This window comes from Capsicum annuum, chromosome 5 (genome assembly GCF_002878395.1).
Source record: "Capsicum annuum cultivar UCD-10X-F1 chromosome 5, UCD10Xv1.1, whole genome shotgun sequence".
Taxonomy (NCBI): domain Eukaryota; kingdom Viridiplantae; phylum Streptophyta; class Magnoliopsida; order Solanales; family Solanaceae; genus Capsicum; species Capsicum annuum.
The window spans coordinates 155511258-155583346 of record NC_061115.1 but is presented as its reverse complement, the minus strand read 5'-3'; the positions used below and the strand labels follow the sequence as shown (position 1 = coordinate 155583346).

The 72089-nt window shown below is 35.4% G+C and overlaps 1 protein-coding gene across 1 annotated transcript; it reads left to right on the top strand.

Moving 5' to 3' along the window:
* Positions 1–20139: 20139 nt before the first annotated feature.
* Positions 20140–58309, top strand: LOC124898549 (LOB domain-containing protein 16-like). The gene is made up of 3 exons (XM_047412187.1): positions 20140–20186; positions 25555–25891; positions 58211–58309. The coding sequence occupies exons 1-3, from the start codon at positions 20140–20142 to the stop codon at positions 58307–58309; spliced, it is 483 nt and encodes a 160-aa protein (XP_047268143.1).
* Positions 58310–72089: the final 13780 nt, after the last annotated feature.

Genomic DNA, 72089 nt, shown 5'->3' with positions numbered 1-72089 from the left:
TTACACAGCTTGTTGTTTTCCTCCAAAAAAGATGGAATAAAAATCTGTAGTATTCTGCTTCTTATATTACTAGGTCATGGAAACTAAATTGATGAATGGGATTGGCTTTTCGCTTGCCCACTTTTATTCCACCTACAAAATGAGTGATGAAGATATTATGTGTTTTTCTTAAGTCATGGGAGAGTAAGGTTAATTCCATTTCTATAGTTAGATATCTCAAAATTGTTACAATGGATTAGTTAATTGGAAACCTAAAGACCTATGAATTGAAGAAGTAGAGGACCAAGAGAAGAAAGAGCCTGTAAAGGAAAATCCTTGGCTCTAAGGGCTTTAAAATTTGATTCTAGTGAGGAAGATGAAGATATTGTCTACCTAGATCAAAAATTTAATAAGTCTATGAAGAGGAGTGGAAAATTTCAAAATAAGGAAATAGTCGCAAGCCAATCGATGCAAATGAGCTATGTCACAAATATGGCTAACCAGGAAAATTCACCAAGGACCGTCCTTTGCACAAGATATATCTTCAAGAGTAATTGAAGTCAAGAGGAGATAAGTCAAAGAAGAAGGATTGGTTCCATAACAAGTTCAGAAGGAAAGTTGTAGCAGACTAAGTATTGAAGCAAGCCTTTGTTGCTTGGGGAGACTCATCAAGTGAATTAGATATGTCATAAAAAGATGAAGATGCTTCTATCTTGGCCGTAGAAGTTGGTTGAATTACATAAAATTCTCTTTTTGTTCTCATGGATAGATCAGATGATGAAGAAAAGATGAGGTAACTCCTTTTAAAATTAAGTAGAATCTGAATGAATACACTCCTAAGAAGTTAAGAAAATTTATATTGATTGATTCTTATTGTGGGTTAATACAAAGAAGGATTTTCTTGAAGAAAAGGTAGATAATCTAAAATATGTAAAAATATGTATATGGCTGATTTAGACTTAGTTCTATGTGAAGTAAAATTCTTGTTTGACCGGTGCACAGTAACTTCTTTGGAAATAAAAACTATCATTCTCAGGGCTAAAAGATGTAAAAATATGTATGTAGCTAATTTAGACTTATTTCCTGGATATGAACTGACTTGTTTGATTGCTCAAAGTGAGAATGTAGATGTATGGCACAAAAGATTGGGTCATGTAAGTTCTTTTCACTTTAACAAGTTGTTCTCAAAGGACATGGTTTGTGGTTTTCGAAAGTTGTAGTTTTCAGATATTAGGATTTTGATTCCCGTGTCAAAGAAAAAAAAATCAATTCTTCATTCAAACAATAGAGAAGCTAAGTACCTCAAGACCCCTTGAATTGTTGCACATAAATTTATGTGGACCTATCAAGGTACAAAGTACATAAGAGAAGAAGTATGTTTTTTTTCATTTTATATGAGTACTCTATATTTACTTAGACCATGACCCTAAGAATTATGGCCGAAACATATGATGTTTTGGTATTTTTGCCAATAAAATTCAATTAAAGGTGAATAACAAATACCGACGATCTGGTCTGATCGTTGAAAAAAATTTGGAAATGCTAAATTATTGGAATATTTTGGTGAAAAATAGATTTAGCCATAGCTTTTAAGCTCCAAGAACTCCATAACAAAATGGAGTGGTTTAAAAGAAGAATAGGCTTCTGATTTACATTACCAGAACCATGATGATAGATGGTTGTCTTACAAAAAGTTTTTGGATTGAAGCTGTAAACACGACATGTTATGTCACCAACAGATGTTTGATAAGATCTATTCTCAACAAGACTCTTTGTGAATTGTTATTCAACAAATAACCCAAACTTGATTACTTCAAGCCTTTTGATTGTTAGTGTTTTTTTCTAAGTAATGGTAAAGATGAGTTAGGAAAATTTAATTCCAAAAATTATGAAGTTTTCTTTGTTGGCTACTCCTCAACCATTAAAGCCTACAAAGTCTACAATAAATGAACATAGTGTTTAGAAAAGAGTGTGTATATTCTCTTTGATGATTTAGGAAACATGAAGAACCATGCTAAGGTATGATACAATTATGGAGGAAGTTAAACCAATTCAAAGGGATAGTTCAATAGAAGTTGATTCTTAAGTTCAAAATTCTTAGGATGATGTGATTGTAGAAGCAGAAGGAGGAGAATATCCAAATCCTCGGTTGGAGTATCCTAATTTTGCTAAGTCACAACTAGGGATTCATGATCAAATATATCAATACCTAGTCCTAAAATACCTCATTTATCTTTAAAAAGGTCAAATTGGAAGCATAAGTCATCTCACCCTTTCTGACTACTCCATTGGAATCAGGAATGCAAACAGGGCACAACAAGAAACTTTTATGGCTTTTTCAATTTTCATATCCCAAATTGATGCAAAAATTTTGAAGAAAACCCTAAAGGATACTAACTAGATAAATTCTATGCAGAAATAACTTCATCAATTTGAAAGAAGAAAAATCTAGCACCTTTCCCCAAACCTGCTGACAAAACAATTATAGGGATAAAATAGGTGTACAGAAACAAGCAAGATGCGTATGGAATTATCATTAGAAATAAATCTAGGATTGTTGTACAATGATATAATCTGGAAGAAGGAATTGATTATGATGAGACCTTTACAGCTGTTGCAGTAATGGAGTGTAATACCCATTCTTTTTTCCTAGCTAGAAATCATCTCAAGGATGCTAGGACTTACTTTGAAATGAAAAACTATATTTTTGTTATATTTTCACTTTATATCATGTGAGAAATTGAGTTAGCTTTTCAACAATACCAATTTTGTCCAAATCCAAGATCAGATGAGGAAGTTATGGACGTTTTACTTGGAACTTTTGAAAATGCCTAGGTATGATGGCAAAGTTGACGGACCACCATGTAAGTGATGGACCACTACTTTGAGCATCACAGCCAAGGAAGTTGAGCCACAAACTAGATAAGGACTGGAGGATGAGTTGACGGACCCTCAAAGTTGTGATGGACCATCATCTAGGCTGTCAACTCTTATCCAGTGAACGCCATTTCTGGTCCACGTCTGACAGGCAAAGTAACGGACCATCAAATGTCTGACGGACCATCATTTAGACTGTCACACACTATGTTCAATTTATTTACAGGTTATTTTGATAGGGGTATTTTGTTCACTTATCACTCGCTTACATATACCCAGATGAGTCCAAATTCAGCCATTATGCTCATTATTATTTCACAAACAAAAATTAGGGTTTCTCTCTAAATTTAATCTCCAAGAACAAGACCCAATCCTCTTCAATAATCAAAGGATTTCAATCCCTTCAAGTTCAAAAACATCAAGAACCTTGAGTCAGGTATGTGTAGTGTTCATCTATGGACCCCTTTCATTCATAGAGTTCAAGAACCATGCTTTTAAATGAGAAAATTTGATTCCCCTGTGGTTATGTGATATTGTTCATGTTAATGATCATTGTTTAAGCTTCAATATATTAATTTAAGTTTACTTCCATAATGTGTGCATGCTTGTAGTTAAAACCCATGAATTTGGATGGTTCAAGATGATTAAAATTGTTGAGAAAACCTATGCCTCAAATTGTGCATGCAAGGTGTTTGTTAAAATGCCTAGAATGCTAAAAAATCATGATTCCATGACCCCACAGTATTTAAATGACAAGATATGTCAGCTCTTAAGATGATTCCATATGAACTTCCATGCTATTGATATGTGTTGCTAGTATGATTATGCAATGAACATGATATTAAGGTTGTGCAAGTACTTCCATGTGACATGAAATCCTTTCCATGCAATATGTTGTTGATAACTATGCTTCGTATGAAATCCTTTATGTACGATATTATAAATTGTGGACTCAAATCTTGTGATCAAGTCATGTCATGTATGTCAGTTTTCTTCCATCGAGTCCTGGGGGAATTCATACCCAAAAAATATAGCTTTGTACCTAGAGCCAAGAAACGTTATCCTGATAATCTCAGTCAAGCCAAGATCTATAGAACTCAGTCAGTCAGGTGACTCAGGAAACCTCCAAAATCTCATGATATCAGCTAAATCTTAGATAGCAGTGCTATTCCATTAGTCAACAAAAGTTAGTTACTCAGTCCATGTATAATCAGTTAAATAATGTTCAGTCTCTTCAGATGGGAGTATTAGTAGCACTGAGTGAACCTAAGGATGGGAAGTCACCTGCCATTTTAGGGTGTGATTCTTAGCAGTCATCCTTGTGTTCCAGAACTACATTGCCAGCGTAGGCTAAGACATCTTAACCTATAAGACTAGGGTTGATAAGGTGTCTTAACCTATCAGTTTAGGGTTCCCACTATTCACATTTAAGTACCTACTAGATGAGCGTCACTCACAACTGTCCTTACCAGTGGCGCAGTATTGCCACCCCTCTAGTTGGGGCAGAGATTGGATTCCAACATAGCTATATGCATTATTGGGGCATGTTGTTTAAACAACTACCTCCCACAGTTTTAGGCTCGGTCTCAGTAAAAGAACTCAGATAGTTCTTCAGATATCAGTATATAAGGACTGCCAAATACAGTCAAATTTAGTTATACTGTGGGACTCAAATAATTCCATCAGACCCAGGACTGTCAGACACAATTACCCATGTTGATAGAACCACAGTTTAAGTCATGTTAGAAATCAATAAATCATGTATTAGCGTACAGATCCACTATTATGTATTTATGTTTCCAGTTATTATGTATGTATGTTTGAACTATCACATTCATATTAGTCGATGAGTTAGCTTTTTTCATGCATGTTAACCCTTTTTATTTATCCTACCTCACTCATATACTCAGTACTCCAGTTGTACTAACGCATTTACGCTATGGTACTTTTTTTTCATGTTAACCCTTAGGTTCAGAGACAAGAGTTCTAGATCAGCAGTAGTATTTGCATTCCAGTATACAAAGCTGCAGTGTATCCTCTTCATTTGAGGATGATATAATTCGTTTCATTTATTATTTCAGTTAGTCTTCAATTTGTAGAGTTAGTTGAAGACATGTTCCTTCAACTCCTTATTCAGTTAATACTTTAAGGCTTTCAGATATAGTTCAGATTTAGTTCAGTTTTGATTTAGACTTCAGTTATCTTGGGTATTTTTCACCTATATGGATGTTACAATTATTGTAGTTAAACCTTATGGTCTACTGTCTATGTTTTCTGCATATTACATATATGTTATGCAATGTACAAGTATGGATATCAGTGACGGGTTAGCTTGTGGTCCCTAAGGGTCATGAGTATCGTGTAGCATTCCAGAGCAGAAAATCAGGGTGTTACAAACTTGGTATCAAAGCCTAAGGTTCAATAGAGTCCTAGGAAGTGTGAAAGCCATATCTAGTAGACTCTTGTGAATGGGTGTGTTATGCACCACATTTATGTATAGGAGGCTATGAGATGTTTCAGGAATACTTTCCTTTCTTTCAGTATTCATGTCATGCTAGTGAGCATAATCTCAAGTTAAACTCTTAGTCTAATCCGTTCTTCACTTATTTCAGAATATACCTCCAAAGAGAAGAAACCAGCAAGTTCCTCAGCTCGAAGACCCTTTGGGCGAGCATGTTTCTCATGTGGAGTTTAGAGCTATATTCACCACACTTGCTCAGTCTGTGGCTGCCCAGAATAAACGGCCACCAGTTATTTTGTCCAATCCAGTGGCTAATTCCGTAGTAGCTATAATTTAGGACTTCACCCGAATGAACCCTCTATCTTTCTTTGGGTCTAAGTCTGATGAAAACCCTCAGGAGTTCATTGAACAAGTCCAAAAGGTCATTGACATCATGGGAGTTACTTTTGTTCGGAGCATCTAGTTAGCCGTATACTAGTTACAGGATGTTGCTCACACTTGGTACATATAGTGGAAGTCTGAGAGGTTAGAGGATGCAGGTCCTATAGAGTGGGAGGAATTTGTCATGGATTTCTTAGACAAATTCTTTCCCCAAAAGCTGAGAGAGGCCAAAGTTCTTGAGTTTATCAACCTTAGGTAGGGAAATATGATGATTAGGGAGTATTCTCTTAGATTTACTCAGCTAGCCAGATATTCCCCTCATGTGGTTGCAGACAAAAGGGCTAAGATAAGCAAGTTCATGTTAGGAGTGAATGATAGCGTGATATGACTTTAGCCAGGCTCATGACCCATGCTTAGCAAAAAGAAGAGAAAAAGGTTAGGGCTAGGGAGAGGCAGAATAAGAGAGCAAGATCAAGCAGTTTCAGTTTTGCTCAGCCCAAATTAGAGGGAGAAAATCATATCTAGTTTTGTCCCAAGTTATTAGCTTCAGTTCAGTCTTCAACAGTGCTCCAGTTCCTAAGTTCAGAGATAGAGCACCCGACTATAAATCTCAGGGCAGTGTCAGTAATGCCTGAACTAATCCCCTATGTCAAACTTATGGTAAGAACCACCAGGGTGTTTGCCGAGCCAGTGGTGATGTTTTTTTCGGTTGTGGCAGGCTAGGCCATACAGTCAGAGATTATACTCAGTCCATCTATCAAGGTTATCAAAATTATTCCACAGCTTAGTTCGGTTGCCCAAACCAGCAGGGTGCCACTTCCAGTGCTACTAGTGTGCAATGCCCAAACAGACTCTATGCTCTCCAGACTCGACAACATCAGAAAAATTCTCCTGATGTAGTTACTGGTACGTTACAGATTTTCCATGTTCATGTTTATTCTTTGCTAGGCCCAGTTGAATCCTTGTCTTTTGTTACCCCCCTACACAGCAGGAAATTTCAAAACAGTCCTAAAACTTTAGCAGTGCCCTTTTCAATTTCTACCCCAGTAGGTAAAACCATCATAACTCGGTGGGTATACAGGGACTGCCCGGTTATGATATTTTAAAAATCCATGTTAGTAGATTTAGTTAAGTTAGATATAAATGATTTTGATGTTATTCTCAGCATGGATTGGATTCATTCCTGCTATGTCACAGTCGGCTACAGAAATAGAATAGTTCATTTTCAGTTCCCGAATGAGCCCGTCCTAGAATGGAAAGGTAGTACTTCATCTTTCAGGTGTCAGCTTGTTTCCAAGCTTCGAGTAAGGAAAATGATTTCTAAGGGATACATGTATCATCTCGTGTATATTAAAGATTCCAGTACCGAATCTCCTAGTTTTGAATCAGTCCCATTGGTTAATGAATATTCAGATGTGTTTCTCAAAGATCTTCCAAGCATTCTTCCTGAAAGGGAAATAGACTTCGGCATAAAACTTCTCCCAGATACTCAGCCTATTTCTATTCTGTAATACAGAAGGGCACTAGCAGAACTCAAGGAACTGAAAGATCAGTTGAATGATCTCTTAGATAAGGGATTCATCAGACCCGGTATATCCTTATAGGGTGCACCAGTCTTATTCATGCGCAAGAAAAATGGTTCTCTTAGGATGTGTATTGATTATCTTCAGCTCAACAAAATTATGGTCACGGACAAGTACACTCTTCCCAGGATAGATGACTTGTTTGACCAAATTCAGTGTGCCAGTTATTTCTCTAAGACAGACCTTAGGTCAGGCTATCATTAGCTCAGAGTTAGAGGATGTGACACCCCAAAGATAGATTTCCATACTCGGTATGGTCACTTTGAATTTCAAGTTATGTCCTTTGGTCTTACCAATGCCCCTGCAGCCTTCATGGACTTAATGAACCGGGTGAACAAGAAGTACTTGGACATGTTTTTAATAGTCTTCAGAGATGATATTCTGGTCTATTCTCGCACAGAGCATGATTATTAAGACCATCTCATAATTGTTCTTCATACTCTCAGAGATCATCAGTTGTTTGCCAAGTTTAGTAAGTGCGAATTTTGGCTATGATCAGTAGTATTCCTTGGCCATATTATTTTTGATGATGGCATTAGCGTAGATCCTCATAAAATTGAAGCGACAAGAAACTAGCCTCTCCCTGTCTCTCCATCAGATATTAGGAGTTTCTTGGGTTAGGCTAGCTATTACAGATGCTTTGTTGAGGGATTTTCTTCTATTGCATCTCCTATGTCTAGATTGACTTAGAAGAAGGTTAAGTTTCAGTGGTCAGATTCTTGTGAGAAGAGTTTTCAAGAGTTGAAGACTTGACTCACCTCAGCCCCAGTTCTAACTCTTCTAGATAGTTCAGAAAGTTTTGTAGTCTACTGTGATGTGTCCAGAGGGGGTTTAAGTTGTGTCCTCATGCAGCATGGTAAGGTCATATCCTACGTCTCCAGACAGCTAAATCCCCATAGGAAGAATTATCCTACTCATGATCTTAAGTTAGAAGTTGTAGTATTTGCCTTAAAGATTTGGAGGCATTATCTATACGAAGCTCATGTAGATGTCTTCACAGATCATAAGAGTCTCTAGTATGACGTGAGTGTTCTTTATCATCCGGGCAAGGCCAACATTATGGCCGAAGCTCTCAGTAGATTCTCAATGGGTAGTGTTTCTTACGTAGAGGACGGTAAGAAGAAGATAGCCCAAGAAATTCATCAGTTTGCCAGACTAGGCGTTCACTTACTCGACTCTTCAGAGAGTGGTGTATGAGTTCAAAATAGTTTAGAGTCATCTCTAGTTTTCTAGGTGAAATAAAAGCAAGACAGTGATCCCATCCTTGTCAAGCTAAAAGAGTCAGTTCAGAATAAGAAAGTAGAGGCTTTCTCCGAAGGGGGAGATGGTGTTCTTCGTTGTCAGGGTCGTCTTTGTATTCCAGGTGTAGATGACTTAAGGTAGAAAATTCTTGCAGAGATGCATGGTGCATAATACTCTATTCATCCAAGTGCTACTAAGATGTACCACCACTTACGAGAGATCTATTGGTGGAGTGGAATGAAAAAAGATGTTGCAGAGTTTGTGGCTAAGTGCTCTACATGTCAGTAGGTTAAGATAGAGCATCAGAAACCTAGGGGGTCCATGCAGGAGATCACCATTCCTACTTGGAAGTGGGAAGAAGTGAACATGGATTTCATGATGGGTTTCCCTCGAACTCATCATCAACATGATTCAGTTTGGGTCATTAGACAGAGTGACTAAGTTAGCTTATTTCCTTCCAGTTCGTACCTCTTATTCAGCCGAGGATTATGCCAAACTCTATATCAGGGAGTTCGTCAGATTACACGGTGTTCCATTATCTATCATCTTAGACAGAGGTACACAATTTACCTCTCACTTTTGGAAAGCATTCCAAAAGGGTCTTGGTACCCATGTTCATCTCAGTACTGCCTTTAATCCTTAGATAGATGTTGAAGTAGAGAGGACCATTCATACCCTTGGAGATATGCTAAGGGTGTGTGCAATTAATTTCAAGGGAAGTTGGGATGACCACTTTCCCTTGATTGAGTTTGCATACAACAATAGCTATCATTCTAGTATTCAGATGGCTCCATTCGAATCTATTTATGGCAGGAGATGTAGATCTCTGGTGGGTTGGTTCAAAGTTAGTGAGGCCTCAGTCATCAGTCCTGACTTAGTATTCGACGCTTTAGAGAAAGTTCAGTTGATCAGAGAAAGAAATTGGACTGCTCAAATATGATAGAATTCTTACGCAGATGTTTGTAGAAAGGGTCTAGATTTTGAGGTCAATGACTATGTCTATCTCAAGATCTCTCCCATGAAGGGAGTGAAGAGGTTTGGTAAGAAAGGGAAACTCAGTTCCCGCTATGTCGGTCCCTTTAGGATTCTCAGTCGTTTCGGCAAGGTAGCTTATGAGATCGAATTTCCTTCAGATCTAGCCTCAGTTCATTAGGTCTTCCATGTCTCCTTGCTCAAGAAGTACATAGGTTACCCAGCAGTTGTATTCCCTATTCAAAACATTGATGTTCAGGACAACCTCTCTTATGAAGATATTCCAGTCGAAATTTCAGACTATCAAATTCGTAGGCTAAGGAACAAAGAAGTCCCTCTAGTCAAAGTTCTTTGGAAAAATTAGCCCATTGAGAGAGATACTTGGGAAGTAGAAGTATGCATGCGTACCAAGTTCCCTCACCTTTTCTCCACCAACCCAGATCAAGCTCAAGGTAAAAGTCCTCCTTAAGCTTATTTTATTTCATGTTCAGCATCAATACAACTTGATATTTCATTTCATGTTCATGTTCTATCACAAATTTGGTATCAAGTACCATTGCATATTCAGTCATGCATACATGTATCAGTCCAGTAAATAATCATGCATCAGATAGGCATTCTCATTGTGAGAACCTCAGTCAAGCATTAATGCATCAGTTACACGTGCATCAGCTATGCATGTTCATTATAATGCATTCAGTTTTTTAGTCATAAGATCATGTTCCAGCTACACATGTTCAGATTATTACTTCCCCTCTCAGTCAGTTCCATGTGAGGATGAATGTTCTCAAGGGGGAGATATTGTAATACCCGTTCCTTTTTCCTAGCTAGAAATCATCTCAAGGATGCTAGGACTAACTTTGAAATGCAAACCTATATTTGTAAATGTGGTATTTTTTTGTGATTTTCACTTTCTATCATGTGGGAAATTGAGTTAGCTTTCTAACGGTACCAATTTTGTCCAAATCCGACATCAGGCGAGGAAGTTATGGACGTTTTACTTGGAACTGTCGAAAACACCTAGGTATGACGGCCAAGTTGATGGACCACGATATAAGTGACGGACTGCCACTTTGACCATCACAGCCAAGGCAATTAAGCCATGTACTAGATAAGGACTGATGCACAAGTTGACGGACCGTCATCCAAGCTGTCAACTCTTATCCAGTGAACCCCATTTCTTGTCCACGTCTGAAGGGCTAAGTGACGGACCATCAAGTGTCTAATGGACCATCAGTTGGACCATCAAACGCCATGTTTAGTTTATTCCTAGGTAATTTTAATAGGGATATTTTAGTCACTTATCACTCACCTAAATATACTCAGATGAGTCCGAATTTAGCCATTATGCTCATTATTATTTCATAAACAAAAACAAGAGTTTCTCTCTAAATTTAATCACCAAGAACAAGACCCAATCCTCTACAAGAATCAAAGGATTTCAAACCCTTCAAGTTCAAAAGCATCAATAACCTTGAGTCAGGTATGCGTATTGTTCATCTATGGACCCTTTTCATTCATAGAGTTCAAGAACCATGCTTTTAAATGAGAAACTTTGATTCCCTTGTGGTTATGTTATATTTTTCATGTTAATGATCATTGTTTAAGCTTCAAGATATTAATTTAAGTTTACTTCCGTAATGTATGCATGCTTGTAGTTAAAACCCATGAATTTGGATGGTTCAAGATGATTAAAATTGTTGAGAAAACCTATGCCTCAAATTGTGCATGAAAGGTGTTTGTTAAAATGCCTAGAATGCTAAAAAATCATGATTCCATGACCCCATACTATTTAAATAACAAGCTATGTCAACTCTCAAGATGATTCCACATGAACTTCCATGCTATTGATATGTGTTGCTAGTATGATTATGCAATGAACATGATATTAAGGTTGTGCAAGTACTTCCATGTGACATGAAATCCTTTCTATGCAATACATTGATGATAACCATGCTTATTATCAAATCCCTTATGTACGATATTATGAATTGTGGACTTAAATCTTATGATCAAGTCATGTCATGTGTGTCAGTTTACTTCCATCGATTCTTGGGGCTATTCGTACCCAAAAAATATAGTTGTGTACCTAGAGCCAAATCATGTTATCTCGATAATCTCAGTCAATCCATAATATATAGAACTCAGTTAGTTAGGTGACTTAGGAAACCTCAGAAATCTCATGATCTCAGCAAAATCTCAGATTGTAATGCTATTCCGTCAATCAACAAAAGTTAGTTACTTAGTCCATGTACAGTCAATTAAATCCTGTTCAATCTCTTCAGATGGGAGTAGAAGTTAGCATCGAGTGAACCCAAGGATAGGAACTCACTTGCCAGTTTAGGGTGTGATTCTTAGCAGTCATCCTTGTGTTTTAGAACTACGTAGCCAGTGTAGGTTGAGGCATCTTAACCTACTAGGGTAGGGTGGATGAGGTGGCTTAACCTATTAGTTTAGGTTTCCCACCGTTCTTATTTGAGTACTTGCCAGATGAGGGTCACTCACAACTATCCTTACCAGTGGTGCGATATTGATACCCCTCCAATTAGGGCAGAGATTGGACCCCAACTTAGCTTTATGCATTACTAGGGCATGTTAGTTAAATGACTACCTCCCACAGTTTCAGGCTCAGTCTCAGTAAAAGAACTCAGATAGTTCATCAAATATCAGTATATCAGGACTGCTAGATACAATCAAATTCAGTTATAGTACGAAACTCAGATAGTTCCATCCAACCCAGGATTGTCTGACACAGTCACCCATGTCGATAGAACCATAGTTTCAGTCATGTCAGAAATCAGTAAATCATATATTAGCGTACCAATCCACTATTATGTATTTATGTTTCCAGTTATGATGTATGTATGTTTGAACTCTCACATTCATATTAGTCGGTCAGTTAGCATTGCTCATGCATGTGAACCCATTTCATTTAGCCTACCTTACTCGTATACTCAGTATTCTAGTTGTACTGACATATTTGTGCTATGGTGCTTTCCTTTCATGTTACGCCATAGGTGTCTAGACAAGCAGTAGCATTCACATTCTAATATACAGAGTTGCAGTGAGTCCTCTTCATTCGAGGATGATATGATTCAATTCATTTATTATTTTAGTTAGTTTCAATTTACAGAGTTATTTAGAGACATGTTCCTTCAACTTCTTATTTAGTCAATACTTTAAGGCTTTCAGATATAGTTCAGATTTAGTTCAGTTTTGATTTAGACTTCAGTTATCTTGGATATTTTTCACCCATATGGATGTTATAATTATTTTAGCTGAACCTTATGGTCTATTGTTATGCTTTCCGTATATTACATGTATGTTATACAATGTACAGGTACGGATATCAGTCATGGATTAGCTTGTGGTCCCTCAGGGTCATGAGCACCGTGTAGCATTCTGGTTTAGAAAATTGGGGTGTTACATGGAGGCAATAAGAATTATCATTGCTTTTGTTGTATATTTGGTTTTCAAGTTGTTTCAAATGAATGTGAAGAGTTCATTTTTGAGTGAAAATCTAAAATAAGAAGTCTATGTCAAGTGACCACCTAGCTATCAGGATATTGATCTTCTTAATCTTGTGCTAAATTTTGATAAAGCTCTTTATGGGTTAAAATAGTATACTAGAACATGGTATGAAGATTGTCAGAATTTCTTCTACAATATTGTTTTAAGAGAGAGAAAATTGACAATACCCTATTTGTAAAATTTATAGGAAAATGCTAACTAATTGTGAAAATTTATGTTGATGACATTATTTTTGGTGCAACATCTGATTCTATATGTCATGAATTTGAAAAATGATTGGAAGCAAGTTTTAGATGAGCATGCTGGGTGAGCAGAGCTTCTTTATTTGGCTGCAAGTCAAGAAGACAACTTTGTGCACGATGATTTCTCAAGAAAAAATTATGAAGTAGGTTAAGGAGATGGTATCACTGATGTTGTATGTTACTCCTATAATAGAGAAGAGAAGAAAGAAAGATCACGAAGAAAGGAGGACCAGGTCCTCTTAAGCAAAATTTAAAATCATCACCTCTAAGAAACACATTGCATTAAAGTGAAAAGTTTTTGAGAACCTTGTCCATGAAGGAGTGTTTTCCAGAAGAACAATCAATTAGTGCTCCTGAGAGGAGGAAATTGTAGAAAGAAGGGCAAGTCTATTAGGGGAAGAGAGAAATATGATTCTGAAATCTCAAAATATTCCATTAGGAAGGGTATTTGATCATATGATCTATAAGTAAGGGATGGTTGAATTGGTTCAGTATGTGAGACATTAGGGTTGGTTTCATCTCTTTATAGAACTAGCTCTCTCTATCATTGAAAAAGAGGTTAGGGGGTTCTTTTACACTATAAATTTTTCAGAAGATGAATTAAGACTATTTGCAATAGTGCTAGGGAGAAAGGTGAAGTTGGATGAGGGGATATTATGAATGATTCTGGATGTTCCTATTATTGGAGTCAGTTCTGTGAAAAAACAACAACCTTTAGTGGAATTCATATAGACTGCATCTAATGTAGGAGGGACTTTTGAAGCAGGAGTTAGAAGAAAGTTCTTTAGAGAAAAGTTTCAGTTGGTATTTGAGTTTATAAACAAAGTTCTACTACCTAGTTCTGAGAGATGGATTGTGGCCTCTACAATAGACCATTTCTAATGGAATGATTTAGTAAGTTTGAGCTTATTAGTTTACCTACTTTGATGATTAAGAACATGTACAAGGCTGTAAATGTTAAGGAAAGAAAGTTTGGAGTACCCTATGGGTATTTCCTGAATAAGGTGTTCAATTATTTTAAAATTGTATGTGAGAAAGTAACATCTGGTACTATAAAGAAGGTATTTATTTTAAACACTCAGATAGAAAATATCTGTGTTGAAGGAAAAGTTATGACCAAGTTCCCAATTTAAGAATTGGTTGACGCCCAAGAAAAATTGAGCATTGAGGTAGATGAATTAAGTCTGGAAGTAACTGCAAAGGATGTTAACATTACACATCACATGTTTAGGAAACAATAGCTATCATCAGAGGGATGTGGTGCTTCAAAGGAATTGAAAACTGAGAATGAAGCATTGAAAGCATAGGTTACTACTTTGTCTGGGGAGGTCAAAAAGATGAATGCTGAAGTAAAGGACCTTTAATAGCATCTTCTAAACACTCACACTACTAAGAGTATCAGAATGGAGATTCTCCCTATATCTCTTGCTCCCAAACCTCCAACATCTTGAACCCCCCTTCCCCTATTATGTATCTTTCTTGAGTATGTTTTCCTTGGTTATCCCAGTGGCTGATTAGTTTAAGTTCATTATTTTTTTTGGAATTGCAATGTATGGTACTTCTCCTTACCATGAAATGAATGGAAATTTTATTTGTATCTATCATGTATCTCTTCTTTATTGTTATTCATTCATGTTAGTATTGCTCAATGGCCATAAGAAAAACTATTGATGCTTGTTGATTAGCTTGATTAACTATCTTTACTTTTTTATGATACCAAAAGGAGGAAGATAATCTAACTGCAAATATGTATCTCAGTCCAGGAATATGACCAAAGCTCTAATGTAATACTGATAAAAGTAGTTCTATTTATGGGGGAAGAGAAGTGAAAGAGGGAGTTCTAGTGAAAGAGGGAATTTTAATTTGAATTTGATAATTATTCTGGTGTTCGCTTAGGTAAGGGGGAATTCGAATGTTTCTTAATTATAAAATTTCTGATCATCAAAAATGGAGAAATTGTTGTTCTATGTTTTGATAATGACTAAGAAATATGCTCAGGTACCAGGTTCCTTATATCCATTTGTTGAAGAATGTTTAAGGATACCTATAAACTGTCGCACTATGCACTATTTTGTCTTGTAGAATAATTACTATACAGGTGCACAATGTACCATATTGTACACCTGGTGCAACCAAATTCCAATAAAAATCCTTGTACTTAGATATGAGAAAAAGGAAACAATTATGAGAAATAGTTATTACATCTGATTTTATCAAAAGGTAGAAAAAGCTCTCTTTCTCAACATTTGGAAATTCTCTTATTATTTCATTAGATTTAGCATGAGTCTTATTCTAAAACTGATTTACTCCAGTTTTTTATGAGTAAACTTTTAGTTTTGTTTTCATTTTTTTTTCTTTAGTAAAGGTTCCAATGAATGGTTGACCAGAGTTAGTCGATTGATAGAAGATCAAAACAGAGTTATCTTGGGTAGTTGTAATAATGATAATACAAGTTGTAGGGTATAGGGTTAAATCTTGTGGGAAACTATAAGTAGAGTTATTTTGATTATAGTGGATCTTGAAAAACCCTGTGAGGATAGGTTGTGGTTTTCCTCTGCTGAGCTAGGAGGTTTACATATAAAAATCTCTGGTGTTGATATGTTTTACGTATTTTACTTTGTGCTTTAGTTTTATCATAATTATTTGTTAATTAGGGATCAGATTCCTTTGTAGTGGTGAAATCTTACATTCAAAAGAAATAACAATCTGTAAGTAATCGCAAGCGAACAAATGGGGTTACTCACACTCAAATAAAAAAAAGTCGGTAGCAGCAACTATAACAGATAGATTCCCTAGAAGATGATACATATAATATGAATGCAGTGAGATTGAGGATACTTGAGGAACCTGTTCATTCACCTCTTCAGTACCCTATGTCTTCACCATCTCAGAAATCTATTCCTTCACCTCCCCTGGAACCTGTGTCTATACTTCCCCGGGAACCTATGCCCTCACTTCCTATGGCTAGCTTGAGTGTGATTGATCATATGGATATTGATGGTAAGAGTTTCAATAAAATCAAAGTGGGTGAAGTAGCGAAAAAAAAGGATCCAATGTTGGATTTGTTTGAGAAGGAACAATAAGTGTAAAAGCAAATAGTATTTGAAGATTAGTGAACTAAAGAGGGTGATGGCAGCAAAATAAACGTGTGTGGACAGATCCCTAATTGGCTTAGAACATGGATTTCCAACGGCCAATGGAACAAAATTTCATCAACCTAGTTGTTGCACAGAAGCTAAATGAATATAGTCTACTTCTATTTTGAGGTTTACAAAGGACACTACTTTAGGTGTAGTGAAGGACCCCCAAGATGTTGTAGAAAATAGTTCTTGTGGCCATTTGGTTTAATTCATGCAGGAAAAAATTCAAGATCATGGATTTTTGGGCAATGCTTTGGGGGATAATTATAGGTGTAATGATTCCAAAGATATATATGCCATAATTGAAATTATCAAACCCATGCAGTATTTAATATTTCTTACAATAATTGGCTTGTAGGTGGCGTATGTGACCTTTTTAGCTAAGAGGCCTTTGACTTATAAGTTACATTACTATTTTAGTCATGTTTATTTTTGGTCTGCTATATTTCTATGTCACTATGATGCAAAGAATCTTAGCTTCACCTGTGTAATACCACATATTTCCCTAGCTTAAATAAACTCTCAGTCCATGAGTTATCTTATATAAAATTTTTGAAATACTTAGTATTTTTCAGTTTAGAGACTGCCAATACGTAGAAAATTTAATTAGCTTTCCAATCATATAAAATTCTCTCAAATCCGACATCCAACCGAAGAGTTAGATCCCTTTTTATAAAGTAGTGTGCCAACTGGCACTTCAGCGCATTGCGGAGACCAGCCAAATGGCAATGGTCATTTTCTAGTAAGCCAATGTCATACCACCACACTGTGCCACCAGCCAAATTCCCAATGGTCATTTTTTCCAATGTTTCGTCGCGATCATGGCGCGTTGCGCCAAGGGTGAAATTTGCATACAAAGGGGTAACATGATTCCACTGCATTGTATTGATGACCCACTTTGCAATTATCAGTATCCAGTGATACGACGCGATAGTGCCGCTTTGCGCCAAGGGCCTAAATTGGGTTTTTCAGTTATGAATTTTTAAGTCTAACCAGGGGTATTTGGGTCTTTTTTCATGGCCTTAATCAGTCCTAAACATGAGATTAATGTGCTAAATATCCTATTACATCATTATACACTCAATTTCTCCTAAATCAAATGATTTTCTCTCAAGAAGGGCAAAACCCTTGCTTCATGAAACAAGAGTAAACTCAAGAATTTCTCAAAGAACCTCTAAGAATCAACATTCCAAGGTATGTTAGGTGTTCATCTATGGATTTCTTTCACCCATAGAGTCCAAGAAGCCATTTTTAAAACCACGAGATTATTGATTTATAAATTACAAGCATGAAATTGGATTGTATTCATGGTCATGATATTAATTAAGTTTAAATCCATGACTAATTGTGGTTACCATGAAATTGAAATAGCATGTATATTGAATTGTATAATTTTCATGTTATAATCCTTGTATTTCTAAGTTTTGGCATTGTAGTTACAATGTTTATATGATATCTAAGATTATATGTATTAAGTTGTGCTCCCCAAGTATTTGATAGAATGTCCATGTGAATTAAATGTTGAAATTATGACATGTTTGTATATGTATAAGCTTATGCTTTACATGTGTTTGATAAAATATCTCTATGAATGAATTATAGACAGGTGATCATTGTTATGTTTTTCAAGATCAAGCTATGCTCTACTTTTCATGTTATCGTGTCCTAGGGGTATTTAATACCAAAAAAATCTAGTTATTTACCTAGAGCTACAATAGTTATAGAATAGTATCAGTCATGTCACGATAGTAGAAATCAGTCAGTTACAGAACTCAGTAGTATTCAGTTAGCGACATAACTCATTAAAAACTCTGTATCAGTCTAGTTTAGTTTAGCATAATCAGTTTAGGATCTATTTAGTTAGGAGTAGGATTCAGCACCGAGTGAACCCAAGGATGGGGGCTCACCTGCTAGTAGCGGGTGTGCTTAGAAGCAATTCTCGCATTTCAGAACTACATAGCCAGCATAGGTTATGACATCAACCTGCCATTTGAGGGTTGATGAGGTGTCTTAACCTGGCAGTTGAATGTTTTACCATTCTCATTAGGTACTTTCCTGATGAGGGTAACTCTTCAACTTGTCTTTACCCATGGTATGATACTAACACCCTTCAAGCTAGGGTTACTGGTAGGAACACAAATCTATTAAGAAAAAGGGCATATCAGTTACATGATTACTTTCCACAGTCTTAGTTTTGTGTTGGTATAGAACTCAGTTTAGTTCTACAAAATTAGGACTGTAAGATAAAGTAAATTAGTTTCGGTAATCTCAAATATCAATCTCACATATCAGTAACTCAGTTATCAGAACTCAGAACTCAGCTTCAATAAAAGCTAGCTACAACATACATGTATATGCACAGTATTACATACTCTATTTTTACAACAGTTTCAATTATCTATGTACTCTCATTTTCAGTTAATCTATATCATTAAGTCAGTTATTATTCATACATATGAACCCTTACTTTTATCCTTACCTTATCTAGCATACCAGTATACTTCACGTACTAACGCATACTCTTTCTTTATGCTATGATGTCTCATATCATAGGTTTGGATGCTAAGGGTCTTGACCGCGCATAGACAGATCCAGTTATTAGCAATAGTTTAGTAGTGAGTCCTCACCTATTGAGGGCATGCTTTCATTTCAGTATTTTAGTTTATTAGTATTTCAGTAGTCGGAGTTAGTTGGGGACTTGTCCCATCAACTCTACATTCAGACAGTTCAGTTAGAGGCTTTTCTAACAACACTTTCACATAGTATTTAGTTTTATATATTATTATTATTGTTAATATTCTTATTCAGTATTTCATATTTTTAACCTTATGAAATTTCAGCCTATTTTTCGCATTTATTACAATATTATTATTTAGTGCTCACAACAGATATCAGTCATGGGTTAGCTTGTGGTCCTTCGGGGTTGTAAGCACCATGTAGCGTCTGGGATACAGACTCAGGGCATTAAAACCTGCATCTTAGTGACATAAACAAATAACAAACTAAAGATAAACATGACTAAATCAACATAATAGGTTAGAAGTCACAGTCCTGTAAGCTGAAAATGTCACAAATACCACATGCGAGCTATATATTGTAGGAGATGTTGAATGTTTGGTGGGCTTAGTAATTTCTGTTATGGCATATGTATCTTCAAATCATCACATATATTATTATCACCCAAACCATTGCCTACAAATCCATAATGGAGAATTTCTTCCAGCATGAATTTAACAAAATAGCCACTACTACCATTTGGTGCAACATTTTGGGTATCCTTCACTACATCTGAAGTAATGTCCTTTGTAAACCTCTGAACAGAAGAAGACTTCCTCTTTTTTCTCCTATGAAGCAACCAGAATGAAGTAATATTATTCTACTGGCCATTGGAAATTCACTTGCGAAGCCATAGTCGGATCTATCCAAAGAGGTGTCTTTTATTTCTATCACTCCCTTTATTTCACTAAGCTTTAAATGCAGTTTGTTTTGCTCTTCTATTTCTTTTATAGTGTCATCCAACATCGAATCATTTATATTTCCCACTTTATCCACTTTGATGATATTCAAACCATTACCATCAGTATCCATATGATTAATCTCATTCAAGCTAGCCAGATGAGGTGAAGGCACATGTTTCTTAGGAGGTGAAGGCACATGTTCCTTAAGAGGTGAATGCATGGGCTACCTCATGTATCCTAACTCTAACTGTGGGCAAAATATATGAAGCATCTATGGGGAATCTTGTTGTTCCTACTGCTACTGCCCTTTTTTCATTTGGGTGAGAGTAATTGCATGTGTCCATTACACTTATGTGTAGATCGTTGTTTCCTTGATAGTAAAATGAGATATTTTTCTCATGTTAATCGCTTTAAGCAATTCAGCCCACAGGTGACAAGGGATGTTGAAGACCTTACCGATTTGATAGGTCAATGTTTTGAGTTTCGTTTAGTAGCAAATTTAGCTTTTAATGAAGTTAAGCTTCAAAGTTTAGAATACACTGATATATCTTAAATTTATATCTGAGATCCTACCAACCAATGTGATGCTGAAGAGATCTGATAGAAATATATCAACTTGTAAACTTTAAATACTGAAAGTGTATTATGCAGTTTACCAAATTACCACTTATGTCATTGTTACCCTCTCAAAGAGAAAAAACTAAGCTTATATCACTTTATGTGCTCTCAATATGAAACTATATTGATGATACATTCTTGATCTTTCAATGTTAATTTTATACGTATCAAACTGGTCGAAATAGTTAACTTCAATAACTAGAATATTCTAAGAATAAAATAAGAAATTATTATTGAAAATAAAAAAAAAGGATCCTAGACTGGTCTTACATCTTATTAATAATGAATAAAATAGCCTAGAGAGCCACAAAAATTAACTTATAAAAGTCCGACTGTTGCTTTTATAGTTTACACGAACAAGCTCTAATGATTAATTCATCATCTTGAACAAGAAAATCTAATGTTTACAATTTACGGCAAACTGCTCAAGTTGTAAACCTAAGTTTCTTATTTTGACAATTCTAAAGTCTTCGACATCTGTTGAAAGATGTTAACAAGGATCGTTTAGTGTAGTTATGTACCATAGTTTGAGATATCCCATGGATAAATTCTTACCTTGTTTGGTTCATGGTATAAATTTATTCAAGGACTAATTTGTACTATTAATCAAACACGGTATAAAACAAATACCAAATTTACACTTGGTATAACCCATCTTATTCCATCAACCATGCGACTATTTAATATGTAACGCCCCGCATTTTGGGTTACAATATAGACCATGATTCCGATGCATTGATAATCTCGAAGCCATAAATCCAATGCCAATATGGCATATTAATTATTTTCATAGTATGTGAATCCATTCAAGCTTAAATTTAGACAATAGAGGTGCTTTGACTCAAGGACGAGTTGAAAACTACTTCGACCGATTAAGTTTAAGTAGAAATTATAATTTGTGTCAATTTCTATCGTCCATGACTCTTTGTATATATCGAATTAGAGAGCCTACTATGTGTAAAATGATAGGTTTTCGAGTTAGTTTTCCAACGATACACCCGAGCAAGAAGTTATGGTCTTTCAAAGTAGAATGCGTCGCCTAACCAATTGCACATGGCCACTGGAAAGCATATGCGATAGCATAGGCGGCGCCTATGTAAATATAGGTGATAGTATAGGCGGCGCCTATGTAAATATAGTCGATAGCATAGGCAGCGCCTATGTAAATATAGGCGATAGTATATGCGACGCCTATGTAAATATAAGAGATATCATATGCGGCGCCTATGTAATGGTTTCAAGTGACTTAAACACTCCGTTTTGGGGGAAAATGGTCCTTTTCCCTCCATTATTCACCCATAAACACGAAATTCAGTCCCCAATTCTCCAAAATACATCCACATTCATCTAAAAATTCTCAAGAACACTCCCAAGGGTTTCAAACTAAAAACCCAAATAAATTAAGATTCAACTGTGGATTTTCAAAATTGATTAGTGATTCGAAATTCCCAATCCATAGGTTTCAAGAAGAACCCATTATTTTTTGAAATAGAGGTACGCGGGGTTTTTCTAAATTCTCATGCGCATAGAAAAATCACGTTTTAGAGTGGAGTTTTTGAATCTATGTATATATTCATGTATTAAGTGTTTTAACATCATTGTTTTGGTGTTTTGATCTTCCCCAAAGTGATTTGAGAATATGAATGTATGAAACTATGTACTTATGAATGAATTCTTGTTGAGAGCATGATTTTTGGTGAATTCCCTCTTATTATGAATTTTTCAGATTTGTCATAGCATATGAATTGTTTTGCAATGCATCCTTGAAAAGCACTATATGAAATGATTGAACTCTTGTTATGACTTAAAGGTGGTTTTAAATCACTAAAGAGGGAATCTAGCATGAATGTTTAATGTTCATAATGCATGTAATGAAAAAGTGCATGGATTTGCTAAAGGCACTAGACCACCATATGTTGATGAAGTTTTTGCATGATTTTGACTCAAGTCTCGAAACATTACATCTTCTATATCAGTTGCATGTTTTTGGTGGTGTAAATTATGATTTAAATAAAAGATTTAAATTAATCTATTATGGCTCAGAAGTCATGACTTGCAAGTCTTGGTATGACGATACCCATTCAGACCAATGCCATATCTGACTCAAACTAATAGATATTTCAGATTATCATGATTTTAGACATTCAGAATGTTGTATGTACAGAAAAGGTTAAAAATGGGCATACAGAGACGTTAGGTGGTTCCCCGAAGAGGGCTTGAGTTCAAGCAACTCATTGCCTAAAAATCATGGTTTGTTGACCCGGGTATATTATTATACGCTGACTTAAGTGTCGTGTGGCATATCAGATTCAGGAACTCCAACCCTTGCAGCATACTCGAAGGTTTCTCCACTTAGTTAATAGAAGATTCCATATCGCCCGTGGAATATTAGACTTGTAGGGGATACCACCTAACTCAAAAGTAATACATAGATCAGAGTTTGAGATTTACAGAAAGGTTACATGTTTTATGAAGATGTCCATGTGGTTTTAGAAACTGTTTTATGCATAATGTTTGATGAAAATTTGCTCTCATGTATTATATATATATATATGTTCAATTACTCTATTTTGGATTGCTTCTCATGCCAGTACAATTGTGCTGACCCCCCTTCCTCCTAGGTACTAAGGCACAGTCTAGGGGTCCAGATCCTCAGTAGAGTCTACAGACAGGGTTGTCTCAGAGTACAGTTGGTGAGCGTTCTTTGCTTCGAAAGGCTTAGTCATTTTGGTATTTATTTCATTATGGTTTTTGGTCTGCTGGGGGCCTTGTCCTAGTTATTCAGATAGTATGTCAGTAGAGATTTCGCAGACTGTTGCAGATGTTTATTAAATATTGTTGGACATGTTTTTAGGCCTTTAACTATTTTAAATTGTTGACCATGTTTCCGTATTATTGTGTCTAATCCGTATTACTTTGATCATATGAATTATGTGCATGATTACCAAATAGACAGAGGGCGTTTCGGACCTTCGGATGTGGGAATGCCCATCATGGACAGGGCCCCGATACGGGTCGTGAAATTATATCACCTCCCATATGACATAACATTGTTCAGGAATTATCATCGAAATATTTTATCCAGCGTTTGACTATAGATTCTCTAATATTTTTGCAAGTTATTTTTTAGTGCAGATTAGGTGAAGTTTCACAATGTGTCTGCCCATAGTATTTGGGAAATATATTTTACTCTTAAAAGTTCCCAAAAATTAGAATTTGGCCTAAATATAAGTTTATTCTATTATTTGAGAATAGAGATTTATGTCAAAGATGTTTGCCAAATGATGTCAAATTCTATGGAAAACATTATTTGCAAAGTAACATCAGAAAATTTTATTTAATAGTAACAAATTTTATAAGTTAATGTGATTTAGTCTTTTTGTGTTATACTATATCAATACTGAATTATATTTCGATTTCTTTTGTTGTTGATAAAATTTTGCGTATTTTATATCACCCTTCTCAATGAGTGGGCTGCAGTGAAGGTGAACATGGTTGAGCCTGACTTGTCTGTATGTATAGAGTGTTGGGATTTTTTTAGTGACAGGACATAGATATTAAACCAGTCAGATACATTGATTAGGAATCAATGGAGTTAAGGTTGCGTACTACTGAAACCTTCCATTAGCTTCGACAGATCTTTCCTCAAAATAAAAAACAAAAAAACTACAATTTAAAGTTTTATCAGATCATTATCCAATATATGCAATGTATATTATGATAATATTATTTTTAAATATTAGTTGGTAAAACAGTTATAGGTTCTAAAACTTTGGAATGGGCGCAAACATCAGTTTGTTGAATTACTCTGCTGATGGCCAGAGTATGTTATCGTAACAAATATTGTTAGATGAGCAACAGGATGAATGATTTTAATCTAGATGGTAGACTTTGTCTAATGTTGGATCTTTTCTGTCTTTTATCTCTCAATTTAATAGGTTTTCCCTTTTTTAATGTGATTTTACAATATGTCTTTTGTAAGTTGGATCAACTCTCAAGAACTAGTTTTTGGAGTTCAAACAATTCTTTGAAATGTGAGGGAATTCTAAGACTTCTTCATTCAAGGTTTAAGTTAATAATTATGAGGGTGTGTGGTAAATCTAGAAAAAATGCATGACATCATGTCGTAGACGTCAAAATTTTATGGGACTCGACAAATAGATCTCAATTTCAGTTAGGATTCTTGAAGGCTACTCTACCCCAAACCTAAAATGCACCTATATAAGGGTATTACATTTCATTTAAGAGGCATTTTGTGTATCGCATAGACTTATGGATAATTCTCAAAGAGATCTAAATCTTGGAATCCCGTAAACTCTTGGGTTGTCCACAAAGAATAAGGCACCAAATATAGTCATTTTCAAAGTTGTTGTTTAACATTCTTCGTAATCAAGTACGTTGCAAGGAGTTTCAAATTATCCTATATTTGTAAAATATGCCATTATAAACCCTCAAATTATAGAGAAAATCAAGAAAGAAGAATAAAGGGAATCATATCCGAGTCCTCCAGTCAAAAATAAATATTTTAATTATTAGGAAAAGAAATCATTAAACCTATTACTTATTTTTGGTAGTAAGTGTGAATTTAATTTAATTTAATTTGTGTAAGTGCCTATTCGGAAACTAGAAAATTCTTCTATAAGAGTAGCACTTGGGATGGTAGCATCTATGTAGACATTACCCCTAGCTTAATAGGCTAGAGAATAGTGTTTCAATAGTGCAGAGCACAGAAACACTCTAAGGGGTCGTTTGGTTTGAAAAAAAGTTATACTGGGATTAGTTATGCTGTGATAAGTTTTGCTAGGATTAGTTGTCCTGGGATAAGTTATCCTGGTATTATTTTTTAGTGGTTGTTTGGTTTGTGGTACTAAAAATAATATCTAGTGCATTGTTTGTTTACTAAAATACCACTCACTTTAGTTAACTTAATTATTTTTATGTTTGTATTCCTATGATTGATCTCTTCTTTTTTTCTTCCGGAGAGACAAATCTTTTTAATCTTAATTATTTTTACTCGTTCACCCCATTATCTTTCAACCTTATTAATTAAGCTGCTTCTAATATTGTTAGTGCTATAATTTTCTTGTGTCTTTTCACATCATATTTGCGTAAGGCAAGCAGTAGTAGTACTGGTGGGACAGGGTCACCATGTGGTGCATGCAAATTTCTAAGGAGAAAATGTGTTGTTGATTGTATATTTGCACCTTATTTCAACTCAGAAGAAGGTCCTTCTAAATTTGCTGAAATTCATAAAGTGTTTGGAGTAAATAATGTGTCTAAATTGTTGCATAATGTACTAGTGGATGATCTTTGTGATGCTGTTGTTACAACTGCTTATGAAGCGCAAGCTAAGATTAAAGATCCTGCCTATGGTTGTGTCGCGAACATCTTTTCTTTACAACAACTGGTACTTAATTAACTTTAATCATATATATATATATATGAACTTTGGTTTTCATATTTTAATTTATTAATTCTATATGGTGTAAAAGAATTTTTGAGATTATCACATCACTTAAAAGATGTAACACACACTTGAGTTGAAGGTCTTCGGCAAATAGTCTTCTCTACCTCCTCCTGAGGTAAGAGTGAGATCTACATTTACTTTTATCATTTTAAACCTAATTACTTGCCTTTGTTGTGTTTTCTATGTCTCCTAAAAGAGACAACATTAACAACCTAGAAAATTGAAGTAGCTTAAGTAAATGTTGTATAATAATAAAATTAAAAGTTGGAACCAGTAATGTAGAAAATGAGCCAGGTTAATTATATTACATGCTATAATAAGCAAAAATACAATAATACTATTTAAAAAAAGTAATATGCTGTCGGTATATATATATTTATGTTTAGATACCTTTGTAGATATAAGTTACCAGCTGAAATTCACTAATCATTGTGTGAGAGGATTTGACAACTAGTTCATGTATGTAGTGTTTTTTATAGTTTATCCAGTACTTTTCTTTAAAAAAAAACTCTCTCCAATGCTACAACAACATATACAATCAATATAATTCCATAATTCAGTGATGTGTACACAATTTAGTCCTATAACTCGAGGCAATGTAGAACAATATTTTACCATCAATCAACATAAATTGCGCTGACGGGTAATTTTTCCATTTAGGAAGTTGATTTATTTAATTTTTTTGGATAAACATAAATTGCGCTAACGGGTCATTTTTTCATTTATTTATTTTAATAATACACATTTGTATCAATAAGCCATAAAATCCTATATATTTTCTATTATGTGAGACAAAGGGTTTGAGGGTAATTCTGTCCTTTTCTAATTTTATCCCAAGAATAAATAATGGTGGGATTGTTATCCCACCAAATATGTTGATAACTTATCCCGGGACTATTTATTAGTCCCAGGATAAGTTATCCCGAATGTTGCCAATCAAACATACATAAAAAATATTATCCCAGAATTATTATTTTATCCTATGATTATTTACTTTTGTACCTCACACCAAACGACCCCTAAGGTCTTTAAGACCAAAAAGGCTCTAAGGTTCTTTGGGTTTTTATGCGCAGAGTAGAAATAAAGCATCAACTTTAATTAAAATGGCGCAAATTGAAGAAAACCATAAATATGTATGTGCACTTCGAGGTTAATAATCATAAGCATGAACAACAAATATACAGACAAAACAATTGAAAATTAGTTATGATAAAATAAAGTATCAATTGTTTAGTCTCACAACTTCAGGATTGCACTCATTGCCAAGAAAAAATATGTGTTAGTCCTTGATGACCACATTGAAAAAGCCCTAAAGCGAGGTAAAGAGTTCAATATGTTTTGTGCCTCCCTTTAGGGATTAAGCTCTCTTGAAGCCTAGCTTTGATAGTACTGCTAGAGAGGCAAATTTTGATGGATTCTCAACTCAAGATAAATGTAATCAAAGCAGGATTGAAAGGAAAATCATGATACAAAATAGCAAGATAAAGAGAGAAATTAAAGCAGTATGCAGTTGTAAAAATGAAGAATCAGATACTATGTGAATACTTAATAATATTACTAAATAAGAAAAAGATTAAAAATAGGAGACTAACCCTTTTCCTTTCCTACGTAAAAGTACGATAACACTCAGCTACCTAGTACCTTTCTATTCAAATTCTGAACCTCCATACCTTTCTACTTAGGGTCATGCCCTTAGTAAGATGAAGATGCATCATATCCTATCGTATCACCTTCCCCATGTCCTTCCAAATCACCATCCCCAAGTTCTTCATTTGTCTACCTTTCGTAAGCACTACTATTAGCAACTCCTCACACATTATTACTTCATCTGCGCTCCTCATCTTTACATGTGTGAACCATCCCAGTATTGTTTTTCTTATTTTTTACACCATAGAGGTCATTTTGACCTTGTCCTATCTATATACATCATTCAGAATCCCATCTCTCCCACTATTTGCACACATCTATCTAAGAATCCTCATCTTTGGTACCTGCATCTTTCAATGCCTGCGTTCTTGTCTGGACATCATTCTACCCCATACAAGTTACACTAATGTAAGTTAAGTGTATTGAAGAAAAATTAAGTAATTAAATGTGTTTTCTATGGAACAACCTATGCTTTAAAATAGATGATCATACATTGCAACATGATATTAGAGTAGGCAAGATATCCTAGATTCGAGTCTCTTCATCACCCATTATTATCAAATAGAATTTGCCTGAGCTATTATATTTACAAAGGTTCTCCACACGAAGCAATTTGTGAAGAATAGGCTAGGATTGGGTGTAATCTAGATGATTTAGTATGCCTTAGTGAATCAAATTCCTCAAAAAATTTTACTAAGATTAGGGAGAATGTATCGTAGACTCAATGTGTGTAATTGGTTTTAATAAATACTCTACATTTTCAAGTAAACAACAATGGTGAGAAAGCACTTGGAGGAGAGATGATGAGACAAACATCAAGTAAAGAAATTTCCTTTAAGAAAGAGAGGGAGTTGGTTCCATCCCATAGGTTAGTATCATGCGTATACTTCTTCAAAACTGCATAAAGTGACCATTATTATTATCCACATATCCTTTCTTGCATTTTTGAAAAAGTTGTCACATCTTTCAAATTGGAAAGGGCATGCCAATAGGGACTAAAATGTCATTTTCCCTTTAAGTCCAAGTGTTATCTCTTTTCCCTTCTTTAAAAAAAAATTACAAATTCCCTTCTCTTATTAACTCTTAAATTCTCATTAACCATCTCTCAACGATTATCTTGACCCTTTCAATTTTCTTTTTCTTTTTATCTTTTTCCTTTCTAAATCAAAATGCCTAAAAAAGTTTCATCTTAAAATCATTCAAAAGAATCAAAAAGCCCTTACTCACCTACATCCACTATATAAAATACCTTTTTTATACCCCTTCCTCACTTGTGTCAATTATAGAAACTACCATAGAATAAATCTAAAAAATGACCAAACCAAACCAAGAAAAAGTAGTGAGGAGTTAGGGTCATCAATAGAGACAAAATTACCAGAGATCACTGCTCCTCTAAGAATCCAAAAATTGATGCACTCCATGAAAAACTCCAAAGAACAAAGTTCCCCTACCCTCTCTAAGTCTAATCCTATTTTGCTCAGTTATTTGAAGAGGGAATTTCAGTTAAAAAATTGAAACCTTTAAGTTGTGTCTTAGGTAGGAAGGACTAGGTGGCTGAGAGTTTGACCTTGTTTACTAGTGCTCAATTAGAGAGTAATTTTTAGATGGAGGAAACCAATTTTACTTTTGATTTAAACCTTGCAACTACTGAGAAAACTCTGATAGTTATGTAGACGAGGAGGAAGGGATGATTATGCACCCCTAAGTTAGAATATGCAAACACAAAAAGGAAATAAAGATAAAGAAAAATTTGAGGAATCTATTAAAAATGGTTAAGACATATACCTCTAGGATTGTGGGGAATAAATTATTAGGATATGTTATGAAAGCTAGCAAATCATCCATAACAAAGAGTAAAAGGGTGAAAAGGGGAACAATAGTTTATGAGTAGCATGTCGAGGTAGTTGATATAGGTGAAGGAGAAGGTGAAATTATTGCTAATGTTGATGTTGTAAAGGAGAAGGGGAGGAAGAAATCTCATAAAGGAAGGAGGACCAGGTCCTCTTAAGAAAAATAAAAATCATTACCCCCAAGAAACACAATGCAGTGAAGACAAAAGTTTTCTGAGGACCTATTCCCATGCAGGAGAGTCTGATAGAAGAAGAGTTAGGGAGTGATTCTAAGAGGAGGAAATTATAAAAATATGAGCAAGTCGTGTAAAGGAAAGAGAGGAATGTGATTCTAAAATCTTAAATAGTTTTTTCAAGAAGCGAATTTGACTATAGTATCTTTGAACAACTAGGGAAGGTTGAAATAGTAGAGTATGTGAGACATTAGTTTCATCTCTTTGAAGAACCAGCTTCCTCGGTGTTTGAAAAAGAGGCTAGGGAGTTTTTTTACACTATAAAATTTTTGGAGGATGGATTAAGTTTATTTATATTAGATCAAGGGAGAAAGGTGAAGACGGATAAGGAGATCATAGGAAAGATTCTAGATGTTCCCATTATTGGAGACAAACCTGTGAAAAATCAATAGCCTTTAGCAGAATTCATGGAGACTACTTCTAAAGTGGAAGATACTTCTATATTAGAAGTCAAAAATATGTTCCTGAATAGAGAGTTTCAGTAAGTGTTTGATTTAATAAACAAGGTGCTACTACCCAGGTCTAAGAAGAGGATTGTGTCCTCTACTATAGACCTTTTTCTTATGGAAAGTCATAGTTAGTTTGATCTTATTAATTTACATATTTTGATGACTAAGCACATGTACAAGGTTGTGAGTGTTAAGGAAGGAAATCATGGAATGCCCTATGTGTATTTCCTAAATAGGGTGTTCAATTATTTTAATGTTGTTTGTAAAAAAGAAACACATATTACAATGAAACAGATGTTCACTTTGCATACTTTCATAGAAAATGAGTATGTTGAAGGAAAAGTTGGGACCAAGTCCCAAGTTTGATAATGGATTGATGCCCAAGAAATATTGAGTATAAAGGTTGATGAATTGAAACTTTCACTAGCTCTAAAGGAGGCAAAGATTATACACATCAAGTTAAGGAATCAACTGCTAGCATTAGAGGGACCTGGTGTTTCAGAGGAATTGAAAACTGAGAATAAAGCATTGAAAACATGAGTCACTACTTTATTCGAAAAGGTCAAAGAGCTAAATGTTAAAGTCAAGGACCTTACAAAACTGCTCCTAAAAAATCATTCTAATGTGTGAGCTGGATGATGGAGATGGTCCTTATATCTCTTGCTACCAAATCTCCACCCTGTTAAGCCTCCTGTTATGTATCCTTCTTTAGTCAGTTTCCCTTGGTTGTGTTGCGGATGATTAGTTTAATTTCTTTATACTTTTTTTGGGAATTACAGTTTTTGGCAATTCTCCTGATTATGAAATGAAAGGATCTTTTATTTGTGTTTATCATGTATCTCTTCTTTATGGTTGCTCATTCATGTTATTGTTGCTCCAATGGCCATGAGTTAACTTACTTGTGCTTTTTTATTATCTTGGTTTACTATATTTACTTTTTTTGATGCATAAAAAGAGAAGATGATCTTACTAGAGGCAGGTATCTCACTATAGGCAGGTAGCTCATAGGGACCTAGTCTCTAATGTAATATTTATAAAAGGAGTGTTATTGATAGAGGAAAGATAACTAAAGGGGGAAGTACTGGTGAAAGTTGGAATTTTAGTTGGAATTTGATAATTATTCTGGTGTTTGCTGAAGTAAGAGCGAATCTGAATTTTCCTTATGTAGGAAATTGTTGTTTTATATTTTGATAATGACTTAGAAACCTGCTCAGGGACCAGGTCCATTATATTCATTTGCTAAAGGTTGCTAAAGGACAACTATACCACACTCTACACTATTTTGTCCTATCGCATAATTACTGTGCAGGTGCATAGTGTACAGTATTAGGTACGAATTCCAACAAAAATCCTTACGCGTCTATATAAGCAAAAGGAATCAATTATGAGAAAAAACTTTTGCATCCAATCTAATCAAAAGGCATAAAAAGTTCTCTTTCTTAAGATGTTGAAATTTTCTTGCTCTTTAATTAGCTTTAACTTGAGTATTGTTCAAAAGAAATTTTACTACAGTATTTGTGAGTAAATTTATAGTTTTGTTTTCACTTCTTTTGCTTAGTTAGAGTTCTTATGAATGGTTGACTAGAGTTAGTCGATAGAGAGAAGGTTGAGACAGAGTTCTCTTGGGTAGTTGTAATAGAGCTATTACAAGCCGTAAGATTTAGGTTAAATACTGTTAGAGTCTATAATTAGAGTTATTTTGATTATAATGGAGCTTGGGAAAATGTTTGAGGATATGTCATGATTTTCCTCCCATGATCTAGGAGGTTTCCAAGTAAAAGTCTCTGGTGTTGATTTGTTTTGTAAATTTTTCTTTGTATTTGTAACGACCCGCATTTCGGGTAGAATGTAAATCGTTATTCCTACATGTAATTGTTCCAAAGACCAATAAATCCTATGCTAATTTAGTTTTTTAATCAATTATGTAGTGTGGGTATCTAGTTGAGAATGAATTGAGATCATAAAGGTCCCTTAACTCAAAGACGAGTTGAATGTTTTCCAATCGATTGAGTTCTTGTGAGCATCTATACTTAGGCCAATATCCATCGATCATATATTTTATTATATAACGAATTAGGGGGCCTACTATATATTAAATAAAATGCCTTTGTGTCCTCTTTTTAATGATACCAATTTTGCCTCAATCCGATACCCCAACAAAAAGTTATGACTTTGTAAAGTGGAGTGCGTCGCCTAGCAATCCCCTAAGGCTACTGGAATTGTTGTGCTATGGGAAATGCATCGCACAGCCTATTTTGGTAGATGGGAAATGTGACACCTAGCCTATTTTGGGTGATGGACATTGCGTGGCACTACTTAGCTTAGGCCATAGGGAATGCGTCGTATGCCATATGGCCCAAGGGCATAAAAATATTTTTTTTAAGTCATTTTAAGGGAAACCAAATCTTGTTACATTCCAAAACCGTCCCTAATAATCCTTAAATGAAATTAGGGTCATTAGTAACATTTCAACTCTCTTAAATCCCTAGTTCATCTCTCAAGAGTACAAAAGGACAAAAACAACTAAGGGTTAAACATTCAAGATCAAGGGTTCAATCTTTCACAAATTCTTCATCACTAAGGTATGTGGGACTACCTTAAACTCGATGGGCATAAATTTTACTATTGTTTTTATCAAGATTTAAGATCCCCAATCATGTTTATAAAGAAGAGTTTGAAATTGTCTTTAAAAGTATGTATCATGAAATTTTTTTGAAGAAATTATATGTTGTCTTGAACCATATTTCACGAAATTTGAATATAACTATATATCCATGTTTTGGTTTCAATGAAAAGTTAATTGAGAGAATAAATGATAAAAAGAACTCCCTCTCCCATCATGATATTTTCGATTGCAAGTGTTACAGGTTGTTTAAAGGAATGAACTTTCTAAAAGAAAAACTAAAGGGTGAATGTTTTTCTAATGATCATGGGTTGATATTTTGTGTGATATGTTGAGAGGGTGTTTTTGCATCATAAAAATTTATTGTGTCAAATTAACGATTTCCACGTGTTTTGAGAAAGGCAATATGACATGGCCACCTTATATTTGTACTATTGAGAGAAGAGTGTTTTGATGTAAACTCAATTAAAAATCTATTTCATAACTTTCCCTCACTTGATGTCTAAAAAAAGGGGTGGTCATTAACAACGATAATAGCTGAAAAAGGGCTACATATATGATATGATGCGAATTGATTGACTTTCAAGTCAGAGTATGAAGATACCCGATGATGACATACCTTTAATAAAATAAGTATTGAACGTTTTGAAAGTATAAAGCATGAATTTAAAGAACTAAAATTCAGACTTAAGAGAGCTAGTTGGTTACCCAAAGAAGGCATTTGAGTTCAAGGGCTCATCATTGGAGACCATAGTTGCGGATGCAGAACTTAATGATATATTATCCTACATGGAAGGACATTTAGGACATCTCATATAAGGGGAATTCCTGTGTTGTGCTCACATGGGGGGTATCACCACTCTAATCCTAGCGGCTACTTGGATTGGAGGCTTAGCCACCGCGTCAAAGGCGAGTTCCACATAGCTCATGGAATTTCAAATCTGTAGGGTGTACCACTAGCTCAGAAGAATAATAAAGAGTGAGTCAAGATTGTGAAAAATTGATTTGAAATTATTAAATATGCCCATATATTTTTACTTAAATAATGTTCACTGTTATTGTGAAATGCTCTCACCGATTTTGTATAAACACATGATATTTTGGGTTGTTTCACATACCAATAAATTTGTATTAAACCTCTATATTTCAGGATCTAAGGCTCAGTCCATGAAACCCGCTAAACCATAGGTTTGTTTGACAGAAGTGTGCAGTTGGTGAGCCTCCCTATTTCGGAAGGCTTATTTTTAAAACATTGTTACTTCAGTATATGGTTTGATTGGGGGCCTTGTCCCAGTTTTAGATAAATGTTTGTTTCCATATTGGTATTGATTTCATAGATTGGTTTTAGATGTCTTTAAAGGTTTATGAAATCATAGTTGTATGGTTCCTTTGAAGTAAAAGAATGACCATGTTTCCATATTGTTATGTATTTCTACTTTTTCTTATTAGATATTGATTATTTATATGATTGCCAGTTAGATAAGGGATCTCGGGCCTTCTTTATCCTGGATGTCAGTCGTGACCAAGGTCTTAACTCGGGATGTGACAAATATGGTATCAAAGCATAGTTCATGGTCCCAGGGTGTCTACGAAATTGCATCAGGTAGAGTTCTATTTATGGGTATGTAGAGTACCATACTTATAAGAAGGAGTCTTCAAGACTTTTAGGAATGTCTCTTTTTTTTCATGATTTAGTTCATGCTATAGAGTCTACGTGTCCTCTAATCAATGATTTCCTATATTTTAGAAAGATAATATGCCTCCTTGCTGCTCTAACGAACAAAATGCCCAAGATGAAGTGGACCCAAAATAGAGCTCGCACACTAGAGTTTGTTCCTACTCCGAGAGTTCCTCCAGTTCTGACCAGTCTACCTCGGGCTCAACGAATCGATAATAACCATCCCCAACCTTATTAGAGGGAGGTTTTAAATACCGAGTTCAGATAGTCCATCTATTTGATTGCGCAACTGGTAACCTCTCAGACCCGTCGATCTGAAGATATGAGTTCGATGTCGGGTTCACCTGAGATTACCTGGGTTAGCCTATTATTCACTGAAATAAATGTTGAGGAGGATCCCCTAATGGTTCATTGATGATTTGGAGAATATTTTTGAAGTGATTCATGTAAATGAGGTTAAAGGTGTGGAGTTGGCATCCTATCAACTTAAGGATGTGGAAAATTAATGGTATAATAAGTGAGAGGATTGAAAGGGTAGTAATTCTGAACGGGTGATTTTGTGGAAGATTTTATAGATTGTTTCTTTCCTCAGGCATTGAGGGAGGCAAAGGGTGAGGAATTCATGAATTTGAAACAAGGGAAAATGAGTGTCAAGAAGTACATCCTGAAGTTCAACTAGTTATCCCATTATGCTCCAGAATTGGAGGCTAATATGAGAGCTCGTATTCAGATGATTTGGTATTAAAATGAAAAGGATCAATGTATAATAGAGACATGGATTTCTCCAAACAGTCCATTTATATACAACACAAAGAAAAATAGAAGGAAAGGCTAGTAGAGGTAAGAGAGAAGGACAGGCAGGCCAAGAGAACTAGATCTACAGATTAGGATAACAGTCAGCACCAAAGTGGTATTTGGGATAATAAATGGTCAGAGAAAAAGTTTTGGAGTAATGCTTAGTCTTTTGCTAGCGCCCCAGCGCCTAAACCTCCATTTTATAGGCAACCCAAGAATTTTCAGCCCAATAGTGAGGCAGAAGTGCAGGGTGCTTAGTCCTAGGAGAGTGTGGCGTAATCCTTCAGGTTATACCCGCACTGCGGTAATTGTGGAAATAATCATCCAAGGAGGTTCTTTTTCTATGGTATGGTGTGTTATACGTGTGGTCAGCCTAGGCATCTTCAGAGGGATTGTCCCTCAAGAAAGAATGTTGGGGCACTAATTTCAAAGAAAATTTAATGACACCACTGCCACCCAAGGTTACCACTTTAGCTATCGGAGGTGGTCGTAATCGATTATATGCTCTGTCTAACCGCCAGGATACATAGGCTTCGCCAGATGTGGTCACAGATACATTGTGAATCTTTTCCTGTAATGAGTATGTGTTGCTTGACCCAGGGTCTACCTTTTCTTTTGTAACCCCTTTATGTGGCTGTTGGTTTATGTTTTGAACTTGAAAATATTCCGAACCTTTCTCTATCACCACTCATGTTAGTGACTCGATTGTAACTAGGAGGGTGTATAAAAATTTTGTAGTGTTGTTTGTAATCATGATACTGTGGCAGACCTTATAGATCTTGATATGATTGGATTTGATGCTATTTTGGGAATTGATTGGCTCCACTCGTGCTACACAACCCTAGACTATAGAACCTAAAAAGTTACTTTCTCTTTTCTGAATGAACCAGTGATTGAGTGGGGGGTATTCTTTAGCACCTAAGGGGAAATTTATATCTTATCTAAAAGCCCATAAGCTTATTTCTAAGGTTTTTTTTGTATCATCTTATTTGGGTAAAAGATTATAATACAGAAAGTCCTTCTCTTCGATCTATTTCTATAGTTAATGAATTCCCAAAAGTCTTTCCTGAAGATCACCCAGGTATACTTCCTTATAGGGAGATAGATTGTCATTCATTTGTTGCTAGATACCCGTCCTATTTCTATTCCTGTATACAGAAGGCTGCTGCAGAATTGAAAGAGTGAAAGAAACAGCTGAAAGATCTTCGAAATAAAGGCTTTATCCATCCTTGGGGTGCACCTATACTTTTTGTACGTAAGAAAGAGGGCTCACTCCGTATGTATGTAGTTTACCATTAGCTAAATAAGGCCACAATTAAGAACAAATATCCTTTTCCAAAAATCGATGATTTATTTGATAAACTCCAAGGTGTTAAATGTTTCTCAAAGATATACCTTCATTTGAGGTATCATCAATTGAAGGTTGGGGAGGTTGATATTCCCAAGATAGCATTTTGAACTCGATATGGCCATTATAAATTCGTGGTCATGTCCTTTGGATTGACTAATGCCCTTGCAGCTTTCATAGACCTAATAAATATGGTGTTCCATCAATTTCTAGATATGTTTGTCACATTTTTTATTGACAATAACTTGGTCTACTCTAAGAGTAAGGAAGATCATGCTAGTCACCTATGAATCATCCTTCAACCCCTCAAAGATCATAAATTGTATGTAAAATTTTCCAAGTGTGAATTTTAGCTTAGTGCTATTTCATTCTTAGGGCATATTGTGTCTAGTAAGGGAATTAATGTTGACTCAAAAAAGATTGTTATAGTGATAAAATGGTCCAGACCCTAACCGATATTCGGTGCATCTTGGGTTTGGTAGGGTATTAGAAAAGGTTCATAGAAATTTTTCCTTCCATACCTCCTCCACTTTCTAGGTTGACACAAAAAAGGTGAAATTCGTGTGGTCTAACTCCTGTCAGAATACTTTTGAGAAATTAAAAGACCAGTTAACTACTACACCTATTTTAACCCTTCTTGAGTGTACATATGGTTTTGTTGTGTACTCTGATGTTTCTGGGGTGGGACTTGGGTGTGTACTTATGTATTATGGCAAGGTGGTAGCTTATGCATCTAGGCAGTTGAAGGTGCACGATCGAAATTACCCCACCCATTACTTGGAGTTAGAGACTGTGGTGTTTGCACTTAAAATCTGGTGGAATTATCTTTATGGGGTACACGTTGATATTTTCACTGACCGCAAAAGTTTACAGTATGTTTTCTCACATAAAAAACTGAATCTCAGGCATAGGCATTGGTTGAAACTGTAGAAGAATTATGACATGATCCTGTACTATCATTCAGGAAAGAAAAATATAGTGGTCGTCGCCCATAGCATGTAGTCAATGGGCAGTCTTGCTTATGTTGAGGAAGGAAAAAGAGAGATATTGAAAGTTATTCACTGGCTTTCAAATCTAGGGGTTTGATTTTTGGATTTCGAATATAGAGGAGTAATTGTTCATGAGATAGCTAAATCTTCACTCTGTGTTAAAGTTACGGAAAAATAGGTTGAAGACCCCATCTCAATTCAAATTAAGAAAGATGTTAGTCAACAGAAGGTTATGTCTTTTGAAATTGGAGGTGATGGGATTTTACGGTATGAAGGTAGGCTATGTGTACCAAACGTGGATAGTTTGCAAGAGAGGATTCTTGATGAATCCCACACCTCGAGATATGTTGTTCACCTAGTCTCTCATAAAATGTATCATGACCTTAAGATGATTTATTGGTGAAATGATATGAAATGTGTTGTTGCTGATTTTGTTTCTAAGTGTTTGAATTATCAACAAGTCAAAATGGATCATCTGAGACTAGGTGGTACTTTCAAGAGATATCCTTACCTATGTGGATGTGGGATATTATCTATATGGATTTCCTCACTGGGCTTCCGAGGTCCTGAAACCAATATGACTTCATTTGAGTGATTATAGATCGGATGATCAAGTCACGTCATTTTCTGCCAGTGAGGACTAACTATTCGAGGGATGATTATGCCTGGCTATACATTGAGCAAATGTTCACTTACATGGGGCATCAGTATCCATTATATCTAATCGAGGCACGTAATTCTCTTAGCAGTTTTGGTGGTCTTTTTCAGAGGGGTTTAGGTACCCAAGTGAACCTGAGTACTGCGTTCCACCCCCAGAATGATGGGCAAGCTGAGCGCACCGTCCATACCCTTAAGGATATGTTGAGGGGTTGTGCAATTGACTTCAAAGGTAATTGGATAGATCATTTTCCATTGATAGAGTTCGTCTACAATAATAGTTACCATGCCAGTATTCAGATGACTCATTTTGAAATACTTTATGGGAGAAGATGTAGATCACCAATTAGGTGGTATGAAGTAGGTGAAACCCGATTGTTCTGGCCTGATCTTGTTCATCAAGCAATCAAAAAGGTGAAGGTCATTAGAGAATGACTTAAGATAACTCAAAGTCATAAAAAATCCTATGCCTATGTTAGGAGAAGGGAGTTGGAATTTGAGGTTAGTGATTGGGTGTTTCTCAAAGTCTCCCCTATGAAGGGAGTCATGCATTTTTGAAGGAAAGGGAAGCTTAGTCCTCATTATATAGGACGACATCAGATTTTAAAGAGGATCGGTGGGGTTGCCTATGAGTTAGAATTTCCCACAAGCCTAGCTTCTATTCATCCTGTATTCTATGTGTCTATGTTGAAGAAGTGAATTGGAGATAATTCCCTAGTGTTGCCTGTAGAGGATATCAATGTGAATGATTCTTATCATATAAAGAAGAACCCATTGGCATTTTGGATCGCAAAGTTCGAAAGTTAAGAAGCAAGGAAATAGCTATGGTTAAGGTGATGTGGAGGAATCAAAAAGCCGAGGAAGCTACTTGGGAGTCAGAAAATGATATGCGTGAGAGGTACCTGACTCTTTTCAAATCCATGGATGATGATATAGATGGTAAAAATCCTATACTACTCTTTCTCTTCCATTTAGTTCTTAAAATCATGCTTGTTGTGTCCCGAGTCATCATTCGAGGATGAATGATCCCATTGGGGAGATAATGTAACAACCCGTATTTCGGGATACAATGTAAATTATCATTCCTACACATAATAGTTCCAAAGACCAATAAATCTTATGCCAATTTAGTGTGTTAATAAATTATGTAATGTGGGAATCTATTTGAGCATGAATTGAGATCATAGAGGTCCCTTAACTCAAAAACGAGTTGAAAGATTTCCTATCGATTAAGTTCTAGTGAGCGTCTAAACTTGGGCCAACTTCCGCCGATCATAACCTTTTGTATATAATGAACTAGGGGGCTTACTATATATCAAATGAAAGGTCTTTGACTCCTCTTTCAAAGATACCAATTTTGTCTCAATCCGATACACGAGCAAGAAGTTATGACTTTGCAAAGTAGAGTGTGTCGCTTAGCAATCGCCTAAGGCTACTGGATTTATTGTGCAATGGGCAATGCATTGCCCAGTGCATTTTGGGCAAAAGACAATGTGATGCCCAACCTATTTTGGGTGATGGACAATGCGTGGCATTGCCTAGCTTAGGTCATAGGCAATGCGTAGCATGCCATATGGCCCAAGGGGGTAAAAACTTTGTTTTTAAGTCATTTTAAGGGAGACCAAGTCTTTTTACATTCCAAAACTGTCCCTAATCACCCTTAAACAAAAGTAAGGTCATTTGTAACATTTTAACTCCCTTAAATCCCTAGTTCATCTCGCAAGAACACAATAGGAGAAAAATAACTAAGGGTTAAACATTCAAGATCAAGGGTTCAATCTTTCAAAAATTCATCGTCACTAAGGTATGTGGCACTACCCTAAATCCATGGGCATAAGTTTTACTTTTTTTTATCAAGATTTAAGATACCCAATCATGTTTATAAAGAAGAGTTTGAAATTCTCTTTAAATGTATTTACCATGAAATTGTTTTGAAGAAATTATATGTTGTCTTGAACCATATTTCACTAAATTTTAATATAACTATATATCTATGTTTTGGTTTCAATGAAAAGTTGATTGATAGCATGAATGATAAAAAGAACTCCCTCTCCCATTATGATATTTTTGATTTCAAGTGTTATGGGTTGGTTAAAGGCATAAACTTTCTAAAAAGAAAACTAAATGGTGAATTCTTGTTTAATGATCATTGGTTGATATTGTGTGTGACATGTTGAGAGGGTGTTTTTGCATGATAAACGTTCATTGTGTCAAATCAGTGATTTCTACGGGTTTTGAGAAAGGCAATATTACATGGCCACCTTATGTTTGTACTATTGAGAGAAGAGTGTTTTGATGTAAACTCAATTAAAAATCTATTGCATAACTTTCTCTCACTTGATGTTGAAAAACTAAGGGTGGTCATTAAGAACAATAATAGGTAAAAAGGGGCTACATATATGATATGATGTGAATTGATTGACTTCAAGTTAGGGTATGACGATACCTGATGATGACATGCCCTTAACAGAATAAGTATTGAATGTTTTGAAAGTATGAAGCATTACTTTACAGAGCTAAAAGTTGGTCTTAAGAGAGCTAGTTAGTTACCCAAATAAAGGGTTTGAGTGTAAAGGCTCATCGCTGGAAACCATAGTTGCCGATGCGGGACTCATATTATATTATCCTAGATGAAAGGACATTTAGGACATCTCACATAGGGGATTTCATGTAGTGTGCTCACACGGGGGGTATCACCACTCTAATCCTGGTGGTTATTGGGATTGAAGGGTTGGCCGCTGAGTCAAGGGTGGGTTCCACATAGCCCATAGAATTACAGATTTGTAGGGTGTTCCACTAGCTCAGAAGAATAACAAAGAGTTATTCAAGGTTGTGAAGAATTGATTTGAAGTTATTAAATATTCTCATGTATTCTTACTTATATAATCTTCACTATAATTGTGAAATGATCTCACTTATTTTATATAAACACGTGATATTTTGGGTTGTTTCACATGTCAATACATTTGTATTGACCCCTTATATTTCAGGATCTGAGGCTCAGTCCAGAGATCCCGCTAAATCATGGATTCGCCAGATAGAAGTGTACCGTTGGTGAGCCTATCCTATTTTGGAAGGTTAAATTTTAAAACATTTTTACTTTATTTTTGTGTATGGTTTGACTGGGAGCCTTGTACGAATCTTAGAAAGATGTTGGTTTTCATATTGTTAGAGATTTTGTAGTCTGGTTTTAGATGTCTTTAAATGTTCATGAATTCATAGTTGTATAGTTCCATTGAAGTGAAATAATGACCATGTTTCCATAATGTTATGTTTTTCTGAATTTTCTTATTGGATATGGATTGTGTATATGATTGCCAGTTAGATAAGGGCTCTCGAGCCTTCTCAGTTTGGGATGCCAGTCTTGGCTAGGGTCTCTACTTAGGATGTGATAGTATTTTAGTTTTATTGCAATATTTGTTACTTAGGAACCTAGTCCCTTAGTTGTGGTGAACTCTTATAAATCAAAAGAAACAACCATCTACATGTAACCACAAGTGGACACAAGGGGTCACTCATAGTAAAATAAAAAAAAAAGAGGCAACAACAACTGGAATAGCGAAATTCCCTAATAGATGCTACATATAATGTGTCTTCATTGAGAGTTATGGTAGTTGAGGAACCTGTGCCTTAACCTCTTCAGTAACCTGTGCCTTCACCTCCTTAGAAACCTATTTCTTCTCCTCCCCTTGAAGTTGTGCCTTTACATTCCCAGGAACCTATGCCCCTACCTTCTCTAGCTAGCTTCAGTGTGATTGATCATATGGCTATTGATTGTATGGGTTTGAATAATATTGAAGTTGGTGAAGTAGTGAAAGGGAAAGGATCCAATGTTGGATTCATCTGTAATAGAACTAGAAGTGGAAAATGAATTGCATTTGAATCTTAGAGAACAAAAGTAAGCAATGGCAGAAAAAGACACCTTTGTTGATAGATCCTAAAATAGCTTAGCACATGGATTTCCAATGTCCAATGGAACAAAAGTACTTCAATCTAGTTCCTGTACAGGATCTACAATGATTAAGTCTGCTTATGTTTGGAGGTTTAAAAGGACACTACAGTAGGTGTAGTGAAGGACCCCAAGATTTTGTATCAAATGGTACTAGTGAACATTAGGTTTAATTCATGTAGGAAAAAATGTGTGATCATGCATTTGTGGGCAATGCATTTGGGGACAATTCTATGTGCGATGATTCAAAAGATACATATGCCATAATTAAAATTATTAGGCCTATGGAAAATTTAACATTTCCTACAATGTAAACCTTGCAGGTGGCCTGTGTGACCTTTTCTCCTTAAGAGGTCTCTGACTTATAACATTACTTTCCTATTTTAGTTATGTTTATTTTCGTTCTGTTATTTTTCTATGTAACTAAGATGCAAAGAATCTTAGGCACACCTACATCTTAGTGACATAAAAAAATAACCACCTAAAGATAAATGTGACTATATCAGGAAAGTAGGTTAGATGTGACAGACCTCTACGCTAAAAAGATCACAAACGCTACATACAAGTCATTTGTTGCAGGATATGTTGAATATTTCATGGGTCTGATAAATTAATAATGTCATATGGATCTATGGAATCATCGCACATATCATTATCACCTGAATCAATGCCTACAAATCCATGATTGTAAATTTCTTCCTATATAAATCCAACCAAATGACCACTTATACCATTTGTGGCAGCATCTTGGGGATCTTTTTCTACATCAAAAGTAGTGTCCTTTGTAAACCACTAAAACGAAGCAGATTTTCTCCTTTTACCTCTTATGTAGAAACCATGTTGAAATAATATTATTCCATTGTCCGTTGGAAATCCGCTTGCTAACCCATTGTCAGATCAATCCATAGAGGTGTCTTATGTTGCCCTCTCTCTGTGTAGTTCTCAAAGCTTCAAATGCAGTTTGTTTTGCTCTTCTACTTCTTTTACTGAGTAAATCAATATCGAATCATTTCCACTTACCACTTCATCCACTTTGATGTTATTCAATCTATTACCATCAGTATTTATAGGATTAATCACATTCAAGCAAGCCAAAGAAGGTAAAGGCATAGGTTCCTGAGGAGGTGAAGGCACAGATTTCTATAGAGGTAAAGTTAAAAGTTCCTGAAAAGGTGATGGTACGGGCTCCCTCAAGTATACTAACTCTCATAATGAGCATGGTATATATAATATCTTCTAGGGAATCATGTTGTTCTCACAGCTGATGCCTTCTTTTTATTTGAGTGTGAGTGACCCCATGTCTCCGTTACACTTACATGTACATCATTTTTTCCCTGATAGTAAAATGAGATGTTTCTTCTGCTAATTGCTTTAAGGAATTCTGCCCAAAATTGAGAAGGCATGTTGAAGACATTACTGATTTAATAGGTCAATTTACTGAGTGTCGTTTAGTAGCGAATTCAGCTTCTAATGATGTAAATCTGTAAAGTTTAGATAAACTAATATATCTCAAATTTATATTAGAGGTCCTATAAACTAAAGTGGTGTTGAAGATATCTGATAGGAACATATCGGGTTGTAAACTTTAAATGCTGAAAGTATATTATATAGTTTACCAAATTAGCACTTACCTCATTGTTGCCATCTAATAAAGAAAAAACTAAACACATATTCCCTGAATATTAAACGAAATTGTTGATACAGTCTTTATCTTTTAATGTTAATTTGATACGTATCCAAGTAGTCAAAACAGTTTTCTTCAATCTAAGAATTAAAAAAATTGTTATTGAAAAGAAAAAAAAGGATGCGATACTAGTCTTACATATCTATATATTATTGTTAGAGTTTGTGACTCAAATGTTTTTGATCTAACCCTGAAAAGTTCATGGTGCCACCCAAGTTTGTTATTTTTTATGGGGTCTATATGTTTTTGGGCTTAGAATCTATTTGTATACATATTATATTAGTGCGTTTAGTGGGTTGTTTCGGGTAGTTTTAGATAGACAAAACTGAGACTACTGTCTACACCTTGTCTTCCTCTTCTTCCTAGTGAATTTCTTCTTCCTCTGCCCGTGGTTTTACCCGCAAAGGTTTCCACGTAAAATCTGTGTGTGTTCTTGTTGTTTTCTTTGCTTTGTGGTTTGCTTATTCTGTCCTATCATAACAATTATTAATAAGAAAGGATGTCTCCTCCTCAATTAGCCGAAGTGTCTTCCGATTAATCAGCAATTTATCATATTAGGACACGGATTTAGTTATGTTAGTTATGACATATTGCTTTTACATTTTAAAAATAGTTTTAGTTTTGAATAAAAAAACTCCCCTAGCTTGCTCATAAGTAGCGTATACATGTATTTAATTCAAATTCAATTTTTTAATAAAATGACACCATCACAACATATGCATGTTTCCCTCATTATTTGGTTACTCTTTCAAAAAATTTAAAAATACTTTTTTTACTTTCACTATTTTTTTTAAATCAACAATCAATACTCAGGAGTTTAACAAACATGTTAGTGCACAACTTGTCTTCCATCTTATCCCTGATATAACTTCCCTTATTATATCTCATCTCCAAGCCTATTCTACTTCTATATAACAACTTATATAACATAAAATACATCAACTATGCAAATCTCTTTCATCATTCTCCAAATACTAATGTTTCTTACACTGTGTGTTTTATTTCTCACAAGTGCAACTGCAATCATTCTGTGCCTAAAGTGCAAATATTCTATGACTAATTCTATATCGGGATGACTCAAAGCTTTGAATTTTCAGTTATGATAATTGATTGTTTGTTTTGATTTTTGAGTTTTGAAATAATATTGAAATTGGTTGATTTTCAGAAGCAACAAGGAAATGCGGTGGCTACTATTATCATCGGGGAAATGCCAGCCAAACTGATGATGGGGAGGTTCTGTCATAGTGTAATGCCTTCTGTCTGTCGGGTTTCAGTTTTCTTTTTTATAATACTTTTCATCTTTTGACTATCTGATAATATTTTGTAGATAATAAAATACATTAATGGATGAGATTTTAATAAATACAATGAATATGTTATAATAGAAAGGGAAATCAAGAATAAATTGCTTATTTCAACTATCAAATATATTTAGTTTATAATCTGTTATATTTTATTACTTTGTCGATAAAAAAGTTTACATGGTTTTATGCTGCTCTTTTTGCTTCATTTTTTAGTATTTTGTGTACATTTATCAAGTTATGCACTTAAAATTTGATGGTTGTTGAGTAGTATATTACTAATTACGGGGGAATTCTACAGTTTGATTAAAAAAAAAAGTCTTTTAGTAAAAATAAAGTATTTTTCTACAGTTTGAAGAAAGGTTCTTTCTCTTATTTTGTCTGTTGAAGTTATTACATAGTAAAAGATATGAAAACTTTATTATTATACATGTAGAGGAAGAATAAGCTAGGTTTTTCTTAATGATGCCTCAAAATCGAGGGTTAACTGATTTTCCTCCCAATTGTTGATGTAGAAGCATTAGAAAGAAGAGGTTGAATAAGAAATTGGAACAAAGTAAAAAAGTAATAATGAAAATATTAGAAGAGGAGAAGGCTGAAGAGGAACAAAATGAACCAATGTACTTTCTTTGAGGTTTGTCCCTGATTATCATAATATCTCACTCTTTATTGTTCTTAAGTGTTAATTTATTGCTACTCCTACTTTTCTGCGGTTATGTAACACCTCGCATTTTGGGCTAGAACGAAAATTGTCATTCCTTCACGTAGATATTTCAAAAGCCATAAATTCAATGTACATATAGTGTTTTAATCAATTATGCAGTGTGTGAATTTAGTTGAGCATGAGTTGAAAGCTTTCCTATAGTTAGAGTTTTAGTGAATGTCGAAACTTGGGTCAACTTCAATCGTTAATAACTCCTTGAATATGACTAACTAGGTGGCCTACTATATATCAAATGAAAGATATTTGAGTCTTATTTACAACGCCACCAATTTTGTCAAAATATGATATCGAAGAAAAAAGTTATGCCGATTTTACTCCAGCATATCAGCCTGGCAACTGACTGACGACAATTTTGACAGCTTGTCACAAATTTGATGACTTGTCAGAATATGTCATCAGCCTTAGGCAGAAACCCATCAATTTCAGCTCTCAGGTAATAAAAAAGCTGACGGTTCATCACAGAGTTGATGACTTGTCAACCTTGGTCGTCAGCTGAGAATTTCAGCAATTGGAAAGTGATTTCATAGGGGTATTTTGGTCTTTTTCTCACTCCAAAAACCTTTCACATGAATTAAATCACCCCTTAAGTGTTATTAATCAATCATTATTAGTTTTACACCATCAAAAACTTCCTCTTCACTCTCAAAATAAGATCAATTAGCGTTTTCTCCAAGAACAAGAAATTCAAGAAAATCAAGCCTTAAGTTCAATATCTCCAAGAAACAAATTAAGATCCGTGTTTCATGTATTAAGATCTAGGTTCCATCTTTTAGATCTTATAATTTAAGGTACGTAGGGTTTCTCCTAAAACTACTTGGTCTTGTTGAAATACTCAAGTATGATTTAAAGATCTATCAAGAATGAATTTAGAAAAGGTTTTTGGAATACATGACTTTATTATGCTTGATGAATGTTTAATTGTATTGTTATTTGGTCTTTAGGCCTTTCCCCCTAAATAGATTTACATCTATATATATATGTATGATATTGAAAATTTTATTGAGAGCATTATCATTGAAATCCCTCTCTTTGGTGGTTTAGAGTTTATGAAATGGATGAGAATGATTTGAAATGCATGATTTTTTTCTTGAAAATATTTTACTCAATACCATAGTATTTTGAGCATGATTTGGAGATTGATGAGATGGAGTTTACTGATATAAATATGTTTTGTTTAAAAGAGAAAGATTTGCAGGAGATTAAGGATTTTGACATGACCACCTTGTATCATTGAAATATTGACAAAGAGATTTGCATACATGTGTGCACTTGAGTATTTAAAGAAAGAGTTCTTGAAATGATTTATTGATATGGTGGTCTTAAACATATATTTTGAAAATAGAGAATATAATATTCTATTAGTGGCTCAGATATGTGACTTGTAAGTCAATGGTATAACGATACCATATATGTATATATGCCACGACTGAGTTAAAGATTTCTGAGTATGTTTTCAGAGCATGTATGTTTAAAGAACTAAAAATGGGCATAAAGAGGGTTAAGTGGTTACCCGAAGAAGGCATGAGTTCAAGTAACTCTTAGACTGAAACTGTATTTGCCGATACGGGTAGATTATTATTGTACGTTGGCAACGGCTGCGTGGCTTAGTACATTCAAAGACTCTGACCCTTGTGGTACACTTGGTTTGGGGGCTTGGCTGCCGAGTTAATGGCAGATCCTATATAGCTCATGGGATTATAGACTGTAGGGTAGACCACCTTGCGCAGAAGTAAGACAAATAGTGTCACAGATTTTAAAATTTTTCACAAAGTCTTTTAAAATGCCCATGTGATTTCTTACTATATGATATGTTTATGAAATGCTTTAAATTTCTCTCACATATATTGAATGTAAATAATTATTTTGGATTTTCTCTATATACCAGTACATTTGTATTGACCTCCCCTACTTTGAAGGTCTAAAACTCAGTTTAGAGGTCCTGCTAGGTCATAGAGTTTTCAGACAACAATGATTGTCTAGTGGTGAGCCTTCTCAATTCCAAAAGGCCTGTCCTTTCTGATTATGTCGTCTATTATAGTTTTTGTCTACTGGGGACCTTATCCCCATTTTTAGACAGCTATCATATTTTTACGTAGTAGAGATTTCATAGACTTTTCTAGATGTTGTTAGCGATTTTTAGATTTCATTCCTTATTGTTAAACTTAATCTAGAGTATGACCATGTTTTCGTATTAGATCATAATTCCATATTTTTCTTATTATATGAATATTATGCATAACGACCAGATAGAGTAGGACGTCCGAGCCTTCATGGTTCGGGATGTCCATCACGGCCAGTCCCTAGTTCAAATCATGACAAACTTGGTATCAAAGCATGGTTCAAGGTCCCAGGGTGTCTGTGAAATAGCATCAGGTAGAGTCTTGATTATAAGTATGTAGTGCGCCACACTTATAAGCAGGAGGCTATTAGGCATTTTGGAATGTTTCCCTTTCTTCATGTTTTAGTTCATGCTGTGGAGTCAGAATATTCCTCTTTTATACTCTAATTCGTGCTATGTTGCTTTCCATACGAAAGTAAAGTTATCCTAATTCTTTTCTTACTTTGATGGGCTCCGATATGTCTCATTATTACGGTGAATCAAGTGACAAAGTTTAGAATTTAAATGGTATGGTCCATTTTGATTGATGTCAGATAAGATTTTAAAAATTGTGCAAGGACTTGAGAAGAGTTCGTTAGTTCTTCAAAGTGGATTGATTCTAGTGTGAATTTTGGTTCTGATGAAATCGTGTTTTTCAGCTTGCAGTATTACGGGTATTAAGTCCTTTTCAAAAATTTATGTTACAGATGTCATGCTTAAGAGGGAATGAGGTGTAGCAGAATGTTGGAACTGTATTTCCACCCAAGTAGTAGTATAAGCGGTGTCATGATCTATTGATAGTGAGATTAGACCAAGAAGCTGGTGAGATGAAGTCACAAAGTTAGAAGTCTGAGTGAGGGTGACTTTTGTGCGAATAAATAATTTAGTTGAATAACTGATGTTTGAGAATGATTTATCCTTTTTTAGTGATAGACTAATGTGGTAGCTAGTAGCATGTGTGGATTGTATGGTAGTTTGTGGGGGGAAGTGTTTGACTCAGATTTTTATTTATACAGGGTAAGATGTGTATTCTTAAATCATTGAATATTATATGTCAACTTTCTATCTCTTGTAATCTTGTTATCATTGTGTTGTTGAAACCGAAAGCCTAGTGAAGCCGTGTGGGGCTCTTTCGATTCACTAGCATAGTTTCCTTGTCATTCATCACATTTTCTAGTTCAAAACACAAAATCAAAGTGTAGTAAAGCTATGTGAGGACTATTTCGATTCACTAACAACTTGTTGTTCAACTTATTATTTTTGTGTTGGTTGAATATATGCATAGCTGAATCTTTTCGCATGAGATTGAGTTGGTAATGAAGTGATACGTCCTTGTGTGTTAGTTTAGTAGAACATAGAGAAGGAGTTATTATTCAAGGTGATATGAGGTTGCTGTATTTTTCTTCGACTATTACATGTTATGTGTGGCTTGTGGTACTGTTGAGTTACTAGGTGAAGAAAGACTAGTTAGATAGTATATGGTGTTCTAAATAGCCAAGTTGATGAATTTTGATTGATAATGTTGCGCCTTTTGATATGATCTTGATTCTCGTGGTAGGGAGATATAAGTTTAGAGTCACGATATTGGTGTGCTATGACGGAAGTAGTATATTTCATCAAAGGCTTGGTGATATCCATGTTAAGTGTTAGAAGCTAAGATTGAATTCTTGAAGGTTGAGCTCATAGAGATAAGGGTTGAAACGTTAGAGGGTGTGCACTCTGACTATGGGGATACTTATGAAAATCCGAAGTAAGTAAGTGTTCCAATATGATGGGATGGCTATTGGGGCTATAGAATGATAGAGTGCGTCTCAGAAGTTGGTATTAGTATTGGCTTTTCCACTTCCAATTGTAGTCATTCGGATTAAGTTCTATTAATTACGTGTATTGTCATATTCTAGACCACAGAGTGCAGTAAGTGTAGTTCAGTTTAGAGTCTAGTAAGGGATCTCTCAAACTTAAGATGATGGCTTAAAGCTAAGGGGGAGATGATAGAACATGTAACCAAGCCAGACTCTCAGATTCTAGTAGTGATTCCTGTATGATATGGAACACCATAAAATGAGGGTAAGGCTCAACCCATTCTCATCTCAATATTTTTCAGGTATCCTAATACCTACCCATGCCTTTTGTTTCAGTTCCATGATCATGGTTCATGTTCATGCATATGATAGAAAAACATGTGCTCTTCCAGTTCCTAAATGAGGAATTCTAGTTCATTCAACAGTCAGAATCACTTTTCGTAAGTTATGAATTCCAAAAAAATTCAGGTCATACAGTTCCTAACTCTTGTACACATGTGATACACTTAACGATCAGTGAAAATTAAGATTTATATCAGGAACACCTTCAGATTAGATCTCTTTAATGAGTCCATGTCGTGAGTGCTCTATTCCTTACACCTCAGTAGGGTATCAAGTTATGACTAGTACTCTCCTCATGTTCTGAATTTCGATATTCTAATTTTTTAGTGACATTTTTCCCGTATATCGATATAGTGATGATGAATAGTTGTCAAGATGGAAAAGAGTAAACATTTCTTGTTGATAAAAGATGGTTGTATGCTTATTTGAGTTAAGGTAGCAATTATGGAGTAAGATTTGGGGCCAAGTCTTTGATACATGTGATGGCTAGTGGAAATTTTTGTGTGTATATTGTTGGGATAGCGCGTTGGAGTTATATTGACAATGGTTTAGAGACTATATGAAGTATGTATTTACGGGTGTTTGTCTTGAAGTTCATAGGTGGTTATAAAGATAGGCTTGAATAAAATATTAGGATTTAAGTGGAGGAACGTAATATGTGCTCATAAATCCATGGTAAGTGTTCAGAGTTAGTTATCATTGAAGTGGTAAGGCACATTATGTTTAGGGTGTGATATCTAAAAAGATATAGAAGACTTAATCATGTGGTTTAGACTAGTATCACTGTGCGGCATGTTGTATTTTGTGGTTTGGAGTTAGGCTTCATCGCGGTGAGAGGATTTAAGTCACTTTAGACATTAGTAGAAAGATTTATCAATGCCCATATGAGAATTTTAAGTTGAATAGCTTGATCGTCGTATTTAGGGGAATAGTATAGTTAAGTGAGTATCCGAAAAGTGTGCTAAGCTGGAAAGTAAAAAGTTGCATTTCCTAAGATATTTGTCAGATTTTCATGTAGTAGAGATTTCGCAAACTTTTCCAGATGTTGTTAGTGATTTTTGGATTTCATTCCTTATTGTTAAACTTAATCCATAGTATGACCATGTTTCCGTATTAGATTGTAATTCCATATTTTCTTTTATTATATGAATATTTTGCATGAGTACCAGATAGAGTAGGACGTCCGAACCTTCGCGATGTCCGTCACTGCTAGGCCCTTGTTCGGCTCGTGACAGGTTACTCTTTTTTCCAGGTACTATGAATGTTATTTTTTTACGTGGATTTTGTTCATTTTACTATTTAATAATATTTTTTTTATATTCTGCGTTTTTAACCTTTTTTCTTTTCTTTTGGTTCTTTGAATTTGTAATTAATTAGTAGCAACAACTCAATGCAACGGTGTAATGACTCTTCAGGTCATTTTCCATATTGTCTGCTTAATTTTTCCTCTAAATATTTTTCATGGCTGTATCAAGTCATTTATGACTTCCTGGAACTGATAGTTTGGTATCGTTCGTTCAACTTTAGGACCGATTCCCCGTTTAGAAGTCTTCGCTTGTTCCAAATGGCCGCCAAGAAAAACCTTTAGATAAACAACCTCTGATGCAAATTTTTACTGGATTAGGAGCTTTGTAATATCGATTGTAGGATATAAAAACCCTTGGTTCGAGTTCGAAGACACCCAAGTTCATTTCAACCAATTTGTCGAAAAGTGAAAAAATCGGTAGACATTGGTGTAGGGCCCACAATTGGCCTAAATGGTCTTGGATAGAAAATATGAGTTCACCAAGGCATCTAAAATGTTGAATTTAGTAGTGTTACATAGTTCTTTTGCAAAAAAAAGGAGTCTAAACGAGTCTGGGAGGCTAAAAACAAGTTTTGACCTCGCCGACCCTATTTAACCGCGACCAAGGTACTATGAATAGCATACTTGGTCATGATATTGACAATTTTCACTCCCTTTTGAGCCCTATAAGCCCTATAATGATAGATTAACTTTAAATTGATTCTTGGGTGTGAGTTAAAAGCTTGATTTACATATATTTTGTGATTAATAAAAGATTAAAGGTATGAATCCTACCTTTTTCAAGCTTTAATTTCTTGAATTTTGACCAAAATGCAAAATTGCTTGAGGGCTTGATTTTTTCCCCAAATATGCCTTGTTTTCATCTAATTCTTGATGGTTATGATTCCCTATTGGTGTATGAACATTGGTCTGATCTCAAAAATGTGTTTTACTTATGTGGGACCAACTTGGGGGGTTTTGGTATCATTTTTAAACCTGAATCACAATGGTGCTATACTGGTATCAAAATTCTCATAATGATGTGTAGATTGTATTTTTGATAGCTTGGAACCATGAAGAAGCTTCTCGAAAAGGAAAAAGGAAAAGAAAAGGTTTAGCGGTTCGTGGGCTTTCTTTGGATTTGAGGTAGGTTAGCCTTACTCCTTGTTGGATTGAGCTATGTTATGATATAATTTTAATTTCCTGTTAGATTGAGATGGCTTTTAAATATTGAATTGATAAAATGTAAAACTTGGGTTAGTTGGACAATTAAGCTATATGAATCTTGCAAGCTGGAAAACTTGACTTGGCTTCAATTATATTTGGTGGAATAGACTTCATAACTCATGTTTTCCATGAGTAAGCCTTAAAATACTCAACCTTAGATATAATGTTCAAATTAATCATATGTAGAGAAAATTTTCCTTAGTTACTTATACTAGAGAAGGTTGCCTTGATTCCATTGGACTTAGTAGAATATCTACCTTAGGTCTTATGGCGGCTTGCTATATATTTAAGAGTTGATTTATATTCCTTAGCCTAGTTAGGGGTAGAAATTGACTTATAATGGATTTAGGGATTTACTTGTGGGCTTATTGATCCACCTTATGACAAGACTTGTGATTAGTTCCCTTGAACACTTACACCTGTTGACTAAAGAGTGCCCTTTTGAGGGAATATTGATGATTCTTGGTACTTGTTGGTTATGTAGAATAGAATTGAGAATTCCCAAGTAATTATGCCTTTGTATTCCTTGTTGGCTAAAACTTATGTCAAGCTATTAATTAGGTTATTACAATTATCTATTGGTTGGGCTAATGAACATGCTATTACATGAGCCCTTGTCTATAATATGGCCTAAGTCATAAATGATATTATTGACCAAGCTATGAATAAATTATGGATTATGTAATGCTTTATCCATTGTTCCTTCTAATGACGAAATATATTTAGGCCAATAGTAGGCCAATGAATATGCTACTAATGGGCCAAGTTCATGATATGGCTTATGGTTATGCCAAGGTGGAATAACTAAATTATGGATTATGTAATGATGATTCCTTGTCTATACTCTTGATTAAGCCATCATTTAGGCTAGAGTCAGGGCCGTTATCTATACTATTGCCCAACTATGATTATGCTTAATAATTATTCTAGTAAATCATATTGAAAATCTTCTTTGTTGTCTATATTGGAAATGATGATGATAATGGTGTTAGAAGCCATGCTTATTCACTATGAATAAAGATACTTTATAGATTATGTTGGAATCATGTTATTCTTTGTGTAGTAACCTAACGATTGATTATATTAGAAAGCTTTCTTATTGCTAATATTATGAGCCATGATACTAAGGGATCTAAAAGATTTATTTATTAACTACATGAGAAGCTATGCTACTAACCATGTTGAACCAGTTTATGCTTTGTAATATTCATGCTATATATATTCATATATTTATGGATAAGTTGTCCTTGATGATGAATGATAAGATGTAAAGGTATGCTCCTCCTTACTGATACTTTACTTTGGGCAACATGGGGCTTGAACTTTACTTTAGCCCTCTTGGGGCTTGTCACTTGCTTTAACCCTCGCGGGGCTTGCTATTTACTTACTTGTTATTTACTTTAGCCCTTGTGGGGCTTGTCATTTACTTTAGCCATGGTGGGGTATGTTCTTTGTCATGACCCGAGCTGAGGCCCTGGACGCAATGAGCATCCCGAACCATGGTGGCACAGGAGCCCTTCTCTAACTGGAAATCATATACGCTATTCAGATACTATAAGGAAATACGAAAAAATGAAAAAACATAGCAATACAAAAACATGGTCATTCTCTTACTTCAACTGAACAATAAGAAAATAAGAAAACACATGACACCAGCCTGTGAAATCTCTAACAATATAAAAACAACATCTGTCTGAAACATTGTTCAAGGCCCCCGCTGGACCATAATCTAAGACCAAATGAAAATATAACATGGACCAAGACCCTTCGAAAACAAGGTAGTCTCACCAACTTCAAATGATTGATAAACTGGTCTACTGCTTAGCGGGACCTAGGGACTATCTCAAATTCTGAAATATAGGGGGTCAATACAAATGTTCTGGTACTCAGAACAATCCAAAAGAAAAATACATTTTTGTAAAACATAGGTAAGAGCTCTTCATAAAAACATATCAGCATAAAAATTTGAAAATGCATGGACATAATTTGATAAAATTCAAAACAGTACTTGGAATCATGACTCTACTCTTTGTTTCTCTTCTGAGCTACACCCTACAATCTGTAATTCTATAGGCTATATGGAATCCGACCTTGACTCGATGGTGAAGCCCCTAATCCTAGTTTGATGCAAGGATTGGAGTATCAGTAACGGGAGACACGAAAGATCACACAGTAGGGTACAATAATCCCCAATCAAATCAATATGTCATGGTAGGGCAGAGATCACAAAGCAGGGCTCAAAACCATAGTCCCACTTTGGGATGACATATTATAAGGTATACAAGTTAACAAAGCAAGGTACCAAAATCTTGTGTCGGCAAATCACGATTTCTAGCATAGAGTCTTTAAACTCATACTTTCTTCGGGTAGCCATCTAACTCTATTAGAGTCCATTTTTAGTTCATTAAAACCATGTATCTTTATGAACTCTAAAAATCTAAAAATCTGAAAAGTTTTTAGTTTATTCTATGATGTATCTACCATGACATTCATCTGATTTAGTATCGTCACACCAATACTTGCAAGTCATATATCTAAGCAATATCATGTTATGCTTTAGATTTTTCAATCCGATCAAATCATTTGACCACCAAAAACATTTAAACAAGCAAGAGAGGTCTTATTTCAACACATTTCAAAATTATGCAAAGATTCTCCCTTTTCATTATTTCAACACATGATGGTCAATTTCTCAAAACAATTCAAGCAATTCTTTTAATTATTACATTGAACATTTAAAAAAATAAAATAGTTAAAATCTAGGAAAGAAAGCTCTCTTCAATTCAACTAACATCAAGTTCATAAACAACATTAAAACTCTTATCTTATGCTTTCAATCATGTAATTTCACAACCCACAGCATGTAAAGTCAAGAAGTATCATAACAAGAGAGGGACAAATTTGTTACGTATTCTCTCTATTAACTTTACAAAATTGAAAACACTTATACATATGAAAACATGATTCAATTCTATTAAGAGGCCTCAAGGGTAAAACGTATATTATCCAAAAGGGTTCACAATGCATACTTTTCCTTATAGATCAAAAACCTTTCATAAATTCATGATTTCTTAACTTTAAAGCATACTAAAAATGATTTCAATATGCCCATGAATTTAAGGAAAGGCCCACGTACCTTAGTTGATGAAGAAATCGTGAAAATATTGACTATTTAGGATTGAATGTGCAAACCCTAGGTTGGTTTTTCTCCTCTAGTGTTTTAGAAGATGATTTAGGGATTTGATAGTGTTAAATCATTTTGGGAGACTTAAATTCATGTTAATATATTTATGGATTATTATGTAATGTTAAAAGTCCTTGTTGACATCGAAATAACTCAAAAATGAAGTCCTTGCACCGCAAAAATAAAGGGTAGTCGGTGCCTAACCCATGGCCAAACCCAAGGTTTGCAGCTCTAAGCCCATGGACAAAACCTAAGATGGGCGATGTGTAGACCATCGCCTAGCCTGGATAGTGTCTAATTCAAACACTCATTACTTTTAACTCTGACTCATAAAATAAATAGGCAAAGGTGTTGGAAAGAATACTCCAAAGGATTTAATTTGAAATATTTTAAGCCACGTTAATCCTTATATACTAATAGAAACAGTTGATGGAAGTTGACCCATGCAAAATCATCAACTAAAATTCAATCAATACGAAGGTGCTCAATTTAACTTTTGAGTTAGGAGATTCCTATGGTGAATATTCATCTCCAAGGAAGTTTCCACACTAAGGAAAATATAGGTCACATTTATTTCTAAATATACACCATAAGATTCGGGTACATATACGTTGGAAAGTGATGTATGAGCGAATGCTAACACAATTGAGGATTTTAACTAAGAATAATTGCAAAGTTTTAAACAACTTTTGTCGTTTTTGGTTGGTTTATGTTTGATTTTTGCAGTTTAAGCTGATATGATAGAGAACCAACAAGAATGCAAGCAAAGAATTGAAATTTGAAGAAATCTTAAGACAAGTATGGCTGGTGACATTTGTGATAAGTCGATAGCCCTATGATAAGCTACCAAGTTGGTCGTCAGCAGTAGATAGAGAATTCGTCTAAAATAGAAGTTGTGACAACATTTTGTGATACGTTGTCAAGCTTCTGAAAAGATGTCAGGAATGTCATCAGCATAAGGCAACCAAGGAAAACTGAAGCAAAGCCTTGACGACATTTTGTGATAAGCCATCACGGAGCTGATAAATTGTCAAGCTTGTCATCTGTCTTCAGCAAGAAGAGCCAAAATTGAAGAAGGAGTTGATGACATTTATGATAAGTCATCAGTCTCCTGATAGGCTATCACAAATGTTATTACCTAATTTGGGGGATTTCTGATTTTTATTAATGTATTTCCTTATTTGGAGTTAACTATTTTAAAGCTTTGTTTTAGGGTTTTTCAAAGGATAATCGGGACATAGAATTTGACACATTGAGTTTTTGTGAGTACATGATATTTTTCTCTCTCTCTACTTTTGGTTTGAAAAAGCAAATACTTTGAAAAATTATTATCATTATTTTGAGATTTTTCTCTGTGATCTAATCTGTGATCCAATAGTTATTCTTCTTCTTGTGGTAAGTTTAACTTTCAAAACATGAATATAACTTGTTGTTTGGATTTTAGCATTATTAGTGGCTAAATTCCATTAACTTGAATTATGGGATCTAGGGTTAAGTCTTGACAAGGTGCTTAGTGTTCAAGATTCAAAAGGTGGTTGGATTTCTTGGTAATTATGAGGTTTTAATTAAATTCTGTTGGTTGCAAATGATAGACAACACCTGCTTTGGTTTGCTTGAAAAAAAATAAAACACAGTGGGAAGTGAATTATCAACAGGGACTTAGAAATAATCCGTTTAATAATCAACACTGTAAAAAGGTTGGTTAACCTGAGATAAAATATGGGTAGTGAAAATAAATTCCCTAAGTCTGAGAGGATTAGTAGTTAAATACTTAAGTAGGTCGAGAGACATTTAAGCATGATATCAATAAAGATAATTTGTTGTCCTACCTACCGTGAGTATCTTAACAACTTTCATCATCTATCAAGTACCGAAAGCCCTAGTCAACATAATTCTGGTTTCACTATAAACTCTTGAGTACATACACTAATCAAAGTAATTGGAGATTACTTGTTAAACTAAAAACCCCCATCTCTGGAAACATTTAACTATAAGTTGATTAATTCGCAAAAGACTTATGCTTACACCATATTCCCTGTGGGATTCGACCCCAACATAGTTGGGTTTTATATTGATAATGATCGGTTACATTCTCATTGAGAGGTGTCATTTGAGCATTATCAAAAATTGCACCGTTACCAGGGAATACGGTTGTGAACTGAAGTTTGTGAGCATAAATTGACTGTTAGTTAAGTTTCCTAGTTTTAAGTTTGCTTGTTGTTTTGTTTATTTACAAGATTTTATAGTGTATGCCAAGCACCAGAAGTGTTGGAGAACTTTCTTACCACCTAATCTGGAACCGCAACAAATAGGAAGAATGGCAGAATAGTAAGAGGCTAACAGACTGGCAGCCTTTGCTAGAGCTCAGGTAAATATGCAAATATCTGGCAATAGGCACGATATCCAAATCCTGAGGAAAAAGATTTGGGAGATGAGGAGTTGCTGAATCCTGGGATCCCAAGGCGTGCAAAGCAGATAGCTGCATCAGTATGACGTAATGTTAATCATAACCGTCCTTTCTGAGAAAGACAAGAGTACTAAATAGTCTAGTATGATCAAAATATTGATGATGAGGGCATGCATGGGGCAGGTGCAATGGGTGCAATCATTCCTCCACCGTTGGCACCTGGGGCTAAGTTCAACATTACGAGTACTATAATCCAACTCCTAAATCTGAAGGGGTTGTTTGGTGGCCTTCCTAGGGATGATATGAATCTGCATTTGGTGAATTTTGTCACCATCTTCAAATTATTTGATAACCCAGGAGTGGTCCAAAATGCTATCCGGTTGAGATTGTTTTCGATGTCTTTGTCTGGGGAGGCAACTTTATAGTTAAATAAGCTAGCACCTGATTCTATAACCAACTGGAGGTAGTTGAAAGGAGCTTTCCTAGGAAGGTTCTTTTTCTCCTTCTAGGAGGGTACAGTTTAAGGACGAGATCAACAACTTTAGGCAGCTCCCGACTAAAGCCTTGCATGAAACATGGGAAAGATTCAAGAAGAAGCTAACACGGTATCTGAACCTCAACATGACAGACATACATTTGATGGAGACTTTGTACAGGGCTCTTAACTCTGTCACAAAGCCAATTGTAAATAATGTTGGTGGTAATTCATTTGTTGATCTAACATTCCTAAAGGCTTCAGAGATGTTAGACAGAATGACCAAACAGAGTCGGGCATGGCATACTAGATACTCTGTGGTAGCTAGCCCCATGGCTTCTATAGGTACTACTGTGGAACAACGTAGAAGAGAAGACGATCATGACCAACACATGGCTCACCTTAAAATGCAGATGGACTTACTGACAGGCAAGGTTAAAAAGGTGAAAGCTGTAAGATCTTAGGAGAGAAGTGATGCTAATGCTGATGAAGAGGCTAACTATGTTAATAATCAGAGGGGTTTCTAAGGAAATAGCCAAGGGAATCAAGGTCGAACTTACTATGATATGCCTGGTTATAAAGATAGGGAGCAAGAAAATTGGAGGAATAACAATGACAGGAGCGGGCTATATGTTCCTCCGAGAAATCATGAGACTTCTTCAACCAGTTCTAAAAAGATGTCCATGGAGGACATGATGGCTAAGTTATTGAAGGGAGTTGAGGCAACCAACTCTGGTGTAACCACCATGAATACTGATCTGACATCCATAGTCATTTGGTGTACTCACGTGCCACTGCAATCAAACAGTTGGAGCAGCAGATGAGCCAAATGTCTGTAGCATTCAACCAGAGAAAGAGCAAAATATTACCGACTGATACGGTCTAGAATCCATGGAATTATGGCTCATGCGGGGCGATTACCTCTAGGAGTGGTATGATGTTATCTGGCCCTTCTGTGGAAAAATCCCAAGGCCACCACTCCCTTGCCTCAGCGATTAAAGAAGAAAGAGGATGATACAAAACTCAGAAAATTCATGACAATGTTCAAGCAATTGATAATAAATGTGCCTTTGGTTGAGGCACTTGAGCAAATTCCAGGTTATCCTAAGTTCATGAAGGAGATGGTGACCAAGAAAAGAGCAGTGAGCTACGAATTGAAGGATAATCTCCATAATTGTAGCTCTATTTCTATGAGGTCCTTGGTGCAGAAAAAGCCAGACCCAGGAGCATTCACTATTCCTTGTACGATTGGGTCTATGGAATTCGCTAAGGTGTTATATGATATGGGAGCAAGAATTAACTTAATACCACTGGTGGAATATAAAAATATGGGCCTGGGAAATGCCACACCCACCAACATACAACTTGGGATGGCTGATAGGTCAGTGAAATGACCTGTCTGTATTTTAGATGATGTGTTGGTAAAGGTAGAAAGCTTTATATTCCCTTCAGACTTTATTATTATTGATTGTGAGGTAGACTTTGAGGTGCCCATAATCTTGGGTCGACCTTTCCTTGCAACTAGAAATGTGTGGATTGATTTGAGAGTGAATGAAGTCCTATACAGGATAAATGATGAAATGGTATGATTTGATGTGTGCAAATCAATGAAGAAACATGAAGAAATGAGTGTGTTCTTAGTAGTTTATGTGTATTATGAGGTCAAACAAGAGGTGTCAATAGCTGAGCAACTTGTTGCTAAACAGTTGGTCATAGTTATGATGAATTTTGATAGTGAAGGCATCAGGGAGTATGAAGAGACTGCTTGTGCTTTGGCCGGTATTGGTTCATACCTTTATGCTCCTAAGAAGCTATACCTTGACCTCTCCAATTGACCATCACCACCAGACAAGCCATCCTTTTAGGAGCCAGCGGTATTGGAATTGAAAGAACTGCTTAGGCATTTACGATACATGTTTTTGGGCAACGAAAACCCGCTACCTATTATTTTTGCGGATGATTTAATTGAGAAACTGGTAAACACCCATATTGTAGTACTTCATAGGAACAAGAAAGCTATAGGATGGACCATCGCAGATATTATTGGCATTCCCCCTGGCATCTGCATGCATAAAATTCAACTTGAGGAAGATTGTGTTCCAACCATAGAGCATCAGCAAGGAGATCATTAATTGGTTTGATACTAGAGTGGTTTACCCCATTTTCGATAGCAAATAGGTGAGCTCACTTTAATGCGTGCCAAAAAAAGGACGTATGACTGTGGTTGCAAATGATAAGAATAAGCTGATTCCACTTAGGCCTATGATTGGGTGGAGATTTTGCATGGACTGCCGCAAACTAAACTCATGGACTCTGAAGGATCATATCTCAATGCCCTTTATGGACCAAATGCTTGATCGATTGGCTGGAAGGGGATGGTACTGCTTTTTTGATGGCTATTCTGGATATAATCAGATCTGTATTGCTCCTGAAGATCAGGAGAAGACTATGTTCACATGCCTGTATGGTACCTTTGCATTTAAGAGAATGTCATTTGGAATGTGCAATGCACCCACTACTTTTCAATGATGCATGATGTCTATCTTCTCAGATTTGGTGGAGGACACCATACAGGTATTCATGGATGATTTATCTATGGTGGGAGACTCATTTGAGTCATGTTTGGAAAACTTGAGTATGGCCTTGCAAAGATGTATTGAATTTAAATTGGTGCTAAATTGGAAAAAATGCCACTTTATGGTAAAGGAGGGCATTGTACTCGGGCACAAAATTTTAGCAAAAGGCATAGAAGTTGATCGAGCCCAGGTTGAAGTTATTGAGAAGCTACCCCCTCCCATTTCAATGAAGGAAGTACATAGTTTTCTTGGACATGCTAGCTTTTATAGGAGGTTTATAAAAGACTTTTCGAAGGTTGCTAGTCCACTTTGCAAACTTTTGGAAAAAGAAGTGAAGTTTTTCTTCGATGATGATTGCTTAAAGGCATTTGAATGCCTTAAAAAGAAGCTGGTTGAGACCTATATTGTTGTTGCACCAGACTAGTAAAAACCATTTGAGATCATGTGTGAAGCAAGCGGTGTTGCCCTTGGAGCTGTATTGGGGGAAAAGAAGGAAAAACTATATCATCTAATATATTATGCCAGCAAATCACTGAATGGCGCACAAAAGAATTACATCATCACTGAGCAGGAACTTGTGGCTATAGTGTATGCTTTTAATAAATTCAGGGCTTATCTGCTTAGGACTAAAGTGGTAGTCCACACCGACCATGCATCCTTATGGTATTTAAGGGCAAAGAAGGATGCAAAACCAAGTCTGATTAGATAGGTATTGCTGCTACAAAAATTTGACTTTTAGGCCAAAGATAGGAAAGGTTGTGAAAACCAGGTTGCAGATCATCTGTCTAGAATGGAAGGTGAACAGGCAAGTACATATCAAATAAAGATAAATGAAGCATTCCCCGATGAGGAGATCCAGGCTACTGCTGTGGAAAAATTGCCTTGGTATGCAGATTATGCAAATTATATTATGAGTGAGGTCATCCCCAAAAATCTTTCTTTCCATCATAGAAAGAAACTCCTGCATGATGTGACACATTATTTTTGAGATGAGCCATACCTCTTCCGGTGATGTATGGATAATATTATAAGGAGATACATGCCAAAAGTGGATGTGTTATGCATATTGGAAGCATATCATGCCTCCTCAGTTGGAAGTCACCATGCAGGAGACCGAACGACTAGGAAGGTGTGACAAAGTGGCTACTATTAGCAAACATTATTCAAGGAGGCCCACAAGTATGTGCAGAAATGTGACCAATGTTAGAGGCAGGGGTCAATCTCTAAAAGACATAAGATGCCCCAGAATAAAATGCTTGACGTAGTATTGTTTGATGTCTGGGGCATTGATTTCATAGGTCCTTTTGTAAGATCGTATGGGATGAAGTATATTTTGGTTTCTGAAGACTATGTCTCAAAATGGGTCAAAGTTGTAGCCTTGTCTGATAATGAAGGAAAGAGGGTTGTTGCTTTTCTCAAGAAGAACATCTTCTCTCGCTTTGGAGTACCACGCACTATTATAAATGATGGAGGATCTCATTTTTACAACGAAGTGTTTCGAGTAAGTTTAGCAAATTATATGATGAAACAACATAGAGTATATACTCCATACCACCCACAAACTAGTGGGCAAGTGAAGGTGTCAAATCGAGAGATTAAAGCCATCCTAGCCAAAATGGTGAATGCTAGTTGGAAATATTGGTCTCGAAAACTTGATGATTCCTTGTGGGAATATTAGACTGCTTTCAAAACACCCATTGGCATGTCACGATTTCAGCTGGTCTATGGAAAAGCTTGCACCTGCTAATAAAACTGGAGCACGAGGCCTTATGGGCACTCAAAAGGCTGAATTTGAGTTGAAATGAGGCAGCAAAGCTGATACTGGGGCAATTGAATAAGATGGATGAATTCTTTCTCAAGGTATATGAACGAGCGGACCTATATAAAGCAAAGATAAAAAAGTACCATGATGGGAGAATAGAGAAACTAGACTTCCAAAAAGATGAATTGGTGCTTCTTTTCAATTCCAGGCTCAAAATGTTCCCAGGTAAACTTAAATCTAAGTGGTCGGGTCATTTTAAGGTTAGTCAAGTCTACTTATCTGGAGTAGTAGAACTTGAAAATAAAGACGGTAGTTTCTTCAAGGATTTACATTTATGAGGTGAGAAGGATTTCTTTGTTATGAGGGTACACTATTTACATAGCTAGTTACGAATTTGTTATGGTAGTGTAATAATAGTCTACGCATAGTTGTTATAACTTAGTTGATGTCGTATCCTGATTCCTGGGGGTTGCATTGGTCTTCTTCATTATTCTTGAATTAAGTGACCGTGGAGATGGTAAATGTGTTTTAAGATGATACGGATGATTTACTGCCAAGTGTACTTTGTATTTTCTTAGTTGTGTTAAGTTGCTTGAGGGAAAGCAATTGTTTTAAGTTGAGGGTGTCGATGTGTGAGCTAATGCTAACATATTTGAGGCTTTTAACTAAGCATAATTGCAAAGTCTTAAGCAACTTTTGTCATTTTTGATTGGTTTATGCTTTATTTTTTGCAGTTTAAGCTGATATGATAGAGAACCAACAAGAATGGAAGCAAATAAGTTGAAATCTAATGAAATCTGAAGACAAGTGTGGATGATGACATTTGTCATAAGTCATCAGCCCTGTGATAATCTATCAAGTTGGTCATCAGCAATAGATAAAGAATTCATCTAAAATAGAAGCTGTGACGACATTTTGTGATGCGTCGTCAAGCTTCTGATAAGATGTCAAGAATGTCATCAGCATATTGCAGCCAAGGAAAACTGAAGCAAAGCCTTGATGAAATTTTGTGATAAGCCATCACAGAGCTGATAAGTTGTCAAGTTTGTCATCACCCTTAAGCAGAAAGAGCCAAATTTGAAGAAAGAGCAGACAATATTCGTGATAAGTCATCAGTCTCCTAATAGGTTATCACAAATGTCGTCAGCTAATCCGAGGGATTTCTAATTTTTATTAATTTATTTCCTTATTTAGAGTTAACTATTTTAAAGTCTTATTTTAGGTTTTTTCAAAGGAGATTCATCACATAGAGTTTTACATATTGAGATTTTGAGAGTAATTGATATTTTCTCTTTATCTACTTTTGGCTTGAAAAAGTAAATACTTGGAAAAATTATTATCATTATTTTTGGATTTTTCTCTGTGATCTAATCTGCGATCCAATAGTTATCATTCTTCATGTGGTAAGCTTAACTTTCAAAGAATGAATACAACTTGTTGTTTTGATTTTAGCATTATAAGTAGCGAAATTCCATTAACTTGAATTATGGGATCTGGGGTGAAGTCTTGTCAAAGTGTTTAGTGTTCAAGATTCAAAAGGTAGTAGGATTTCTTGATGATTCTAAGGTTTTAATTAAAAGTCTGTTGGTTGTAAATGATGGACAACACCTATTTTGGTTTGCTTGAGAAAGAAATAAAATATAGTGGGAAGTGAATTATCAACCGTGATTTGGAAATAATCCATTTAATAATCAGCATTGTAACAAGGTTGGTTAACCTGAGGTAAAATCTGGGTAGTGAATATAAATTCCCTATGTCTGAGAGTATTAGGTAGTTAAATGCTTAAGTAGGTCGAGAGACATTTAAAAATAATATCGATAAAGATAACTTGCTGTCCTACCTACCATGAGAATCTTGAATGACTTTTAGCATCTGTCAAGTACCGAAAGCTCTAGTGAACATAATTTTTGTTTCTCTATAAACTCTTGAGTACAGACACTAATCAAAATAACTAGCAATTACTTGTTAAACTAAAAACCCCCTATCTCTGGAAACATTCATCTATCAGTTGATTAAATCGCAAAAGACTTACGCTTACACAACATTCACTATGGGATTCGACCCCAACCTAGTTGGGTTTTATATGACAACGATCGCTTATATTATCATTGATAGGTGTAGTTTAAGAATTATAGGAAAGACGATTCAACTTTAGCCTATAAGTACGGGGTGTTGCATTATCTCCCACTTGGGATCATTCATCCCCGAATAATGCATCGAAACTTGTTGGAGCTCTAAATGTATGGCCTAAGGAACATAACCTTGTATTGAACATTTTATCTCAACAAAGTATGCAAAGGCATCAAAGATCTTCATGATAACCACTAGTTAATTGTGTTAGGACGAAACATGAAGAATTGACATAGAGATCACCTTGCACACGAGTTCTAGGGATCATGATCATTATAATATATGGTATGAGTTAATTTGGTGATCATAGGCCTGATTTACAATGGTATTTATCATGAAATAAGATTCGCATAAGATAAGAAATAGAAGCATTCTCAACCTTACAAGTGTAACACCCCGCAAAAAATTTTAGCTTTGAACCACACCTAGTAGCATCCTTGAGAAACTAGCAGCTTGAAATCTTTCTTATTGTCAAAAATTACTTAGCCTCATTATTAGCTCCTAAATATTGGTGTTTCTTAAATTGATTTTTCCAACCTCGAGACTTGGTTTTTAAACTTGATTCATGATCAGGGATGAAAATAAGATGTCTCAGAGAAGTTTTGGCTTTTTTTGACGAGGAATGAAGTGTGTTTGGATGTCAAAAAAAGTGGCTCGATGCGATGTCGACGTGCCGCATAGATGATAGAATCACTGAAACAGTGAACCAATGCGATATCGTCTCACCGTATTGAGGATCACATCTATAAAGCAGTGGCCTGATGCTATATCGATGTGTCACATCGTGTGCCCAATTCAGGTTTTTCTTTTAAATTTCGGGGTAGTAGGGGTATTATAGTATATTTCCCTCAACTAAACTCAGTCATAATACGAAATTATTATGTGTTTAGGGCAAAATACATTAAAAACTACCCCTACTCTCTTAAATCAAAACCCTAATCCTTTCCCTAAAGATCAAGAATTCGTCATTAAAAGTCAACCGTTTCAACAACTTAATCATGATTCGGGTTCCACCCTTCCTTCTAAGTGAATTAAGGAACATGGGGTTTTCCTAAAACTACATGGGCATAGTAAGCTCTTCTTAATTATGTTAAAGGTTTAGAAATCATGAATTTTTAAAAAGGGTTTTGGATTTTCAATTATAATCACTCTTTTGAAGCCTTTGATAATATTATTTTGTTATTGAGGCCTTTCCTCAAAAGTAATTTGAGTAGTATATATGTATGCATGCGTTTGAAACTTTTAAATATGAATTGAGAGCACGAATTATCAAATCTTCCCTTTTCTCACTATGTTACTACTTGATTTACAAGTTATGAATTCCTAAATTGCATGATTTAAAGAATGAGTCAAGAGCCTATTTATCTTATATGAATTTTATAATGGTTGAGAGGGGGAGAGAGAGATATTATTGTGATTTAAATTCTAAGATTGGTATTTGAAGGAATTCCAGGAATTTTTTTGAGAAATTGACCACTTCTTTGTGAAATTGTTGACAGGATAGAATATTTGCATGGTTTTGACTTGTGTTTGGAAATATGAAGTCTCTTATTCTATCTGCATGCTTGGGTAGTCTGAACAATGTTTAAATGAAAGAATTATGCATGAAAATGTATGTCTAAAATGTTACGACTTGCAAGTATTGGTATAAAGATACCAATGCATATAATTCCATGGTAATACAAAATAGAACAAAATGTATATTTTTCAATTAGATTTTCAGATTTTTAACTTAGAACTATGCATGTATAGAAAATATTAAAATTGGGCTTAAATATAGTTTTGTAGTTACCTGAAGAAGGCACGAATTAAAAAATCTGATTGCCTGAAATCGTGTTTTGCTGATATGGGTTCACTATGTTCCCAACGATAAATTATACGCTGGCCTAGTGCCTTGTCACATCTCAGAAAAGAAACCCCAACCCTTGCAACAAACATGAGTTGGGGTCTTGGACACCGAGTTAAGGGCGGATTTCATATATCCTATGGACTGTAGAATTATAGGGTGAACAACCTAGCTTAGAAGTAATCTAAAGAATGTTTCGCACCTATAGAATTTCTTGAATAGTCATTTGATATTACTCATGTTCTTTAAATTATTCTATGCATGATATTTATAAAATGCTCTCCCTTATGTTATACATAAAAATACATTATTTTGGATTGCTCTTCATACCAGTACATATGTATTGACCCCTATATCTCAGGATTTGAGGCTCATCCATGTGGTTTCGTACAACAGTAGATCCGTGTATGTCAGAAGTTGTAGTGGTGAGCCTTCTCTATTTCGGAAGGCCTTTTTTCTGGATTTATTGTTTCTTTCTTTGATGGTTCACAGGGGCCCTTATCCCAATTTTTTTTCAGACTTATAATGGTTAATTTCTAAGACCCCACAAAATTCTCTCATAGTCTGAGCCTTAGAGCGTGTTCAATGAAGTGTAAATCCGGCCCTAAAATATTGAGAAGTGTCTTCCCAAGAGAGAAACATTTTAAATCGGGTAGAATTTCCCTAATATCGAATTTTTGTCATGTAGGAAAATAAGCTTTCCATCGATACCAGTTTCATCAAAATCTGGCATCGCACTCTGGAGGTTATGGCATGGTCTTATATAAAGATATTCCGTATTAGCATTATCAGATCCATAGATCACCCATTAGATAGGCTTGATCTCAGTCTCAGATTCAGTTAAGTAATCTCATTATCAAATCCAGAGATCACCCATTAGATAGGCTTGATCTTAGTCTTAGATTCAGTTGAGTAATCTCATTATTAGATCCAGAGATCACCTGTTAGATTGGCTTGATCTCAGTTTCAGATTCAGTTGAGTAATCTCATTATAATATCCACAGATCACCTGTTAGATAGGCTTGATCTCAGCCTCAAATTCAGTTGATTATTCTTATTATTAGATTTAGAGATCTTCCACTTGATAGGTTGGATCTCAGATATAATCATTTCTTATCATTGATAGTAGAATCAGGCATCATCCGTTTGAGAGGTTTGATATCAAATTCAGTCAGTCGGAGTAGTAAACTCAACATTCAGTTATTTATATGAGCTGATTCAGTTAATCAATTTCTATAGCATCAGTTTCTAAGATCACTCACTAGATAAGACTGATCTAAACCTCAGTATTCAGTTATTCAGTATCTCAGTATCAGTAGTGAGTTCAGATGACAGTAAAGTAGTATCCGAGTTTCAGTATTCACAGTCATGATGATTACAGTTATGGTTTGTGTATTAATGCATAAGTCCTCATTCAATACTTTCATGATTATTCAGTTAAGTAATTGTTCATGCATAAGACCTTGCATTTAGCCTTATCTCATGTTCATACTAAGTATATTCCCACGTACTGACGCATTCGCCACTGAGGCAGTGTGGCCTCATCCTGGCCAACGTGCGGTGGACAATCCAATGAACCTTTGAGTTTGAGATGGACTAACTCTGAGACCATTAAATCGAGGTAGTTTATTTTTTTTCTGACCGACATGCGAAGGACGATCCGACAGACCATTGTACTATCGACGAACCGTCACTTTGACCGTCGCAGTCCCTGATTGGTAATTTTAAGTCGATTTTAATAGGACTTTTTGGTCTTTTATCACACTTTTTAGACCCTATTTATATCCGATGAAGGCTCACAACTTCATTTCTCATCTTCAACATCAAAAACTAGGGTTTCCTACAAATCAAAACCCTTCTTTTTTGTTCAGGAAAAATCAAGACAAATCAAGAAATCAAGAATCTCTCCAAGAGCCTTCAAGTAAGAGTTTCCCTAAGGTATGAAAATGTAGATTCTTGGGTCCGTTTCATCCAAGAAGCTCAAGAACCTTTTTCTAAATTGTAAAGATCTTATGTTATAAGTTTTGATAATTCATGTGAGTTAAAATTGATGTTCATGCTATTATCGAGTTTTAATTCATGTTTTTTTTATGAGATTTCAAGCTTTGACCCTAGTATATGATATTCACGTGATGTACACAGTAAACCCTTTTCAAGTTGCTTGTTAAGTGATGTGTTCATATCAATTAAATGTAGAAATTATTGAATAAACAAAGCATGCTCCCTATATGTTTGATAAAATGCTTATGTGAAAGAATTAGAGCCATTATAGCATGTGGACTAGAAATCCCCAATTGTGTGCAAACCTATGCATGCCAAGTGTTTGTTGAAAATCCTTAGTGAATGAATTGTGTATGATAACATGAAATTCCCCGATTATGTTCTCTTCGATACATCCTAAGAATTTAATGCATGTCGAGTGTTGATGTAAGACCTTGTTGAATGGAGTATGAGCCAATAGCATGTCTCCCTATACTATTACATGTTTATGATTTCTAAATACTTGAAGAGTTGAATTAGTGATTGTGATGGTGAATGAATGTCCGTGGTCTTGATTATTCAAGAATGGTTATATTTTACTTTTATGTTATCCAGTCTTGGGGGTATCAATACCTGAGAATTTAGCTGTAGTCTAAATCCCGTGGCAGTTTTCTCAATAATCTCAATCAAGCCATGATTTTCAGAACTTAGTGAATTATAGAACTTTGTACTCTCAGACAGATACAGAACTTAAGAAATCTCAGTAATCTTAGTATCGCTAGTATTCTACCCTTAGTTCAGTACTCAGCTCAGACCTAGTAGTATTCAAGTGTTTAGTTCAGAACTCAATATCATGCAGTCAGATAATGAGTTTCAGTAGTATTCCATCAGATATGAAAGCAAGTGAATTCAGCATGACTCAGTCAAGTCATTCGAGAAATATGATTAGTAACAGATTCAGCTCAGTTTAAGTTCAGTTAAGAATCAGTTTAGAGTCTTTCAGTTAGGAGTAGGAGCTAGCACCAAGCTAGTGCAAGGATGGTGGCTCCCCGTTAGAGAGGCGGAATTGTTAGGACCAATCCCTAAACACCAAAACTACATAGCCAGCGCACGAGCATGAGTCACCCATTAGAATAAGGCTTGAATATTATACTGCCTCAGGCTTGACTTCCTATGAGTGTCACCCGTTAGAGAGGTTTGACCATAGTAGAGGTCTTTACCCGTGGCATGGTATTGACACCCTTCCAGCTGGGGTTATAGGTTGGACCCCACCACTTCAGATTAAGGGCATGTTAGTTAAGTGAGAACTCCCACAGTTATAGTTTCAGTATCTGTCTTCACTTCATTGTAGAACTCATAAATCAAGACTATCAGATACAGTCACCTATCTCAGTAAGAAAGTCAGATAGTTCCGTTGATTCATGGACCACCCACTAGATAGGCATGGTATCACATAAACATATTCAGTATCAGCATTATCAAATCCAGATATTACCCATTAGATAGGCTTGATCTCAGTCTTAGGTTCAGTTGACTAATCTCATCATCAGATCCAGAGAACACCCATTAGATAGGCTTGATTCGGTTGAGTAATCTCATTATTAGATCCAGAGATCACCCATTAGATAGGCTTGATCTCAGTCTCAGATTCAATTGATTATTCTCATTATCAGATTTAGAGATCTTCCGCTAGATATGTTGGATATCAGACATAATTATTTCTTATCATTAATAATAGAATCAGGGATCATCCATTAAAGAAGTTTGATCTCAGATTCAGTAAGTCGAGAGTAGTAAGCTCAGCGTTCAAGATTAGTAAGCTAAGCATTCAGTTATAGATATGAGTAGATTCAGTTAATCAATTTCAGTATCATCAGTTTCTGAGATCACTCACTAGATAGGACTGATCTCAACCTTTGTATACAATTATTCAGTATCTCAGTACCAGTAGTGAGTTCAGATGACAGTAAAGTAGAACCGAGTTTCAGTATTCAGAGTCATGATGATTTCAGTTATTATTTGTGCATTCATGCATATGTTCTCATTCAGTACTCTCATGATTATTCAGTTAACTAATTATTTATGCATAAACCCTTGCATTTAACCTTGCCTTATCTTCATAATTAGTACATTCCCACATACTGACACATTTGCGCTATGGTGTTTTATTTTACACCATAGGTTCAAAGGCACGAGATCTAGAGTAACCTTAGCAGTACAGTCCCAGTCAGTAGCAGTAGATATAGCAGTGAGTCCTCTTCATTCAAGGATGATCCTTATTTTATTATTGCATCATATTTAGTTGTTTTCACTAGACAGATTTAGTTGGGGACATGTCCTATCAACTCCACAGTTCAGACAATTTAGATTCTTTTCGGATAGATATATCAGTATTCAGTTTTCAGTTTTGAGTATTTTTAGATGTTTTGAACCTTATGGATAGTTTCTACATTTATTATCTATATTATGCAGTGCTCAGGTACAAATATCAGTAGAGGGTTAGCTTGTGGTCCTTTGGGATCATGAGCACTGTGTGACATTTCGATTCAAGAAAATTGGGTTGTTACATATTGTAATGTTAGAGATTTCGCGGACGGTTGTCACATGTTTAGAATATTTAGAATTCCCCTTTATAAATTATTCAAGATTATGAGATTGGCCATGGTTCTCATTGTGCATGATTATCAGATTTAGAAGAGCATCTAGGTCTTCATGGTTCGGGATGCTCGTTACAACTAGGGCTCCAGCTTGGGTCGTGAAAAACTTGGTATTAGAGCACTTCATGGTCCAAGGGTATCTGCAAAAATTACATCGGATAGAGTCCTGTTTATGGGTGTGTAGCGTGTCACACTTATAAGTAGGAGGCCACAAGGCAATTTGGAATGTCTCCTTTCTTTGTGATTTAGTTCATATTGTAGAGTCTGAATGTTACGACCCGAGTCGGTGCCCTAGCCGTGATGGGCATCCTGGACCATAGAGGTCCAGCCTCTCTTCTATATCTGGTAATCATTCCCAACATTCATAAAATAAATAAAAGATGCAAAAATATGAGTCAAGACGGAAACATAGTCACTATTATTTTCTTTAACTAAACAAT

Excerpts from the sequence above, each read along its gene's own strand:
- LOC124898549 (XM_047412187.1), top strand. The coding sequence starts at position 20,140 with ATGGGGAATCTTGTTGTTCCTACTGCTACTGCCCTTTTTTCATTTGG. Across the intron at positions 20,187-25,554 it reads ACTGCCCTTTTTTCATTTGG|TGCTATAATTTTCTTGTGTC; the intron begins GTGAGAGTAATT and ends TAATATTGTTAG. Across the intron at positions 25,892-58,210 it reads TCTTTTCTTTACAACAACTG|GCACGATATCCAAATCCTGA; the intron begins GTACTTAATTAA and ends ATCTGGCAATAG.